This window comes from Erythrolamprus reginae, chromosome 2, assembly GCF_031021105.1.
Source record: "Erythrolamprus reginae isolate rEryReg1 chromosome 2, rEryReg1.hap1, whole genome shotgun sequence".
NCBI lineage: Eukaryota > Metazoa > Chordata > Lepidosauria > Squamata > Dipsadidae > Erythrolamprus > Erythrolamprus reginae.
The window spans coordinates 40,732,042-40,792,989 of NC_091951.1; the positions used below are offsets into that span (position 1 = coordinate 40,732,042).

General features: G+C 41.4%; 1 protein-coding gene across 1 annotated transcript; it reads left to right on the top strand.

Moving 5' to 3' along the window:
- Positions 1–15,083: 15,083 nt before the first annotated feature.
- On the top strand, positions 15,084–54,193 carry RNF39 (ring finger protein 39). The gene is made up of 4 exons (XM_070735686.1): positions 15,084–15,456; positions 44,835–44,860; positions 46,717–46,822; positions 53,157–54,193. Exons 1-3 carry the CDS (start codon positions 15,088–15,090, stop codon positions 46,781–46,783), a joined length of 462 nt encoding a protein of 153 aa, XP_070591787.1. The 5' UTR covers positions 15,084–15,087; the 3' UTR covers positions 46,784–46,822; positions 53,157–54,193.
- The last annotated feature ends 6,755 nt before the right edge of the window (positions 54,194–60,948 follow it).

The window sequence follows — 60,948 nt, forward strand, 5'->3', positions numbered from 1 at the left end:
GTCATTCAATATTTGCTACCCTGTTTTCAGCAGTTTAGAACTGCAGGTTGCCCTTGACTTTCAACCCCATTTGGGACTAGAATCTTCATAGCTAAACAAGGCAGTCATTCAGGAAATCAGGCCTGATATTATAGCCCGTTTGCTATGGTTGCTAAACAGCTCACTGCTGTTGTTAACTGAATTATGAGGTAATTATGAGGTGAATCGGTCTTCCTTCACTGACTTTGCTTGTTGGAAGCCATCTATGCAGGTCACAAATGGTAATCCCATGATCCTGGAAGTGGAGTACTGCAGCTCTTTGTAAATATAAAGTTGCCAAGTCGTGGATTTTGATCAAGTGAGCAGTGGAAGGGATGCTGTGATAAGTTACAAGCGGTGTGCCACAAGGGTCTGTTCTGGGTCCTATTCTTTTTAATATGTTTGTGAGTGACATAGGGGAAGGTTTGGTAGGGAAGGTTTGCCTATTTGCCGATGACTAAAGTGTGCAATAGGGTTGATATTCCTGGAGGCGTCTGTAATATGGCAAATGATTTAGCTTTACTAGATAAATGGTCAAAGCAATGGAAACTGCAGTTTAATGTTTCCAAATGTAAAATAATGCACTTGGGGAAAAAGAATCCTCAATCTGAGTATTGTATTGGTAGTTCTGTGTTAGCAAAAACTTCAGAAGAGAAGGATTTGGGGGTAGTGATTTCCGACAGTCTCAAAATGGGTGAACAGTGTGGTCGGCGGTAGGGAAAGCGAGTAGAATGCTTGGCGGCATAGCTAGAGGTATAACAAGCAGGAAGAGGGAGATTGTGACCCCGCTGCATAGAGTGTTGGTGAGACCACATTTAGAATACTGTGTTCAGTTCTGGAGACCTTGCCTACAAAAAGATATTGATACAATTGAACAGGTCCAAAGATGGACTACAAAAATGGTGGAAGGCCTTAAGCATAAAACTTATCAGGAAAGACTTAATGAACTCAATCTGTATAGTCTGGAGGACAGAAGGAAAAGGGGGGACATGATCAAAACATTTAAATATGTAAAAGGGTTAAATAAGGTTCAGGAGGGAAGTGTTTTTAATAGGAAAGTGAACACAAGAACAAGGGGGCACAGTCTGAGGTTAGCTGGGTGAAAGATCAGAAGCAACATAAGAAAATATTATTTTACTGAAAGAGTAGTAGATGCTTGGAACGAACCTCTAGCAGATGTAGTTGATAAATCCACAATAACTGAATTTAAATATTCCTGGGATAAACATATATCTATCCTAAGATAAGGAAATAGTATAAGGGCAGACTAGATGGACCATGAGGTCTTTTTCTGCCGTCAATCTTCTATGTTTCTAAGTTGTAAGTGTGAAGACTGGTTGCAAATCACTTTTCCTCTTGTTGCTATAACTTCAAACGGTCATTTAAATAAAAGGTTGTATTGCATTTGCACAATAGAAAATCCACAGCGGTCAGATTCTTAGGAATCTTTGTAAGTGTGTGTTTAACATTTAATTGGAGAAACTGAGGCTAACAATCCTGCGATATTCCTGTTTTTCAGCAGTGACAAGTAACAGAGGCGATGAGAGAGAGATCTTAAGGCCGCCTTTCCAGTTGGGAGAGCAGTGCAAGCAATTGAAGGATGACCATTTGTTTACCCCAAGCTGAGAGCTTAATTACTTAGCATTGCTTTCCAATACTGTACTGAAAAAGCCGTTTTCTAAGCACAGATAAGGGCAGTGGCTTCCCAGGATGAGCCCTTTAGAAAGTATAATTTGGGAACTCCTTATGCCAAGAGTAATCAGTGCTTTATAATGGATTGTTTAATTCTTTGGGCAAATAAGGAAATGTATGTAATTAGCATCCGATCTCAATAATAAGTTCCTCCCTCTTTCTTTCCTTCTTATTTATTTCTGGTGCATGGAGTAAAAAAATATTCAGCTAAATCAGCAGTTCTCAACCTTTGTAATGCCGTGACCCCTTAATACAGTTCCTCATGTTGTGGTGATCCCAGCCATAAGTCTAGTGCCAATTCTCCCAACAGAGCTTTAAGCTGATTGGCAGGAAGGTCAGAGGGACAACCCCACTGTAAACGCCTGATTGGTCAGATTGTAAAAAGAGGTTCCAATGCTCCAGAATAGAAGCTTTAGCTCCTAACACCACGGGAAATTCGTCTTTTCCACTGGTCTTAGGCGACCCTTGTGAAACGATTGTTCAAACCCCAAAGGGGTCCCAACTTGACCCCTGGTTGAGAACCATTGAGCTAAATTGTCTTTCCAGCAAAGGGATTATAATTTTTTCTACGCCATATTCCTTTGTTCACATAAACGTGAAAGCTTGTAAGAGCTGCATTGTAAATTCTTGCCTTAATTGTGAATTCTTGCCTTAATTTTGTCCCAGCAGTTACTTTTAAAAAATATTATTTTGGGAGAAATGGAAACCACAGAATATAAAATGCAATACAGTATTTGGTTATCTCATTTCACTTTTAAACAACTCACGGCCCTACTGGAGAAGAAAACAAGTGGTGGAAGAAAGGGCCAATGAGTCTTCGGAGAGGGGCAGCATACAAATCTAATAAATTATTATTATTGTTATTAATTATTAAATGCTTGTTGCATTTAACTGGCAATTGTGAGATTAGCAAAACAACTCCAGTTCATGTGGAATAGTTGCTTCATTCATGAATTAGGGCAATGATGGCCAAGCAAGAACACTCAATGTTTTGGATGATACGCCAGCATTCACCAACTCCTGACAACAACTCTTCTCAAGAGTTGTACGCATGCACGCAGGGGAGGGCATTGCGTCATGGGTGTGGGCACACACACACGCACTATTGCGTGTGCACCCTTTTGGCACCCAAGCCAAAAAAGGATCACCATCACTAGAATAGGGATTCCTTTGAAACCTCCTTCATTTTTGTAGCAGTCTCATCTTTTACTTCAACCCAACACACACATTGGATAATCCTTCTTTTATGAGCAGAATGTTGATAAGTTATAAACCACAAGAACAGCTATTTCGGCCCTTCAGGTATGATATGTGCCACTTTGGTGTAGTGGTTAAAGGTGTTGGGCCAGAGATTGAGAAATGATGAGTTTGACCTTAAGGCACAAAGCCAGCTGGGTGATTTTGGGCCAATTGATCTCTTCTCTTCTCTTCCTTTCTCTTCCCTTCCCTTCTTTCTCTTCCCTCCCCTCCCCTTCCCTTCTTTCTCTTCTCTACTCTACTTTACTCTACTCTTCCCTTCCCTTCTGTTCTTTCCTCTCCTCTCCTTCTTTCCTACTCTCACTTCTCCACTCCCTTCATCCTTCTTCCCCATCTCTCCCTCCTTCCCTCTCCCCCACACACTGCCTTTAGAAAAAGGCAAAGGATAGCCTGTCCATCTCCGCACAGTCTGGTATTTTTTTAATTATTATGTTTTCTTCCGGTATTTTATCTGTTTTCCACTGTTGGGCATATACTATTCTGGCAGCTGTTAGTACAGTATATGTATAACTAGGTATCTTACTTCTTTTTCTATTTTTTTATTAAAAATACCCAATAAATATAATTCTGGTTTTTTTCCGATTTCTTCATTTGCTATTTCTTTTAACCAATTGTTATTTTATTCCAAAACTTTTTTGCCTGTGTGCATGTCCACCATTGGTGGTGGTAGAACGTGCCTCTTTCTTTTTTACACTTCCAACATATTGGAGAGGTTTTTGGGAACATTTTTGCAAGTCTTTCTGGCGATATGTGCCACCTGTAGAACATTTTCAATTGGTTTTCCTTGAATGCGGTCGATCTTGTCATCTGCCAATTGTTAATCCATAATTTTTCCCATTTTTCTAGTTCAATTGTGTAGCCAAAATTCATTCCCCAGCTTATCATATTCTCTTTTACAATTTCCACTTCTGTCTCATAACGGATCAAAAATTTATATATTTTACCGATTAATTTTTCATCATTTTTTAATAGTGCCCTGTCCAATTCACCCCTCCCAACCAGAAAACCATATTCCTTTTTGTCTTTTTGGTATGCGTCTTTTAATTGTAGATATGTCCACCAATCTAATTTCTTACCGTTATATTCCAATTCTTCCTTTGTTTTTATATTCATTTGTTGATCTAATAATTCTTTATATCTAATTGTATTGTGAGGCCCAATTAAATTTGGATGATATGTTAGTTCTATTGGTGAAACCCATTCTACTCTACGCTACTCTACTCTATTCTACTCTTCCCTTCCCTTCCCTTCTCTTCTTTCCTCTCCTCTCCTTTCCTCCTCTCACTTCTCCTCTCCCTCCTTCCCTTTTCCCCATCTCTCCCTCCTTCCCTCTCCCCCACACACTGCCTTTAGAAAAAGGCAAAGGAAAGCCACTTCTAAAACTAAAATTTATCTATGTGATTACCAATCAGATCTGATTGATGGTACACGCACATACCTGGTATGAGGAACATAACCTCATTACCTTCTTTTCCTACTTGGTTGAGAATGAGGAAAGTTGCACCCAAAAGGCACTGGGTTTCAGCAACACCATGAGCAGATGACATAACAAAAAAGTTATTGGTTTAATCAAGGAACGTCATTCCCTTCCCTACAGACAGGTATTTGTTTCCTTTGTCACTAGGAGTTTATTGCAGTGACATCACCCAGATTCCTTTCTTCTTGCCTTTCCTCCTCATTATGAAAGGCTTTTTATTCTTTTCTTTTGATGTTTCTTATAACAAAGAGATTGACAGAATCGTCCACTTAGAAAAATACCTTCTGGAATAAAAATGGAGTAAACCCCACAGTAAACACTCAAAGACTTGAATCTGGATGGCCATGTGAGAGTAGGGTTACCAGATGTCCAGTAAAAAGGAGAACATGTCTCTTGTGGGGGGGTTGATTGGACTAGATCTGTTATGTTTGCACATTGTGTTATAAAGAAGACCACCGATTGGACCAGACGCAGCCAATAGGAAACCGCAGGCACGACCAATAGAAAGCATGCAAGCTCAGCCAACGGGAAGCCCCGGCGCGAAGTCTTAAAACAATGTCACCAATCCCGGCGCTGGCAACAAAGTATATAACTGCAGGTTTAGCCGCGGTTTTGCCAATTCTTGTCCATCCTGCGAGCTGGTCTCTTGGAATGCTTCTGATTATTTAATGTCTCCTGCCATAAGGCAGACATAGCCTTAAAATCAAATACTGTATTGTCTAGGTATTTTTTTTTAGTGTCTTGTCTTTGTTTTTAAGGGAGCATTTACACAACAGACAGCCCTTTGAGACAGTCTAGGTAAGAAATGAAAACCATGAATACCAGCATTACTTTTATTTATTTATTATTTATGAATATTAGCATTACTTTGATTGTAAGGATACAATAAAAGAGTCCTGCAAGTCTGAAAGCTTTTCTCCTGTCCTTTACTTTGCTCTCCAGAAAACGAAGAAGGGTCCCTTCTAAGATGCTTCTTATGCCTCCATTCATTTAGTGGGTTGACAATTTATCTATCTATCTATCTATCTATCTATCTATCTATCTATCTATCTATCTATCTATCTATCTATCTATCTATCTATCTATCTACCTACCTACCTACCTACCTACCTACCTACCTACCTACCTACCTACCTATCATCTCTCTCTCCCCCCTCTCTACCTACCTACCTATCATCTCTCTCTACCTACCTACCCAGCTTCCTACCTACCTACCTACCTGCCTGCCTATCTGCCTGCCTGCCTACCTACCTACCCACCTACTTATCTATCTATCTATCTATCTATCTATCTATCTATCTATCTATCTATCTATCTACCTACCTACCTACCTACCTACCTACCTACCATCTCCCTCCCTATCTACCTATCTACCTACCTATCATCTCTCTCTCCCCCTCTCTACCTACCTACCCAGCTTCCTACCTACCTGCCTGCCTACCTGCCTACCTACCTACCTACCTACCTACCTACCTATCTATCTATCTATCTATCTATCTATCTATCTATCTATCTATCTACCTACCTAACACCCATCCATCCACCCACCCACCCACCCACAATGATTTTTAAAACCAAGATTTATTTTATCATACCAGATGGGATACGTGTGAAACCCTACTCCCCTTCACCCAGTAGAAAAACTGTCCTGTACAGAATTGGGCCCTGGCACTCAAAAGGCGTGTGGATGGGAGTGCCTCCAAAATTAACAATCTTCTATTCCTCAATAAGATCCACTCCTTCAATCAAGCCAGTTTTTCTGTTGCTGGAAAAAGTAATTGCATATGTGTGTAGGCAGTAATGGGCAGCCAAAATTTTTACTGCCACACTGTGGATGTGGCTTATTTTGTGGGTGTGGCTTAATGGTCATATGACTGGGTAGGAGTGGCATCCCGGCCATGTGGCCAGTGGGAGTGGCTTGAATGATCATCATCGTTCAAGTGAACTGTTAAATCCTCGACTTACAACCTTCCCAGTGTCGCTCGCTGGGGTGACAATTTGCTTCGCGTTTCCCATGCTCCCATTCCTGGGTCGCCCTCCCCCCTCGCCTCAGCTGAGTAGCTAGACAAACGGGTGCTGCCAGAAGTATAAATGCTGCCAGCGCCGCTTCCAACCAGGCCTTCTGCTTGCACCTCAGGTGGGAGTTGGCTGCGTGAGGCTGGAGGGGAGCTGGGCAGGAGAGAGAGGGAAGCTCATCGGAGGCCAGGAAGGAGGAAAGAGGAAAAAAGCAAGGAGCGCAGATGCAGCAGCAACAGGGGAAAAATAGGAGAGCCAAGCCTAGACCAGTAATCCAGGAAGTAACAGCCACCAATCAGCTGGAGCTGCGCACACATCTTCATTTCCGGGGGTGGAACTGTGTTCCACCCCGTCCTGCCTGCTTCCCACCCCTGTGTGTTGTGTAGGCCTAATTTCTTTTTCTTTTTGCTGTTGTTCACTCTGATTTTTGTTGTGGATGTCAAGAAACCATTAGTGTGTCCTCTTTTACAATTGTTCATGTCCTTTTATGGCCTGTTGAGATATCTGGTAACTCGATGTTAGGGTGACTTGATGACTGGTAAGAAAAATAGTTTTTCTTTTTTTCATTGTGTAATGTACAACCCATGTTTGAATTACAGTGTTCCCTCGATTTTCACGCGGGATGTGTTCCGAGACCGCCCGCGAAAGTCGAATTTCCGTGAAGTAGAGATGCGGAAGTAAATGCACTATTTTTGGCTATGAACAGTATCCCAAGCCTTCCCTTAACACTTTAAACCCCTAAATTACAATTTCCTATTCCCCTAGCAACCATTTAGATTATTGCTCACCATCTTTATTTATTAAAGTTTATTAAAAAAATGTTTTTTAAAGGCAGACAAAAGTTTGGCAATGACATATGACGTCATTGGGCGGGAAAAACCGTGGTATAGGGGGGGAAACCGCAAAGTATTTTTTAATTAATATTTTTGAAAAACCGTGGTATAGACGTTCCGCGAAGTTCGAACCCGCGAAAATCGAGGGAACACTGTAATGCACAGCAAGGCCTGTACACAAGGGGAAAGGAACAAGAAACCCGCCAGTGATGGCATGTGGAACATAGCAAGAGATTTTAGCTTTCTGGGGAAAGGGTGCCACTGGGGAACATAGCTCAAGTGTCCCATGAAGCAAGGATCTTCAGACTTATGTCATAAGAGGGCAAGAAGTTGACACGCCACTCAGCAAGCAGGAATCTTTTTACGATGCCTGAGTCACAGTCTCTTCCTAGTCTGCCAAAAGATGGCCTGGCTGTCATCTTTTTTTAAAAAATCATTTGTATTACAAAATTTAAAAAAAACACCAAAAGAAAATAGTAGGATAATAAGGGAGGGAGAAGGGGAGGGAAACGTGTAGGGGGGAAAAAGAGGGGGGAGAGATTCTCCAAGATGGCGCCAACAAGGGCTGCCTTGGTGAAAAGCCCTCTTTATATTGACTGTTTCCTAATATGCTTTGATTGCTTATTTGTATCCAGAATATCATTAAGTGTTGTACCTTATGATTCATGATGAAGTTATTTTTTCTTTTATGTACACTGAGAGCATCTGCACCAAAGGCAAATTCCTTGTGTGTATAATCCCACTTGGCCAATAAAGAATTCTATTCTGTTCTGTTCTGTTCTATTCTGTTCTGTTCTGTTCTATTCTATTCTATTCTATTCTATCCTATCCTATCCTATCCTATCCTACCCTACCCTACTCTACTCTACTCTACTCTACTCTACTCCACTCCACTCTACTCTACTCTATTCTATTTATTCCATTCCATTCCATTCAATTCTATTCAAATCTAGACAAAGAAAAAGTCTTGACTTCCGATAATAACATCAATAAGATAATAACTTCAAATCTCAACTTTTTACTTTTACATAGAAGTAAAAGTACTAGCCGTTTCTATATCCATCCTAAGATAAAATACAGAAAATAGTACAGTATAAAGGCAGACTAGATGGACCATGAAGTCTTTTTCTGCTGTCAGACTTCTATGTTCTATGTTTCTATGTTTCTAGAAAAACAAACCTATCTCATCAGTAAAACTCAAAATCAAAGCTAAATTCCCCACCACCACCACCTCAAGCACAAAGTCCAGAAGTGAATTTCAAGTAGAAACAGAAGTACCAGTAATTATGATTTTTCTTTCATAGAAACATAGAAGACTGACGGCAGAAAAAGACCTCATGGTCCATCTAGTCTGCCCTTATACTATTTCCTGTGTTTTATCTTAGGATGGATATATGTTTATCCCAGGCATGTTTAAATTCAGTTACTGTGGATTTACCAACCACGTCTGCTGGAAGTTTGTTCCAAGGATCTACTACTCTTTCAGTGAAATAATATTTTCTCATGTTGCTTTTATCTTTCCCCCAACTAACTTCAGATTGTGTCCCCTTGTTCTTGTGTTCACTTTCCTATTAAAAACACTTCCCTCCTGGACCTTATTTAACCCTTTAACATATTTAAATGTTTCGATCATGTCCCCCCTTTTCCTTCTGTCCTCCAGACTATACAGATTGAGTTCATTAAGTCTTTCCTGATACGTTTTATGCTTCAGACCTTCCACCATTCTTGTAGCCCGTCTTTGGACCCGTTCAATTTTGTCAATATCTTTTTGTAGGTGAGGTCTCCTACAAAAAGATATTGACAAAATTGAACGGGTCCAAATTGAACTGGTTTCTTTCTTTCTTTAATCAAAGCAGTCAATTTAGCTACTGGCAGCGGTGAGGTTCTAGCCGGAACGCTAAATTGCGCTTGCCATGGCGGCTCGTAATTGTTTGCAGGGCCAGCACAATTTTGCTTCTGCACCTGTGGAGGTGGCAAAATCGCACACGAATCCGCAGGTGCGCCCGTGTTTTGCCGAGGTTTTTTTGCTTCCGCGCATGCTGAAACACAGGCGCACCTGCGGCTCCATGCTCAATTTTGCTACCAGCCCTTGCCTGCTTTCAACATTAGCAGAGTGCTTTTGTTCTATGATGCTTTGCATAGCATGTTAATCTGTGGAATCTTGCCTGTGTATGGACAATAAATACAATATGGTGTACACACAAGAGGAACGCAACCTGAGGATTTTTGTGTGGCCTTGAACAGTTTTCCATTATTATTATTATTATTATTATTATTATTATTATTATTATTATTATCATTTATTAGATTTGTATGCCGCCCCTCTCCGTAGACTGGGCTCCCATGGGGTGGGAGTCCATGGGCTCCCCAAGCAGACTTCTGGGGTTGAATTTGTAACAGAAGGAAAAATACATGTTTATATATAATTTAAACTAATTAAATTTAAATATAGATTAAGTGAGATCAGTATAAGCCTGTATTATTCCTTGGTCTGGAAAAACTTAACACAAGTTTATATGGCCGCCCATTGTACGTGCCTAACTCTGGGCGTATTAATAACAATTCACAGCTCACAAGAAAACAAGGTACATAAAACCTCTATAAACAAAACAGCGAACACAATTGAAATAATAACACAGTAACCGAGGCACCATATATCCAACTCATGACACCAACCACACCTATGCTAAGCTTGTCTAATTTCCTGGCTGGACATCTGGCGGAAAAAGCATATTACTTTCAGGAAAGTCAAGAGGGTCCTGATCTCAGGATGGGGAAAATGATGCTTTGATTCTCTGGAAGGTCAGGTGGGCCTGGCTCCATCCGACACATACACTCAACCACTGGGCCAGATGAGCTGACTCTTGGTGTGAATTGATTGTCTATATCAGTGTTTCCCAACCTTGGCAACTTGAAGATATCTGGACTTCAACTCCCAGAATTCCCCAGCCAGCATTCACTGGCTGAGGAATTCTGGGAGTTGAAGTCCAAATATCTTCAAGTTGCCAAGGTTGGGAAACACTGGTCTATATTGTATATGTGTTTAGCAATTGCTAACAGAGATACTGTATCCCTCCTAACTTCCCAATGCCTTTTTTAAGCACTTCAAAGGCGCTTGTGTAACTTAGGTGGCTCTGCAGCGCGCCACTAAACGAACTGGCAGTGGGAAAATCCACAATACCACCATTCATTTAGCAACCATTCAAAGGTTACAATATCACTGAAACAAAGGGACTCCACTGGTCTTCCCACTTATAGCTGTTACAGCCACGGCCACACGACAGAAATTTGGGTGCTTGGCAACTGACGTGTATTGACAATAGTCAACACTGGCCATTTGCAATCTTCCCAGCTAGCTTCTGCCTTGTCTATGGATGAATTTAGATTCGCTTAATGAGCTTGTGATACACTCCGCAGCCTCATGATTCACTGAACAGCCATGGCACAGGATGGTAATAGAATCAGGCCCGACTCCCTTGACAAGTGCCTTGCTCAGCAATGGAAATTCTGATCCCAACTGTGGCTTATAAGTCAAAGAAAACTCTATATTGAGAAGAGGATGGTAGGAAAATAAATACTTCAGCTTCAACCCCAACAACACACGCGCACAAACTGGATTCAAAATCAATGTAGACTGCTCCAAACTCGGCTGCAGAAAATACGACTTCTTTTTTTAATTTAATTTTTAATTGATTTTTATAATAGCAACATATCAGTAGTGTTGGGCGAACCGAACCTACAAAGTTCAGGTTCGTACCGAACTTTGCGCGGTTCGTTATATCGAACCCAAACCTGAATTTTTGCAAAAGTTCGGCAAAGGTTCGGGTTCAGGAGAGCGCCAGGAAGCACTGCCGCCCAGCTGTCACCTTCCAAAACAGCTGGGGAGCTGTTAGCCAGCCGGGAGACGCAAAAGGAGGTGGGGAATCCCACGAGGGGATTCCAGGGGTGGAGCTTTGACATCACTGAGACGTCCTTCCTAGCCGGCTGAAACGGGGACTCCAGGAAGGATGTCTCAGTGATGTCAAAGCTCCGCCCCTGGAATCCCCTCGTGGGATTCCCCACCTCCTTTTGCGCCTCCTGACCGGCCGACAGCTCCCTGGTTGTTCTGGGAAGTGCCGCCACCCAGCTGTCACCTTCAGAAACAGCCAGGGCGCTTCTCGGCAAAAGTTGGGGTTTGGGTTCGGGAGAGCGCCGGGAAGCGCCCCGGCTGTTCCGGAAGTTGACAGCTGGGCGGTGGTGCTTCCTGGTGCTCTTCCGAGCACCGAACTTGAAAGTTCGGCAAAAGTTCAGGCTCAGGTTTGGGTGCCCAAGCCAAAGTTTTTTAAAAATTCGGGTGCCGAACGCGAACTTCGTTGGGTTCGCCCAACACTACATATCAGTAAAACATTCACACAACACATAACAACGTGCTCATTGTTCAAAGTGCCCACCAGCAAACAGCATTCATACCCCTCCACCAAAATGGGGCATATTTTCTATACCCCATTTTAACTCAAGAGCAATATATCTATTGCTATATATCTATATTATAAAGTGATTCTAATTTATTCTTTATAGCGGGGTCTCAAATTCTACTAACCGCATGTCCTCTTACCTTGTCCCATCGTCCCATCAGTTCCCGCAGATAAGTTTCATTGGCCGAATTCATCCTCTTATCCATAATCTCAAACTGAATATAATCCACCAGGTACCGATACCAATTTTGTATTGTCCATTTTGTCGCATCCTTCCAGCCTAGGACTGTTACCGCCTGAGCGCTTTCTATTGCTGCTTTTATTTCTCTGAATTCTCCCATCTCATTCCTTTTGATACCGCTATTTCCTTTGTAATTGTCCATCGTATATTTAAAATCCTATTAGTGTCCTCTTGCACAGAAAATATGACTTCAACAGAGTGATCAATGCATGGACTGCACTACCTGACTCTGTGGTTTCTTCCCCAAGCCCTAAAAAGTTAACTTTAACCTTAGACCTTCGACCTCACCCTATTTCTAAGAGCCGTGCAAAAGTGCACCATCTTGCCTACTGTCCTTGTCCTACTGTCCTATTGTCTAAGAGAGAGGGGGGTTGGGGGATTGGAAAGGGAGGGTGTCAAGGTGTAAGAAGAGGGAAAAAAAATAATTGACGCACATTTCAAGAGCAGGAGATGCCAAAGTAGGCAACAGATTTGGAAGCGCAAGACCTTGTTGCTTATAACAGAAACCTGAACGGTCAGAAAACAGAAGTGAGGAGCAAAACACTAAAATGTTTTAAGTAGCTCTTGTTCCAAAGAGAAAAATTCCATACTGCTGAATTGCATATTCTTCAAGTGAATTATTGAATTCAGAACATACTATAGGCAGAACAAACAATGCAGTGACTGCCAAATGGCTGGGGGAAATACAAGAATCTGACAAGGGATGAGAGAGAAGAAGTCCTACCTTAGGTGGGGCTTGTTGGTGGTGCCATCAAGTGTTCCTAGAATGATATCAGATTACGCTGCAGGGTGTAGCCACAATTCTCATCCCTTGTTTCTTGACTGATCAGGGGCAGTTTTACCTGATGGGGAGGTCTGTAGCTGCAACATTTTTTCAGAGATGTCATTTCACACACATACACGCAGACACACAGAGAGGGGAGGAGGGAGGGAGGGAAAGAGAGAAAGAGAGGGGGGAGAGAAAATCTTAACCTTGAGCTTTTAGGGGTCTATTCCTGCCTGACGTCCTGCAAAACACCAACTCTTATCACCCAGAAAAACCACAGTGATTCTGCAACATATAATTCATGGCTTCCAAGTTAAAAAAAAAAAGAGGAAGTTTTGTTCTGTTATCATTCTTTTTTCTCTCTGATCATTTCTATTTTCCCTAAGCCCACTAGCTAAGAGGGCTGTTTTGATAGGGTTAAAAGAAGAATCCTTTCAAAAAATAGTAGTAGTAGTAATAATAATAATAATAATAATAATAATAATAATAATAATAATTTATTATTAGATTTGTATGCCGCCCCTCTCCGAAGACTCGGGGCGGCTCACAACACGATAAAAACAGTATTATACAGGCACAAATCTAATATTAAAAAAACCCCTAAAAACCCTGACATAATTAAAAACCAAACAGCACATACATACCAAACATAAATTATAATAAGCCTGGGGGAAAGGTGTCTCAAATCCCCCATGCCTGGCGGTATAGATGGGTCTTAAGTAGTTTACGGAAGACAAGGAGGGTGAGAGCAATTCTAATCTCCGGGGGAGTTGATTCCAGAGGGCCGGGGCCGCCACAGAGAAGGCTCTTCCCCTGGGGCCCGCCAGACAACATTGTATATTATAAGATTATACAGTATATCTGTACATATATTCTAATATCATACATATTTTTATTGTCAGTTTTCCCTTTTTCCATCCATTTGTACCACAACGTCCAGATGTTATAATAGTCCGAGTCTTTTTTTATCATTTATTGCCATAGTTAACCGATCCATTTCTGCACAGTCATATACTTTCTTAATTATTTCTCTATCCTCTGGTATTTTTGAATCATTCCATTTTTGTAGATGGATGCTTGGAACAAACTTCCAGCTGACGTGGTTGGTAAATCCACAGTAACTGGATTTAAACATGCCTGGGATAAACATATATCAATCCTAAGATAAAATAGAGGAAATATTATAAGGGCAGACTAGATGGACCATGAGGTCTTTTTCTGCCATCAATCTTCTAGGTTTCTATGTTTTGTGCATACATAATTCTCACTGCTGTCACTATTATTATTATTATTATTATTATTATTATTATTATTATTATTATTAATTAGATTTGTATGCTGCCTCTCTCCGTAGACTAGGGGCGGCTCACAACAGTAATAGCACAATATATAACAAATCGAATAATGAAAAGTCACTAAAAACCCCTTATTTAAAAAGAAACATACACACAAACATACCATGCATAAACTGTATAGGCCCAGGGGAAATGTCTCAGTTCCCCCATGCCTGGTGGCAGAGGTGGGTTTTAAGGAGTTTATGAAAGGCAAGGAAGGTGGGGGCAGTTCTAATCTCCAGGGGGAGCTGGTTCCAGAGGGTTGGGGCCACCACAGAGAAGGCTCTTCCCCTGGGTCCCGCCAGATGACATGACCCGGAGAAGGCCAAATCTGTGGGACCTAACCGGTCGCTGGGATTCGTGCAGCAGAAGGTGGTCCCGGAGATATTCTGGTCCGATGGCATGAAGGGCTTTATAGGTCATAACCAACACTTTGAATTGTGACCAGAAACTGATCGGCAACCAATGCAGACTGCGGAGTGTTGGTGTAACATGGGCATACCTAGGGAAGCCCATGATTGCTCTCGCAGCTGCATTTTGCACGATCTGAAGTTTCTGAACACTCTTCAAAGGTAGCCCCATATGTGACAGCAGATATTCCTAACAATTCCACGGAGCTGATGTTAAGGGCTTCTTGGCAGAGCAACTGAGATCAATGGAGCAGACCTGCAAAGCTCAGGGATTCAGGAAGAAGATCACTCAGCCCTGGCAGTGGTCAGAAATCAAAACAAAATGAATGCTTTTCCCACCCTAACTTGTCCGCAGCTGTAACTTATCATGATATTTTCTAACAGCAAAACAGACTTGTCTTCTACCCCATCGGCAATTCCTGCCTGCCACGTTTTGGCACCGGTCCCTGGAGTGGAAGAACTGGATAGTTATGCAAGGCTGTTTACCTGCTGCCGGAGAGAGGCTCCTCCCCGACCTGCCTCTGGTCTCCTCCCTGCCTATATAGAGGCGAGAGGTGTTGAGCTGGCAGCCAAACACAGAAGCCCAAGGATGACACAGTCGTGCAGCATGGAAAGCAAAGGGCTGGTGGCTGAGCTGCAGAGAGCGGCGATCTGCCCGGCCTGCAGGGGTCACTTTAAGGACCCAGTAATACTCGACTGCGACCACAGCTATTGCCGGGCTTGTATCACTCGCTACTGGGATGAGCAGTCCCTCAAGGGAAACGGCCCTCGGGTGATATCTTGCCCGCAGTGCAAGAAAGTCTTTGAGAGGAGGAACCTCCGCACCAACGTCAAGCTGGCAGTAGAAGTCAAGATCACCCAACACCTCAATGCCAAGACAGCCCAGGGACCCCTTGCCCCAAAGTCCAAGCGCCGCCGTGGGGGATGGAGACCCACAACCGGCACCCAGAAAGAAAAGGTAGGTGATGGGTGAAGGGCTCAGTTGCCTAGTCAGCAAGAAGGTCTATGATCTTATATAGTGCGTAGTCCATATACCTTCCTCCCCACTGGATTTAGGTTTGGTGTTTGGAAGTTTATTTATTTATTAGCAGCATTTATATGCCGCCCACTTCCAAATGGACTTTGGATATTCAAATGGGAATTGAATATACAGTGGTGTGGTATTCAGGTAAGTGTATATTTTATTTTATTTTATTTATTTATTTATTCATTTGTCCAATACACAATACATATGGAAGAGAATAGACATGAAGTAATATATACAAGATAATATGTAAAAATAGAGGAGAAGATATATGAAAGGAAGAAAATATATATGATATATGAGATAAAGGAAAGACAATTGGACAGGGGACGAAAGGCACACTAGTGCACTTATGTATGCCCCTTACTGACCTCTTAGAAACCTGGAGAGGTCAATCATGGATAGTCTAAGGGAGAAATGTTGGGGGTTAGGGGTTGACACTATTGAGTCTGGTAATAAGTTCCATGCTTCAACAACTTGATTGTTAAAGTCATATTTTTTACAGTCAAGTTTGGAGCGGTTTATATTAAGTTTGAATCTGTTGCGTGCTCTTCTGTATACACCAGAATAATTTTATCTGAAAGTGATATTGAGAAATAGATTTTTTTCCCCAGAGGTATTTGTTAGAATTTGCTTTCTTTATCATTGTTTTGCCACAGTTTGGCCTATTGTTATAATCATACACAATTTCTACTTTAAACCTTCTCCTTCTTGTGGTGTGAAGCCAGCCACAGAAATCTTAGAGGTTTAAAGAATGGGAAATTAGACAGTAATTAAGTTTATGAAGCTTTTTTTCTCAGCACCAAGACTCAACCTAGAAAGGAAAATAAGGTTAAAAAAAATTCTGTCTGTGGTCCTAATACTTGGAGGTATCTTCCCAGCCAGGTGTTCTCCAGGTAGATGTGATTTCATATGCTTGGAAATGATGGAAATTTCAAGTCCTATGAACACTAGAGATGGTTAGAATTGTATTTATCACATCTGAAAGCACCATATTGGTAAAAAAACCCAAAACCAACCATACAACAAGGGGTGGGGGAGGAAAGTCTCTAAAAGGCATGGATGGTGTTCTGCTTGTTGGATTATGTGTGAATGAGATCATAAAATTAGATTCTTCCTAGCATCATGAAGATGTCTAATTACAGTATTTCCTCTCCTGGGTGGTGATGCAAAAACTGAATTTGTGCTTATGGATATACTGACGAAAACATACATCAAGTATGTTTGACAAAGTAATTGGACAGTTGTAAGCCTCATTTGAAGCTAGACTTGATGACATGCTGTTAGGGAACAGGGGTTGGCCTTTCTCTTCTATGGTGCATTTTTGCTGAAAATACTCTTCAAGCAGCCTATGAGACTGCACATACCAGATGAAGTTTTCTTTCTCAAAAGGTTGGGAAAACCGTAGCTTTATGTTGGTGCGCCTGCTTTACAAGCAGAAGATTCCAAGATGCCTAAGACTATGGAAAGCAAAATCCAGCTTTAGAAGGAATGGAGTTTCTTGGGGTACTTAGGATGAACTAATAGCAAAGAGACCAGAGGTAAAATTCAGTAGGTTTTGACAGATTCTGGAGAACCGGTAGCAGAAATTTTGAGTAGTTCAGAGAACCGGCAAATACCACCTCTGGCTGGCCCCAGAGTGGGGGGAAATGGGGATTTTGCAGTATCCTTTCCCCAGGAGTTGGGAGGGAATGGCGATTTTGCAGTATCCTTCCCCTGGAGTCGGCTGGGAATGGAGTTTCCTTTGCCACACCCACCAACCCACATCACACCTCACTCATCAAGCCACATCCACAGAACTGGTAGTAAAAAAAATGGATTTCACCACTGACAAAGAACACAGGTGCTATCCTGGGCTCCTTGGAATGCAAGTAGAATTAAAATGAACTAATTGAGTCACTTTCTTTTTAGACAATCTTTCAGTGGAGGGATAGGCAATCTAATGTCCATTAGAAATAATCAACTCCTTCAAAATAGCCAAATTTCCATCCTTGTTTAAGGAAACAGGTTTCTCTGTCCACACTTGCATATCTTGCATGTTCTATTCTTAGCATGGTTCACGTTGATTCGGCAATGTCTTCAGTACAATCATGTGACAATCAACATGTGATGTGAGATTTTGATCTGGCCAGTAATGAACTCTACCAATGCTGCAACGTATTTCACAAATCAACGTTACCCTGCTGGTGTTGAAGGAACGTGATCAAAGTCAAGTGGTGAGCAATGCTAGGACTACCTTTGATAGACCACCTAGAAAGAAAATACTCATAGAATAGTAGTACTAAATATTTATCAAGACAGACTTGTTTGTTTGTTTGTTTGTTTAGTCAAGTACATATTTGTAATACACATAGATATGACATTGTTTATATACATAAGATGGGTACTGATAAGAGAGAACAATTGGACAGCGATGGTAGGCACGCTGGTGCACTTATGCACGCCCTTTAGTGATCTCTTAGGAATCAGGTGAGGTCAACAGTGGACAGTCTAAGGCAGTGGTTCCCAATGTGGGGCCCATGTCCCATGGGGGGGCAATTTGATTTTTAATGGAACCTTGTTTAAACCAAGTTATTGGCCTTTTAGGCTTGCTTCATATGAGCAGGAGTCACTTTTTGAATAATAATTATATGTCATGTGGAGGCATCAGGATTTTAGAGATGCTTAGGTGGGGCATGGCCAAAAATAGGTTGGGAACCACTGGCCTAAGGGTAAAGTTTTTGGGGTTTGGTGATGAAACCACAGAGTCAGGTAGTGAATTTCAGGCATTAACCACTCTGTGGCTGAAGTCGTATTTTCTACAGTCAAGTTTGGGACAGTTCACTTTGAGTTTGTGTTAGTACATGGTACATAACCTACTTTGGGGTTGCCATGTAGTAAACTAACAATGTTGGTCTATGAAAGAAAAGACTGTATCTTTAAGAACTTTGACTGGTTGGCCATAAGGGGGCACCAGCACTATTCCCTTTGGGGGGAGTTACTTTGAGATATCTTTGCTTGTGAGCTGTATGCGGTTTGTAATTATTAGAGTTTATATTGTTGTATACTTGTAAATAATATTATTGTTAATACTAAGTCTGAGTCTTTATTTGGCTACCCACATTATCTACACCATTGCAACAACTCTGCTGCAGCGGGATATACTAACAGTTTGTGTCTGTTGTGTGCTCGTGCATTGTTGTGGTTGAAGCTGAATCTTAAACTAGAACTGCAGGTGTCTCAGAAATGAGGCATGGCTGATGTTTATTCCTATGATTGCAATCTGAGAGCCATGCCTCAATGGAAAACACTTTTACAATGGTGAAAATCAGAACGAACAGAGATCGACAAGAACCATTGTGGTTAGTGAAGCTGGAAGAAACAGATTAATAGACAAAAATAGAAGAGGAATGACTGCCAGAATAAAACGGAGAAAATATATTTAAACAAGGCAAAATGGACATCTATGTATACATCCTCCCAGAGTTGTGTTTCAAATGCTCTTTCTTCTGTTGATAATATAATATAAATGATATAATATATATAATATATTTTATATATTATAATATTATAATATCAAGAAGGATATAATGGAACTGGAAAAGGTGCAAAAAAGGGCAACAAGAATGATCAAGGAAGTAGAGCATCTCCCTTATGAAACCAGGTTGCAACGCCTTGGTCTCTTCAGCCTTGAAAGACGGCGTTTAAGGGATGACTTGATCGAAGGGTATAAAATCATGCATGGGATAGAAAAGGTGGATAGAGAAAAATCCTTTTCTCTATCACACAATACTAGGACGAGGGGGCACTCCCTAAAGCTCATAGGTAAGAAAATGAGGACAAATCAAGGGAAATATTTCTTCACCCAGAGGGTCCTTGGTTTATGGAATTCACTTCCAGAAGAGGTCGTGGCAGCTGTCAGCCTGGATAGCTTCAAGGCAGGATTAGACAGATTCATGGATGCCAAGTGTATCGGTGGTTATTGAAACGGATGTCCATGTGCCACCTCTATGTTGGTTGAGGCAGGCAGGATTCCCTTGAGTACCATTTGTTGGGGGTCAAGGGAAAGCGAGGGTCTTGCCTTCTCTTTCTGCTCAAGATCTCCACGTACAATTGGTGGGCCACTGTGTGACACAGAATGCTGGACTCGATGGGCTTTGGCCTGATTTAGCAGGGCTCTTCTTATGTTCTTATGTTCTTATATACATAACCTAATGCATGAAGTCAAGGCTGCAACCAGGCAGAATTAAAAGGACGATTCGCTTTCTTGCACAAGGAGATACATGTGCCCCGGCAAGGATTTATGGATGTGCAAAGTCTGCTATTAATTCACGTTCTCTGATGTAACCCGTCCATTTGCATTGGTGATGAGCTCCGTTCGTTTGCCAATTTGGGTTTCATTTACAACATCCTTTCATCTTGACTTCTACTCTGGATTTGCATTTTCCTGAAAGGGAAGGACTAGCAACCTCCGACTTGCATCGACTGGTGAAAAAAATGAAGAGGCCACCTGGCAAGAGAATGACATTCTGGATCACCAGCTTAATAAAATCAGAACATGGCAAAGAAGACGCATCTGAAGTTAGTTGGGGGAAAGATCAAAAGCAACATGAGAAAATATTATTTTACTGAAAGAGTAGTAGATCCATGGAACAAACTTCCAGCAGACGTGGTTGGTAAATCCATAGTAACTGAATTTAAACACGCCTGGGATAAACATATATCCATCCTAAGATAAAATATAAAAAAATAGTATAAGGGCAGACTAGATGGATCATGAGGTCTTTTTCTGCCATCAATCTTCTATGTTTCTAAGACCTTTAGAAAGAGAAAGACGGCTGGTCCAGATCTTGAGATTTATAAGGCAAGAACCTTGTGCTGTGAGAATTGCCTTCATCTGATTCATCACCTCCTGGTTAAACCAGCTATCTCTTATCTGCTCTATCCACATATCCGTCCTCCTCTTGCTTCACCTTCTCCTACATGGCCAAGGTGGAGGCTGGAGTAAGAGCTACCTTGAAGTTCTAGGAAGACTAAGTATCGGGGAAACCTGAAGAGGCAAGTGAGGTAGTGGTGAAATCTACTTACTGGTTCCAGTGAAGGGCTGCTCGTCTTCAGTGCTATTCAGGGGTGGGCAACAGGCAGGATGGGGTGGAACGCAGTTCCACCGGCGGAAATGAAGATATGTGTGCAGCTCCAGCTGATTGGCAGCTGTCACTTCCTGGATTACTGGTCTTTGCTCCGCTCTTCTTTTTTTCCCTGCTGTTGCTGCTGTGTTTGCGCTCCTTGCTTTTTTCCTCTTTCCTCCTTCCTGGCCTCGGACGAGCTTCCCTCTCTCCTGCCTGGCTCCCCTCCAGCCTCACGCGGCCACCTCCCGCCTGAGGTGCAAGCAGAAGGCATGGGTGGAAGCGGCGCTGGGAGCATTTATTCTTCTGGCAGCACCCATTCACCTAGCTACCCAGCCTGAGATGTGTGGGGGGGGGGGTGACCCAGGAAGGAGAGCATGGGAAACGCGAGGCAAATTATCACCCCAGCGAGCAACACTGATAAGGTTGTAAGTCGAGGACTTAACAAGCAGTTAAATTGAACGGTGATGATCATTCAACTTGAACAATGATGATCGTTCAAGCCATTCCCACCTGGTCACATGAGCATTAAGCCACACCCACAAAATAAGCCGCACCCACAGTGTGGCAGTAAAAATTTTGGCTGGCCATTACTGAGTGCAGGGATTCATGGCGAATGAGTGTGGGCAAGAAGGCGCACAAGTAGATTCCAGTGAAGGGCTGCTTGTCTTCGGCACTGCTGGTGTGCCCTCTGAGGCCGTTGCGGGTGGGTGGGTGTCCAGTGGGCGCGTGCATGTCTGTCGGTGTGAGATTTGGCTTCTGTGCACACGTAGCAAAATCTTGTGTAAGGATGCACGCACAAGTCAGACTTTGGCGATTTTCATCGATATTTTTCTTCCGCTCATGCGCAGCAGCAAAAATGGGTGAAAATCCAATTCATGCGAGCATCCTTACATGACACTTCTCTTGCTGCACATATGCAGAAGCCAAATCTTGCATGGGAGTGCAAGTGCATGCATTGGGGATGCCCAGCTGCGTGTCCATCCCGGAATTTCCTACTTGGACGGTGCACCTGACTGCACCAGCTGCTGCCCACCACTGACTGGTTCCCTACTTCTGTACTGGTTTGGAACTACAGAAGCAATTTTGTATAGTTTGAATTTTGTGTACAGTACTTTCTTTTTTGCATGCTTTCCATTTCATACACACCTCCGTCGTACTCTGCATGTGCAGAGGGTTAAAAAAGAAAGTGGTGATGTCTGGAGAGGTGGGCAGAGCCTCATATGGTCACCGCTACTGGTTCTCTGAACCACCGGAAGCTGCCACTACCGGTATGCCCAAACCAGGCTGAACCAGTAGCATTTCGTATCCCAACGGCCGGTCAGGTCCCACAGAGAGAGTTGGCTTTCTCCAGGTCCCATCAGCTAGACAATGTCACCTGGCGGAGCCTAGGGGAAGAGCCTTCTCTGTGGCGGCCCCGGTCCTCTGGAATCAACTCCTCCCGGATATTAGTACCGCCCCAACCCTCCCCACATTCAGTAAGGTTTTAAAGACCCATCTCTGCCAACAGACTTGAAGCCACTAAGTTTAACATCAGATGAATTTATATGCATGATTGGGTGAATGTGAGTGACTGGTTTTTAAGAAATTGGATTTTTTAAGAAATTGGGGTGTTAGGATGATTTTAGATTTAGATTTCTAGACATTGTATTTTTTTCTTGTTATGAGTCTGAGGAGAAGGGTGGCATAGAAATGAAAAAATGAATGAATGAATGAATGAATGAATGAATGAATGAAATTTAACCCCTGAAGTGAGGGTAGGAGTTGCAAACTAGGGATAAGTCTGAGGAATTGTTCTGCCGGCGTGTTTCAACCGCCCATAATTACAGGGTAATTAGTCCAGGAAGACACACACCACACGATAAAAGGAAAACCCAAAAGTTTTTATAAACAGAAAAACAGAAACAGACCCCTTTTTAAATGTCAAAGGGATTTTCTGGTACACACAAGGCACAGGTTAAATGCGATCCAATTACTCACCCAATAACTGGGAAATTGAGTCCAATTCTAAAGTCCAGAGAGTCCACACACACAATCCTGAACAGCAAAAAACCACAATCTTGATGAAACAATGAATCAGATAAACTGCCATGAGGCTAACATACCAGGCTGCACTTTTATCTGTAGCATTATTACAGCAGCCCCACTCAACAACAGGTGGCCTCATTTTCTCTTGTAATAATCCTTCAGTTGTTGTCTCCTATGCATCACTCTACACATGCGTGGATGTGTCATTAATTCTTGTTCAGAATTTAGGGATGATATAGATGATTGATCTCCTCCTGGGCTGTCTCCCCTCTTCCCTGTTACTCAAGCTTCCTTGGTCAGAGGAGGCAGATTCTACTGGAAGCAAAACAGGCCTGCGGCATGTGGATGTCTCCCCCACATCCACCTCCACATTGCTTGGGGCAGGAGCTGGGCCAGAGCTAACCACAACAGGAATAAGGAGAAATAGAAATCTAATTAATAAATAAATAATAGATGGTGACCTAGCTGAAACTGAGCTGTTTTCCAAGGAGAGCAATCGGATGTTGTCATTTCTCATGCCTTAGCCATCCTGGCTCTAGCATTGACTTTCTGAAGAACCCAAGTTCAAGCCACCTGCCTGGCCCCCATTTAGCCTGCATTCTGGTCATTTTCTTGATGTATGTAAGGATTATTTATTGGTATTTTGTATTTTTGTGGTCCGACTTTGTAAGAATTTGAGTGCTGTGGGACTAGCAGCTCCAAAGCCAGCCTGTTTATTGAACCTTGGAGTCAGTTGTTGCAGGAACCAGTAAGAGCTTGCATTTTCTAGAGGAATAACATCACCCATTGTTCATTTGCTGAGAACAAAGTATTAAATTGGCCTTGCTTTTGAATATTCATCTTTAAAACTTGAGAATGCAGTGCCTTCACATTATTAACAGCTATAACATGTTTCAGGGTGCCCTAAAAATCCTTTTTTATTCTAGGTTGCTTAGCTAGCTATTTTGCTGGATATGAGGATTGCTTCATGCCTGGAAGGGGATTTGAAACCTAGCCTTCAAGTGCTATCCTCTACATCAGTGTTTCCCAACCTTGGCAACTTGAAGATATCTGGACTTCACTCCCAGAATTCCCCAGCCAGCATTTGCTGGCTGGGGAATTCTGGGATTTGAAGTCCAAATATCTTCATGTTGCCAACGTTGGGAAACACTGCTCTACGTTACACTTAATTCTCCGTTTCTTTGTTCTTTCAATCCCACAAATGGGAATAATGAACAGGTTAATTGAGGCATATAATTTGGAGATATTCACGTCTTTCCAAAGTTATAGAGAATAAATATTATGAATCTAGATTTCTATTGGATTCTGCTTTAAGAAAGTGTGCAACTGGCAACAGTGATGTTTTTCTGATCTTGGAACTGGCAACCATAAACTAGATGCCTCTCTTGCGGTCTTCTGTGTAGCTTCTGGGTTCGCCTCCCACTCCATGTAATGGAATATAATTTATATAGATGAGCTGAACTCAGGTTCAGTAGAGCAGTGTTTCCCAACCTTGGCAACTTGAAGATATTTGGACTTCAACTCCCAGAATTCTGGGAGTTGAAGTCCAGATATCTTCAAATTGCCAAGGTTGGGAAACACTGCAGCAGAGGATAGGATGGGATGAGATATTTCAGGAATAGATGAAAGCAGATCAAAACTCACTTGGATCAAATTCGAAAATGGGAATTTAGACACATAGACAAAAATATGGAAATAGAAAATGAGGAAAATGGCAGACTAGGAGTCCCCAATATTTTGGGGTTCAGTGGGCATATTTGGAATTTTGAGATTACATTGTAGAAGCCCTTATCTACATGGACTCTTATTGGGAATGAAATTATTTGCAAAACATTGATTTATCAGAATTATACTTGCCACCCTGGTAGCCTCTAGCCAACCACAAGACAACCCCCATCAACCTTCTCTATTTTTATGTATGGTAGTTTGTGTTGTATGGTTTTAATGATGAGGTTTTTTTAGATGTTTTTTAAATATTAGATTTGTTGCTTTGTTATATTGTTATTATTGTTGTTGTGAGCCGCTCCGAGTCTGCGGGGAGAGGCGACATACAAATCTAATTAATAATAATAATAATAATAATAATAATAATAATAATAATAATAATAATAATTACAACTACTATTGTTGTTGTTGTTGTTGTTGTTGTTATTATTATTATTATTATTATTATTATCCATTTTTTAACAAGAATCACATTCCCAAATAAAGCGGGGGAGTATAGCTATCCAGCATTATTACGGGCTAGCTTATAGGGCCCATTTGGGGATTGCAACTTTTGGAAACTGTGGCTTTCCTGGAGGCTAGTATTTTATATTATACCACCTACCCCACTTTTATTTAATGTAAGCTGTGAAGTGAACAGGGAGACTGATGGGTGACAATGGAGTTGTTACTAGCCACCTTGATACTCCATTATGCTGAGCATCCTAGTGGAGGATCAATACTTCAAGGGGGCACCAGATTGGTTGGACTCGCCTATTCTGTGAGAACTATCATCTCCTTAGAGTAAAACTGTTTGCTGCTTAAATTTTCAGCTATCCCAGCACATTCCTGCTCACAATGGTGTCTAATTTCAATAAGTCAAACAGTGCAAATGCAAAGTTATCTTCCTGCACAAGATTTTGAATAATCTAACACGATAAGTCTTCAGCATAGCAGGACAATAGGAGGTCTTCAAACTTTAAGACTTGTGGAGTTTAAGACTTGTGGACCAGCGCTCAGAATTTAACTTTAAGACTTGTGGACTTTAGCTCTCAGAAGTTTAAGACTTGTGGACTTCAATTCTCAGAATTTAACTTTAAGACTTGTGGGTTTTAACTCTCAGAATTTAACTTTAAGACTTGTGGATTTTAACTCTCAGAATTTAACTTTAAGACTTGTGGATTTTAACTCTCAGAATTTAACTTTAAGACTTGTGGACTTCAACTCTCAGAATTTAACTTTAAGACTTGTGAACTTCAACTCTCAGAAGTTTAAGACTTGGGGACTTCAACTCTCAGCATTCTGGGAGCTAAAGTCCACAAGTCTTAAAGTTGCCAAGTTTGGGGACCTCTGCATTAGAATCTCAAAATATGCCAAAGATGTTCTAGTTCCTATTTATAAAAATGCTCCTCCCTGAAAAGGAATATCAGGAGAAGATCTTTGCATGTAGCGAAGGGCCTGTTGGATGTTTATGTGTAGAACATCTCTATTGCCAAAGAGACATGAGTTGATGGAACTGATGGATAGGATTTTCTTTAGATCTCTGATGTTTATACTAACCACCTTTGAATAATAACCAGCTTGTTGTTTGTCTTCCCTCCCTTGGGATAATAATACCTATCATTACATCTTATCTGTTTCCTCTGAACAGTCTGAGGGAGAAGATATCATATGTATTTCATTATAATTTCTTAAGCAATGATAACAGCCAGCAGGATAAACAAGAAATTTTTTGTAATAGATGAGTTGCTGTATCAAAATATGGCCCCTTCGTAACACACTTCAGATGTACAAGCAAGATAAGAGGTTGCATTTACAGCAGGAATGGGAACACGAGTTCACAAAGTTCACTTTCTTAATGAAGTGTAATTTCATATTGCACTGAGATGGGGTCATCAGAAACAAATCCCATTGGCTGGGTTTGCACCATAAATGAAGCTAAATTATCTGTAGATCTCTTCTATTTCTACCTTTGCAAAATTCAAATCCCACACAGTGGGGGTAGTAAGTTTATGCACTATTTATTGAATACTTAACAGGTTTTTTATTGTCCTTCCTTCTCTACTACCTTAGTGTGATCCTTAATTACTTTTGAAATAGGAAATAATTAAATAGTATGTTTTTACCCATAAACATTTTAATCATTATCTAGAACTGAACTTTAATAGCAATTAAAGGAAATTGAGCTACTTGCCTGATCTGTTATCATATTGAACCTTGTGGGTTAAGTACAAAACCTTAAAATGTTACTGTGCCCCTCAACAAATAATGCTGTCTATCATTCATCCTTTTTCTGGCTACTGTATTCAAATAATGTGACTTAATCAACTGAAAAAGAGTCCAAGTATCTATCTGAAAACTTATCTTGCTTGGTAAGCCATTTCCATTCAGTCACATGATCTTTAAGCTCCCCCGGGGTCACATGATCATTCAAGCCACTCCCACCTGGTCACATGGCCAGCAAGCCACTCCTATCTGATCACATGACCATTAAGCCACACTCACAAAATAAGCCATGCCCACATTGTGGCAGTAAACATTTTGGCAGCCCATCACTGAGTACAGTGAACCAAGATAAGCAAAGTGTTTATGAAATAAACCCAAATTGAAAGCAAAAAATCCCAACATCGGTGAAATTCAACCCATTCCCCCCCCCACACAATTTTGATAGTATCATTTTGGGTTGCTATGAGGCTATGTTAAGCTCTGCGTTGACCTCCCGTCTCTCTTTACACTGCAAAGGGTAAAGGCAGCCATTTTGTGTTGTCTTGAGCTGTGTGAGTGGGAGCGCGGGTGGGGGGAGTGAAAGATGTCACCTCGCAACCTAGAAAAAAGGGTTAGTGGGAAATAGAGGAACGGGCATCCTCATTCCGTTTCCCTCAAAGTGCGCACTGTAATTATGCTACCTGAATGCTAAGGGCATGAACGCTGCTGCGATGGGTGCCCAAGATGCTTTCTTGACCATGTCGGGATTGAAGGTGAGGCTTTTCTCAACTGTATAATGACAGGAGATGAAATTTGGGCTTATCACCATACTCCAGAGAGCAAAGGTCAATCAATACAGTGACGCCATACCCATTGTTACATGCTGTTTTATGTCACTGTTGTTAGCCGCCCCAAGTCTGCGGAGAGGGGCAGCATACAAATCCAACAAACAAACAAACAAAGAAATTCTCCTTCGGCCAAAAAATTCAAAACTCAGCAATCGGGCACACATTGCACACAAATCATCTCTAACTTTCACCACAACGCCTTGTATATCTATTGAGAAAAAATATAGAGTGCTTTAATCCACTCTCTGTTCTTCATGTCTTGGGCACACTGACAGATATGATGATTACAGAACCAGAAAATGAGAGGAATATACAAGAACTCGTATTCCTCTATTTCCTACTATTTTTTGGGTGGTGGTGGGGGGCAAAAACACCCTTCCGCCACCATAGAGCAGCAGGCCACACCCACCATCACCACACCCACCATCGCCACGCCCACCATCGCCACGCCCACCATCGCCACGCCCACCAAGCAACTGAGCAGAGAACCTCTTGGTAAAATTTTTGAAGCCCACTGCTGGATCATTTCTCCAATGAGATTCTTACAAACCACGTCTACTATCAGCTGGGATAGTTGTCCGGGAGACCTGTTCCTTTGTGATCAGCCTAAAAAACATCTCCTACATGTTTGGGGTTCCTCAAAGAAAGAGACTGCAGAAGCCATTATGGCTACTATACGGCAAAAATGAGGTGTTTGTTGCTGTCTCTTAGGCTCTCTGGATTTTACAGTTCAGATGTGTTAGCAGGCTTGGCAATGCGGGCGTTGAAATAACCAGAAGTGTTTTCTTTCTTTTTTAAAAAAAATATTTTTATTAATTTTTCTTTAAGACGAACAAGACAAACAACATTTAAAGGAGCTACCATTGCTCCACTAAGCATAGAAGTCTTACTAATACAGGAAAAAAAAGACTAATTGTGATTTAGATCAATACAGAAAGATAATTCATGATATGCTACTATAATATAACATCTACTTCGGTATTTCCATTTTAACATTATAATTAAAATAATTGGAGTCAATTCGTAATGCTAAAAACTTTTCCATAAAATTGCTTAATGTACTACTATAATATAACATCTACTTCTGTATTTCCATTTTAACAATATAATTAAGCTAATTAAAATCAATTAACAAGACAAAAAACTTATCCTTAAAATTTCTTAACATACTACTATACTATAACATCTACTTCAACATTTTCATTATGGTTAAAATAATTAAAATCAATTAATAAGGTTAGAAACTTATCCATAAAATTTCAATATGTTATTTATTCAATTTAATAAATTTAAGTTTTCTAGAGTTTATTTATATATTGTTACACCAACACTCCGCAGTCTGCATTGGTTGCCGATCAGTTTCTGGTCACAATTCAAAGTGTTGGTTATGACCTATAAAGCCCTTCATGGCACCGGACCAGATTACCTCAGGGACCGCCTTCTGCGGCACGAATCCCAGCGACCAGTTAGGTCCCACAGAGTGGGTCTTCTCCGGGTCCCGTCAACTAAACAATGCCGCTTGGTGGGACCCAGGGGAAGAGCCTTCTCTGTGGCGGCCCCAGCCCTCTGGAACCAACTCCCCCCAGAGATTAGAATTGCCCCCACCCTCCTTGCCTTTCGTAAGCTACTTAAAACCCACCTCTGCCGCCAGGCATGGGGGAATTAAGATTCCTTTTCCCCCTAGGCCTCTACAATTGTATGCATGGTATGTTTGTATGTATGTTTGGTTTTTTATATTAAGGGGTTTTAATTCGCTTTTAGTATTGGATTATTATTGTACACTGTTTATGATTGCTGTTAGCCGCCCCGAGTTTTCGGAGAGGGGCAGCACATAAATCCAATAAATAAATAAATAAATAAATACATAATATTTTTTACATTCCACCAATTATATACTTTCTCCCAAGTTTTATAAAACTCTGTTTCCATTTGATTATTTAACCGTCTCGTCATCATATCTAATTCTGCACATTCCATGATTACCAGAAGTGTTTTCAGTTGGGAAGGCAGACCTACAACTGAGGTTATGTCCATCCACTTGCCCAGCTGCCTTAGCCCAGGTAATACTTTTTAATTTGCCCACCTGTTTTTCAGCATGGTACCCAGAATCCATGAAGTTATTACGATGAGCAAAAGCATCTTTAAATAGGCACATTTGAAAGGGGAGGTGGGGAAAATCTTGTGTAATAAAGAATGCCACATGCAGTGAGAAAAACAGTCATTATGTTAGCCTACCTGCTAAGTATAGGGAGTGCTGCGGCCTTGCCACAAAGTACGCACGCCCTGGTGTTTTGTACTAATTAGGCGTGGAGAATTTATCACCACCTCCATATTCTGTATTCTTTCTCATTCTCCCGTCATTCCGTTTCAGCTTCCTAAACCAATGTATCATTTTTGTGACTAGTATAAAGGAACATTGAGACGCCTGACATAGAGAATTCTTAGCAGCTGAGCTGGATGGAAGTGACTTCATAGGGACAGTTGAAAGATCCTGCAGAAAGAGCAAAGTGGTGAAGAGACTAGGATACGATGGCGGTGGAAGAGGCTGAAGTTGGGCACGTATGTTGCTGATTGGAAAGATTTCAAGGGTGCCGCCCTTTCGGTGACTGATCACTCAGAGGCCAAAAATTAAGTAAGGTGGATCAAGGCCATGGCTGACATTACTCCCTGTGTCCGCTGGACTGCAGCCAGGCCTTCCCAATTCTCGGGGACGCACAACACCTAGGATGCCAGATCAGCAAGTTGAGTCACGTAGGTCTGGGCCAAAGGTTTGTGCCAGGCATGGTCCAAGGCAGTTCGAAATAGAATAGGTGAATCCCTGTGCCTCCACAGACAGGCAGGGGTGGAAAAGGCTGCATATCTCTTGAATTTATGAATGCTGTGTAAATTTTAAAGTGATGGGATTCTCTATTGGACAAAAAGCAAGTACAGTGGTACCTCTGCTTATGAACTTAATTCGTTCCGTGACCAGGTCCTTAAGTAGAAAAGTTTGTAAGAAGAAGCAATTTTTTCCATAGGAATCAATGTAAAAGCAAATAATGTGTGCGATTGGGGAAACCACAGGGAGGGTGGAGGCCCCGTTTCCTCCCAGGAGATTCTTAGAGAGGCCCCACGGAGGCTTCTCCCTGCCTTTTCTGGCCCTGTTTCCTCCCAGGAGATTCCTAGAGAGGCCCCACAGAGGCTTCTCCCTGCCTTTTCCGGTTACAGTTTGGGAGGCTCGGGTTTATAAGTGGAAAATGGTTCTTGAGAAGAGGCAAAAAAATCTTAAACACATGGTTCTTATCTTGAAAAGTTCGTAAGTAGAGGCGTTCTTAGGTAGAGGTACCATTGTATTCATTGCAAGCTAAAAGGAGTATGAGGGTCCCCCAGAACGTAATACACCACATTTTTTTCTCTTCAACAATTATTTATTGAACAAAATGAAAGTTACACACAAGAAAGAATGATGTTTCTTCTACACTCCCTATTTTTCCACGTAACCTCTGCCCCATTCTCTGGCCTGTCTCCAGCGACACACAAAGGTGTATATGCCCTATTGGTACCATCACAAAGCATTGGGGCTCTGCTGAACCATCTTCTAATGATCTCAACCTCTGTGTCCAGTGACTAACCGTACTTCTGTCGACTGCAGATTCTCCATAAACTGTACACAAACGTTTGTGAATGTTCCCAACAGTTTCTTTCTCCGCAGTGAGAAATTCAATCACATGCTGCTTGTAACGTACATCACTTACAGATGGCATTTCGAAACACTGCTGCAGCTATGCTGTCTGTCTGAAGAACTGCAAAATTTACACACACACTCCTGACAATGCAAATAATGTATATATAAAGTTTCGCATTTGTACCATTACTATAGTCTGAGGAAAAAAATGGTGCATTACTTTCTGGGCGACCCTCGTAGATAGAAGCTTTGGGAGAAGGAGAAGTGATATTTTTTCAAACCAAAGAAGAGGATGAAAAAGTATTATCCCAAAGATGTTCTTTTTCAAAAAGTAACTGGACTTCGTTTTTCTTTGAAGACATTTTGCTTCTCATCCAAGAAGCTTCCTCAGTTCTTCCTATTTGGATGATTGAGAAACTCCATAGTCATGGAAAGTATTAGTTCCGCCCACCCCACATGCTGTGGTGCTCATCACCCACATGTCCTAAAACTGGAAACCCTAAAATTAACTTTTCATTTTTAATTAACAACATACACTACATGCCTACAAGCTTCAAGCCTGGGCTTCGACAGCACAAAACCATGTTTAGCAATGACTAATTTCACTATTAGGCTACAATTCATGGTTTATAAACCTCAGTGCCTAAAATAGCATGTTGTAATAATCCCAGACAAACAAACCACACTGTGCATCTCCACAATAGGCAAGTCTGGCTTTCTTGTTTACCTTAGATTGAAAGCTGAATTTATTTTATTTTATTTATTTATTTTGTCCAATACACAATGAGGGTTTTAGTGGGTATATATCTATATACACATAGTAAAATACGTGATGAAGATTATAGAGGAGATACTCATAGTAAAATATATCTAACAAATAATAGAAAAGAAGGTATAGTAATAGAACATATCAATGAAAGAATAGAAGAGATATAGGAATAGAAGAAATATATAGGAGATATAGGAGAGCAATAGGACAGGGGACGGAAGGCACTCTAGTGCACTTGTACTCGCCCCTTACTGACCTCTTAGGAATCTGGATAGGTCAACCGTGGATAATCTAAGGGTAAAGTGTTGGGGGTTTGGGGATGACACTATGGAGTCCGGTAATGAGTTCCACGCTTCGACAACTCGGTTACTGAACTCATATTTTTTACAGTCAAGTTTGGAGCGGTTAATATTAAGTTTAAATCTGTTGTGTGCTCTTGTGTTGTTGTGGTTGAAGCTGAAGTAGTCGCCGACAGGGCAGTGATGGCAAACTTTTTTCGGCTCACTCTATGCTACCCTCTGCACACGCACACAATCCCTCTCTGTCTCTGCGCATGCGCACAGGCCTCACTAAAGCCTGAGATGGTGAAAAAACAGCCAAGCAGGTAAACTGCACCAGTGTTTCCCAACCTTGGCCACTTGAAGATATTTGGACTTCAACTCCCAGAATTCCCCAGCCAGCGAATGCTGGCTGGGGAATTCTGGGAGTTGAAGTCCAGATATTTTCCAATTTGCCAAGGTTGGGAAACACTGAACTACACGTTCAGAAAAACAGACTTATGGTTTGCCTGTTGTGCTGTTTTTCGCACTCTGGGGCTTCAGGAAATTTCCACAAAGCCTCCGGAGTGCGAAAAACAACACAACACTTGGAAGGACGCAACAAAAGGGACATTACAAAACTGGTATTGGTACATGGTGGAACACATTCAATTTGAAATTATGGAAATTAAAATGAATGTGATCGATGAAATTAAAGTGGAAAAAATGATGGGAAGATGAGACAGGGTCAGAGGTTTGATGGCTAGTAGAATTTGAGACCAAGCCATAAAGAATAAATTGGAATCACTCTACACTTTGTAAATACGCTGATCTTCCTGTTTGTTAAAAGTTATAAATTAGTACACTCTCATTTGGTGGAGGGACTGAATGAATGTTGGGTGGTGGGGGCACATTTCACTGGGCACTGTTTTGTGTGGTGTGTATTCTTTATATTACAAAAATCAATAAAATTTATTTTTTCAAAAACCACAGCACAACAGACAAACCAGAAATCTATTTTTCCGAACTGAAGCTTCCAGAGGGTGAAACTGCCTTCCCCAAGGCCAAAAATAAGTTGGCTAGCACAGATATGTACACTGGAACTGACAAAGGGCAACACCTCGCATGCCCTCCGATATGGCTCCGTGTGCCACCTGTAGCATCTGTGCCATAGTTTCGCCATCACTGTTCTAGCATTCAATACCATTGTACCGGACATTCTCTTAACCAAACTAAATCAGCTAGCGGTACCTGAACACACTTGTAAGTGGATCACAAGCTTCCTAACAGACAGGAAGCAGCAGGTGAAGCTAGGAAAAATCACATCAGATATATGTACAATTAGCACAGGTGCCCCCCAAGGCTGTGTACTCTCACCACTTCTCTTCTCTCTATACACTAATGACTGCATCTCATACGATCCATCTGTTAAACTACTGAAGTTTGCAGATGATACAACAGTGATCGGACTCATTCGAGACAATGATGAATCCGCATACAGACGGGAAGTTGAACAACTATCCTTGTGGTGTGACCAGAACAATCTAGAACTGAACACACTCAAAACTGTAGAAATGGTGGTAGACTTTAAGAGAAACCCTTCCACCCTTCCACCTCTCACAATACTAGACAACACAGTATCAACAGTAGAGACCTTCAAATTTCTAGGTTCTATCATATCTCAAGACCTAAAATGGTCACCTAACATCAAAAACATTATCAAAAAAGCACAACAAAGAATGTTCTTTCTGCGCCAGCTCAGGAAGCTCAAACTGCCCAAGGAGCTGCTGATTCAGTTCTACAGAGGAATCATTGAGTCTGTCATCTGCACCTCTATAACTGTCTGGTTTGGTGCTGCAACCCAACAGGACCGACACAGACTTCAGAGGATAATCAGAATTGCAGAAAAAACAATTGCTGCCAATCTGCCTTCCATTGAGGACCTGTATACTGCATGAGTCAAAAAGAGGGCGGGTAAAATATTTACTGACCCCTCGCATCCTGGACACAAATTGTTTCAACTCCTACCCTCAAAACGTCGCTACAGAGTACTGCACACCAAGACAACTAGACACAAGAACAGTTTTTTCCCGAACGCCATCACTCTACTAAACAAATAATTCCCTCAAAACTGTCAGACTTTCTACTAAATCTGCACTTCTATTCTACTAGTTTTTCTCATCATTCCTATCACCCATTTCCTCCCATGTTGACTGTATGACTGTAACTTGTTGCGTATATCCTAAGATTTTTATTAATATTGCTTCTTCATTGCTTATTTGACCCCTATGACAATCATTAAGTGTTGTATCACATGATTCTTGACAAATGTATATTTTATTTTATGTACGTTGAGAGCATATGCACCAAGACAAATTCCTTGTGTGTCCAATCACACTTGGCCAATAAAAATTCTATTCTATTCTATTCTAGTGTACACATTACATCAGACCAACTGTAATGCTGTAAAAACCCATTATAGCAGGCCAACTGTAAAACACAAATGCTTTGGCGCTTGCAGTGATAAAAGATACGATCCCTGGACCCAATACAGTTGGGGGCTACATTCATTACCAAGCCTATGAGATGCCTCCACCCTTCAGAAATGTTTCAAATCCCCTTGTAAGCAAATTGAATTGGTCATGGCAATTGCATGATCATGATCATAGCAGTGTTCCAATATTTCAGGGGTTGCCATAAAGAAGAGGGAGTCAACCTATTCTTCCAAAGCACCTGAGGGTAGAACAAGAAGCAATGGGTGGAAACTAAACAAGGAGAGAAGTAACTTAGAAATAAGGAGAAATTTCCTGACAGTCACAACAGTTGATCAGTGGAACAGCTTGCCTCCAGAAGTTGTGAATGCCCCAACACTGGAAGTTTTTAAGTTTTTAAGAAGATGTTGGATAACCATTTGTCTGAAGTAGTGTAGGGTTTCCTGCCTAAGCAGGGGGTTGGACTAGAAGACCTCCAAGTTCCCTTCCAACTCTGTTGTCATTATTATGGGTGGTAACAGGGGAAGAAGAGTCAGGAACCTATGGCCCAGTAAACCAAATTGTTTATTATAGCTACTATGCTGATTTATAAGGAAAGGTAAATAGTAAGGTCATCCAGATGAATTTTCCCAAAGCATTCCAACATAATGCTGTAATGTATACAACGTCTTATATTTTTTTAAAAATTGACCTTTGCCTTTCATTTCATGGACATTTAATGTCCATTCAGTTACAACGGCACTGAAAAACGGCACTTTTTAAGATGGACAGAGAATCCAATTTGGCCATTACACTTTCGTTTCCTCTGCCTTCCCTTCGTGATAGCATGGGTAACATATTGTTGAGCATATCGTTTTTCTTTAGAGACTGAAAATGCAATCATGGGTAGTATAAGCATGTGAACAGAGAAAATTTCCTCCTTTTTTTTGCAGTGTTACAACTTGGGAGGTTTTTTATTTGCATGTATGGAATTATTCCCAATATTTATTGAGAAACCATCTCCTTAAATGCCACTAGGGTATTCTCACAGCTTTCTCGTCCACCAGAAAAGTTTTGTAAGATATTGCTTCCTATAATTGTTTTGTGCTGCGTGCCACCCAGAGCTCTGATGGAGTCATGGCTAATAAATAAGTAATAAACTATTAATGCCTTATTATATTAGTGCTCAGACTGGAAAGTCTGCCCTGAATGCATATGTTAACTTGAACACTGATTAGTCAGTCTTTTTATTTGGATAATTTTTAACTTCTTCCTCATTCAAAAACAACTGTAGATCTCTGAACACACAAAAATATAATATAATATAATATAATATAATATAATATAATGTAATGTAATGTAATGTAATGTAATGTAATGTAATGTAATGTAATATAATATAATATAATATAATATAATATAATAAATATAATATAATTATTATTAATAATAATAATTATTATTATTATTTATTAGATTTGTATGCCGTCCCTCTCCATATACTTGGGGCAGCTCAGAATAGAATAGAATAGAACAGAATAGAATAGAATAGAATAGAAAAGAATAGAATAGAATTCTTTATTGGGCAAGTGTGATTGGACACAAGGAATTTGTCTTTCGTGGATGATGTATGAATTTGTCTGGTGGATGATGAATATTGGTTTTGAAATCAATGAAAACTAAGTATCCCTTTCTATCCCTGTTACAAAAATAAATGAAAAACAGGAGGAGGAGGAGCAGATCAAATCCTCCTCCTTTGGGGAGACAAAATTGTTATTATTTGTACATATGTAACTGAGAATAAAATAATGAATAACAAACATTTGATATATTTCTCTAAAACATTTGAGCCAATGTTTGTGTGTGTGTTTCTGTGTGTGTGTTTGTGGAATTAGATGCATAAAACTGGGAAAAGGGGGATCTTTTTCAAAAAACTAATAGTAAAATAAGTCAGAACCAATGAAAGGAACATCACACCTTTGGTGTGGGGGTTTATGGATTTTATGTTGTGATTTTTAATGTTGTAAGCTGCCAGGAGTCACCTTTGAGCGGCCATATAAATGTGTTTAATAAATAAATTTTACTGCAAACACTGCAAGTCAACTTAGATCGCCTTGCGGAAAACTGTAAGTGACTTTTTGTAAGTCACTTTGCTTTCCTCATTTGTAATAACCTCTCTGCTCTTGTTAATTTGGAAGCTATAATGATGTGTTTAGAGAATTATCCTCACAAAGGAGGGAAGCAAACATGCTGTCAACTCTCTAATTTAGTGCCTTCGAAGAATGAAAAATGTGACAATAGCTAAGGATGAAATCGGGTTCTCATTTGATATCACAGCCCTTTTCACATCCATAGGAGCAGAATTAGCCAAAGAATCTCTGACAACATGACTCCACAGCACACCCAACTTAACCAAATACACCAAGATTGAAATATCCAGGATCATGGATCTTATCAAAATCTGCATTATTCTTTCAATTTGATGGACAAACCTATCAACAAATCAAAGATACATCCATGCTAAAGATCACTGCTTTAAGGACCCACAATGGAGGTCATAATATAATGTCTGGAATGGATAACACCCAGGTATGGATCAGATATTTATTTATTTATTGTTAGAGTTGAAAGGGACCATGAAGGCCATCGAGTTCAACCCCCTGCCCAAGCAGGAACCCTATAGTACACGGGTCAAGTGGCAGTTCAATCTTCTCTTTAAAATGTCCAGAGTGTTGGAGTTCACAACGTCCGCTGGTAGGTTGTTCCATTGGTTGATTGCTCTGATCATCAGGAAGTTCCTCCTTATCTCCATGTTGAATCTCTCCTTGGTCAGCTTCCAGCCGTTGTTCCTCGTCTGGCCCTCTGGTGCCCTGAAGAATAAAGTGATCCCCTCCTCTCTGTGACATCCCCTCATATACTTGTAGACTGCTATCATGTCCGCTCTGGCCCTCCTTTTCTCTAGGCTATCCATGCCCAGTTTCCCCAGTCTCTCTTCGTAAGTCTTGGTTTCCCATCCCTTAATCATCTTGGTTGCTCTTTTCTGCACCTTCTCCAGAGTTTCAATGTAAACAACACCTTCACCATAATAAAATAAAAGTGCCAATTAAAGAACACCCAGAAAACTATCAACATCCTCTTCAAAGAAATCCAATTCACCAGGAAAGAAGAAAACAACTCACTTCCCTTCCTGGATATCCTGATCAGCAAAGGCAAACTAGAAATACAAGTGTACCGAAAAACCACCCACATCAATCTCCACTTCCAAACCAACAACACAACCTCCCACAAGAGAAGTCGTTAAGAACTCTATTTAACACATTGCAGCAACTTTGAACAGTAGAAAAAGGAAATACAGTGATCCCTCGATTTTCGTGGGGGTTGCGTTCCCAGACTGCCCACGAAAGTCGAATTTCCACGAAGTAGAGATGTGAAAGTAAAAACACCATTTTTGGCTATGGACAGCCAAAAACTACCCCTGCGCACCCTTTTCCAAGGCCGCGCAAGGAGCCGGGCTTGAAGTTGGGGCGGGGAGCGATGAAAGTGCAGAGGCCGGCAAAGATTGTTTTGAATGTTGGCCGCCCCCGCCCCCCCAGTGCCTCCAGCCCCCTCGCCGCTACTCCCTGCCCGCCCGATCCGCCCCTCTCACCGGCTTTCTTGGGGCACGGGTCCTCCTGCAGTAGCGCTGGCAGCTACAGCTTCTCGTCCTCCTCATTCGGCCGCTATCCGCTATGAGCGCTTTGAGAATGCCCGCCCCGCCCCTCTCACAGTCCCTTAGCTGAGAGCACTTTCGTCCCAGCTGTCAGCAAGGGGGCTGCAGGAGAGGCGGGGCAGGCGTTCTCACACAGAGAGAGCAACAGACAGAGCGAGATAGAAAGGAGAGAGGGAGAGGGAGAGGGAGAAAGAGAGAGAGAGAGCAAGAGGGGAGGAGAGTGGAAGATAGAGAGAGAGAGAAATGATAGAAAAAAGGGGAGAAAAAAAGAGAAATTAGAAAATGATTGAAGAATGACAGGAAAGAGAGAGAGAAGTGACTCTTGGTGATGACGTATGATGTCATCGGGTGGAAAAAACCGTGGTATAGAAAAAAAACTGCAGAATATTTTTTAATTAATATTTTTTGAAAAACCGTGGTATAGCCGTTTCACAAAGTTTTAACCCGCGAAAATTGAGGGATCACTGTAGATCATCTATAGCAGGGGTGGGTACCATTTACCTTTGCCACTGGTTCACATTACAACGTTTCACTATTAAAATTATCCTCTCATGTGTTTTCACTTCTGCACATGCTCGGTAGCAAGGATTCAGCCCAAAACACAGCTGAAGAGCCGATTAGCTGTGCTTTAGATGGAGAAATAAAGGTCAGTATTAACCTAAGAGTGAGTGAGAGGGCTCTTTTCAAAGCAGGGGAAAAGGAGAAGCCATCAGAATAAGTAAAAATTAGTGAAAAAGTCCCCCCCAAAAGATGGTGGCACCCATGGATCAGCACCAATTGAACCGGATCAATGATGCAATCGTCATGTCACCAGCGAGTCGCTAATGATTCGGCCGATCTGGTCCAAACCGAGCCCTCATCTGTTCTGTCGGGCTCTCTGGTAGAACCCTCCCAAAAATTCACAGGTACAAATTTCAGACACACACACGTTTGAAAATTCAAAACAATGTTCTTTATAATGAAACTTCACTTAAACCAAGCCCTCTTTTGGTATAGCAAAGAGCACTCATCTCCAAACAAACTAGTAACTTGTACAAGTCCCTTATCAGTTCTGAGATTCTTAGCTTGCAGCTGTGAGGCAATTCACAGTCCTTCTTCTTTCACAAAGTGAAACACACTTTGCCCTGGTTTAGTTTCAAAGCGGGGGAAAATCAGCACACAAAAGGTCAAAGTCAGTAAAGCAGTCACGAAACACAATGATCAGATAATCCTCCACAATGGCCAAACCCACAGGCTGCTATTTATAGCAGCCTCACTAATTACCACAGCCCCACCCAACCACAGGTGGCCTCATTTTCTTTGATAATAATCTCTCAGTTGTTGTTGCCTATGCATCGCTCTCCGCATGCGTGGCTGTATCATTAACTCTTGTTCTGAATCCAAGGAGGAGCTAGATAATTGATCTCCTTCTGAGCTGTCTGCCCCACTCTCCTCCTCCCTGTCACTCATGTCTTCTTGGTCAGAGGAGCCTTCATCATCAGATTCCATCGGGGGCAAAACAGGCCTGCAGCATGTGGATGTCTCCCCCACATCCACAGTCCTTGGGGCAGGAGCTGGGCCAGAGCTAACCACAACGTCATCTATACAAAATTTTCCAATAAAATGGATGTCCATATAACTTCATTGTCAACCCAATGTAGCAAAACCCCACAAAAGGATAACAATGCCAAAAACGTCTTAGAAACCATCCTCAGACTATGAAAAATGACACGGAATCAGTAGAAGCACACACACTAAAGCCTTCCTAAACAAAGTAAAAGATGCACCAAGACAAATTCCTTGTGTGTCCAATCACAGTTGGCCAATAAAATTCTATTCTATTCTATTTTAAAACAAAAGACCCAGCAACTACAGAAGAAGAAAAAACAGGAGTCATCTTCATATACAGTATAAAGACTGCACCAAACATTATGTAGGACAAGCAAACAGAAGACAAGCAGTCAGAAGATATAAAAAATTAATTTAATTTCAGAACATATGGACTTAACTGGGAAACTGTAACTATCTTAGACCAAACACTAAAGAATTCCTGGCAGCCTGACGCACTGACAAATTGGCCATTGATAGTCACATAGATAAACACCCACCTATATACTGGGCAAAAAAAAGACAATCAACAAGCAAAAAAGGATACAAAAAAAAAAAAGCCAAAACACCTCCCCAACAACAATCAGCACTCAATTGAGTATAGATTAACTCCAAGATTAACAACAGACCAACAATCAAGTACTGTAAATAATTGTTGAAGGTAGTCACTAACCTATTATCCTCTTTTATTGTTACTTTTTACATATGCTATGTTTATTTTTACGTGAATGGACCGCCCTTTGAAGGAGCTGGGGAATCCCTCCCATGAAGAGATTCCGGGGGTGGAGCTTTGACGTCACCGGCAGGTTGCTAAGGATGCCAAGGTGATCACTTCCTGGATTCCATGGATCACCTTGGCGTCCTTAGCAACATGCTGGTGACGTCAAAGCTCAGCCCCCGGAATCTCTTCGTGGGAGGGATTCCCTGTTCGGGTTCGAGTTTGAGTTCGGTTCGGGTTCAGCCGAATTTTGCGTAAAGTTCGGTAAACTTACTGAACCCGAACACCGTTGGGTTCGCCCATCACTACAAATAAATAAAATAAATAAATAAAATGTATCTTTCCAAGAAAAGCTCAAGACAAACTCTTTCCAGTTTTTACCAGTTCCAGCTTGGATTCCTGTTCGCTTTGCCACACCAGAAAGCCTCTCAGACAAGACTAGGACATTTCTGACCTTATCCTAACCTGAACATGGCTTCTATGCTAAGTCCAGCATTCTCCAATTACTGCTCTGCAAATGGCTTGGGAATTAAGTTACCAGCCTGGTTGGGATGTTTAAAAAGGCTTTGGGTAACAATGCAATAATCACCTTTTATGTCAAAGACACATCTTGTCTGGTAATTCCGGTTCCGGTTGGGGAGCAGAGAGGAGGGCGGAGGCTGCAGCTCCGCCGGACTACGGCTTTAACATCTGAAATTTGGGAAGTTTTGACCCGAGTCAGCAAAAATCTTCTAAATCTTTGGGGGGGATAAATGTTGCTGCCTCTGAAGACTCCCGAGTTTGCAACCCTCTGCGGTGTTCGGGGCTATTTTTTTGCCCTGGAGTGCGGAACGCCGAAAGAAAGATCAGCTGGGAGGCGGAAGATGGCGGCCGCTAGCTGTCATTAAGAACGCTGATGGGACCAGGAGCTGGCTGGGGCTCATTGGAGCCAGAGATTGAAGACTGAGCTGGGCGGTTTTGGAGGACGACTGCCCCCTCCTTTCCTCCCCGATGGGCCCAGGAGCCGAGCGCGGTATGGTGGGAGCGCTCGGCGTTGGAGGGGCCATCGGGCGGAGGACTATTATGGAGGAAGTAGGGCGACCGGTTTGGTGCAGGAAGCCGGAGGAGCGTGGTAGAGACCAGTGAGTTGTGGCATGGCTTCGGAACGAGAAGGAGGTCATCCCTTCGGAGGCGGAAGCCGAGGAGAACATTGTGGAGGCTGCTGGCCTGGGCTGAGGTTTGCAGCGGCTGAATGGTGGCGATATGGCTGTGCGGTGTTGCGGAAGGACTGGAGGACTGGAGGTGTCCTCCGAAAATTACAGAGACACGGGGAAGAGGCTAGGCGGAACATCGAGAGCGGAGCGGTACTGCTGAGTCAGAGGGGCCGAGATTGGTGGCTGATACATAGAGAGCTAAAAAGCCTGCCTCAGAGACTGGCCATTGACTGGCCGCACGAATCCCAGCGACCGATTAGGTCCCACAGAGTTGGCCTTCTCCGGGTCCCGTCAACTAAACAATGTCGGTTGGCGGGCCCCAGGGGAAGAGCTTTCTCTGTGGCGGCCCCGGCCCTCTGGAACCAACTCCCCCCGGAGATTAGAACCGCCCCTACTCTCCTTGCCTTTCGTAAGCTCCTTAAGACCCACCTGTGTCATCAGGCATGGGGGAACTGAGACATCTCCCCCGAGCATATACAATTTATGAATGGAATGTGTGTGTGTGTGTGTATGTGTGTTTAGAAAATGGGGTCTTTTAAATGTTTTTAGTAGAATTTAGATTTGTTGTAAACTGTTTTTTTACTTTGTTGTGAGCCGCCCCGAGTCTGCGGAGAGGGGCGGCATACAAATCTAAATAAACATAAACAAACATAAACATAAACATAATTCCATTCAATAGCCAACTTGCATACTGGGGAAATTTGCTGAGTGTCAAAGGAAGAACCTTTGCTTGGAGGTATTTCTGCTGTTCCTAGATATGTTTCATGCAATTCCTGTCATCACTTAGCTCTGTCCTCCTTTACAGGTTTGTCTATTTACTATTAATAAGGCTACCAACTGAGTAAGCATTTATTTGTTAGATTCCTGCCTATTCGCCAGAAGTATTTAATATTTATTTACTTAATAATCAAATTTATACAGCACCTATCTCACTAAGCGACTCTGGGCAGTTTACAAATGAAAAGTATATGGTTCCTACAATAGCCCAGTGAAAATGAGGTGGGTTGAGCTTGAGTGATTGGCCCATTCCTCTGGGGAGCCCTGCAAGGCATTGGACCAGAGTACCTCCGGAACCACCTGCTACCGCATGAATCCCAGCGACCGATAAGGTCCCACAGAGTTGGCCTTTTCTGGGTCCTGTTGACCAAATAATGTCATTTAGCGGGCCCCAGGGGAAGAGCCTTCTTTGTGGCAGCCTCTGGAATCAACTCCCCCCGGAGATTAGAACTGCCCCCACACTCCTTGTCTTTCGTAAATTACTCAAGACCCATCTATACCGCCAGGCATGGGGGAGTTGAGACACCTTTCCCCCAGGCTTTTTTATATTTATGTTTGGGTATGTATATGTTGTTTGCTTTTTTAAATATGATAGGGTTTTATGTGCTTTTTAATATTAGATTTGTTTTCGGTGGAATATTGTTTTTATTATTGTTGTGAGCCGCCCCGAGTCTTCGGAGAGGGGCGGCATACAAATCTAATAAATTGAATTGAATTGAACTGAATGGCTGAGGAGAGATTTGATCTCCTCACTCCATCCGATACCTTCACCCCTCTTGGCCCTTGGGGTGGAAGATGGGGCTCAGCCTAGAGCCCCTCAGGTAGCGTTTGGAGCTGAGGAGAGGTTAAACCTGAGTGTCCCCAATCCTAGTCCAACATTTTCATGTTACTGATGTTTGATCAATATGTTATTATGATTAGCTGTGGTGGCGCAGTGGTTAGAATGCAGTACTGCAGGCTATTTCTGCCTGACTACCAGCTGCCTGCAGTTCAGTAGCTGAAGTCTCACCGGCTCAAGGTTGACTCAGCCTTCCATCCTTCCAAGGTTGATAAAAATGAGGAACCAGATTGTTGGGGGCAATATGTTGGCTCTGTAAACTGCTTAGAGAGGACTATAAACCACTTAGAAACATAGAAGATTGAAGGCAGAAAAAGACCTGATGGTGCATCTAGTCTGCTCTTATACTATGTCTTGTATTTTATCTTAGGATGGATATATGTTTATCCTAGGCATGTTTAAATTCAGTTACTGCAGATTTCCCAACCACGTCTGCTGGAAGTTTGTTCCAAGCATCTACTACTCTTTCAGTAAAATAATATTTTTTCACATTATTTCTAATTTTTCCCCCAACTAACCTCAGATTGACCACTTTAAAGTGGTCTATAAGTTGAAGACCTATTGCTACATAAACTGTGGTGGCACGGTGGTTAGGGTGCAGTACTGCAGGCTGCTTTTGCTGACTCCAAGATGCCTGCAATTTGGCAGATCGAATCTCACCAGGCTCAAGGTTGACTCAAGCTTTCATCTTTCAAAGTTGGGTAAAATGAGGATCCGGATTGTTGGGGGCAATACGCTGGTTCTGTAAACTGCTTAGAGAAGGCTGTAAAGGCACTGTGAAGCAGTAATGCTATTGTTACTGCTACTCTGACTTGTGCTGCTGGTTTTCACCTTTTAATATGTTTGAACAGCAGTTGTTCTACACCAGGGGTATCAAACTTGATTTCATTGAGGGCTGCATCAGGGTTGTGTTTCACCTCAGGAGGCTGGGGTGGGCGTGGCTAGGGTGGGCGTGGCTGGGTTGGGCGTGGCCAAGTCAGCGCTACTCCTGTTCGGGGCTTCTATGGATGTTCCTGAGCACTCTGCCAGAGAAAACAGGCTCCCAAGCTCTGTTTTCAGCTGTGATGGCCTCCTGCAACCCTCTGCCAGTAAAAACAGAGCTCGCGAGCTCCATTTTAGCTGACAGAAGCACCATGGTCTGGTCCTGGGTGGCCCCAGGAGCCAGATCTAAGCACCCTGCAGGCAGATCCAAACTGTTGAGTTTGACATCATGTTCTACACTATCTTTTCTCCCATCTTTCGCAAAGACAATGCAACTGATTTGGCAGAAGGGAAGCTCTGGTACAATATAGCCAGATTAGGGGAAGCTATTGCCGGCCAAAGAAATCTGCCCGTGAGCTCTATATTTGGCTTTGCCTGACTTCATCAACAGGTGTGCGAAAATAATCCTCATTATCCTACCTGTCTAATGTTAACTTCTTTATTTTTCTCTTCCTTAGGAAAGCTTCCGAGAATTCTGCAGCTGGTGAGTCACTCCCACTTCTACTTTTTTAGGGGGAAACTAACCTTACAAAAGCATCAGTCAGGCTCACTCCCCCCCCCCCCACCGGTCCCTGAATTTATGTAGATGGTCCGTGATGTTTGAAAGAAAAACTTGGAACTCATCAGATGGATGCATTTATTTTATTGATTTTTTTTTCATATTTTTATGGCCACCTATCTCACATGAGTGTGACTCTGGGTGCTGTACAATAAGTAATTAAAAAATAAAACCAATAAATATATCAAAACATCCATTGTTAAAAACCATGAAAAGCACAAGACCAATACAATTTTTTATTTTTTCGCTTGGGTAAGGGTTAGGCATGAATGAAGAACTATTGGATGTGATTGGAAGTTTTGCTCTCTTTTTTTTTTTTCTAAAGGCATTTATTATAAAAGTAAGGTAAGGAAAAACACATGAAAATTGATATGAAGGATTTATGAAGAAAATTGAAGCACTTTGGCCTAATTAATTAGATGTGATTAAAATTAGAAACAGCCTCAAAAGTGTATTAGTTAACAGTTTTTTAAAAAATGTCATATAAGAAATTTGCGTCATTATTTTTTGTCAAATATAAAAGAGGCAGCATTGGATGGACTATGAATACCGAAATTTGAAAAATGATTCGTTGCAATGTAATTCAAGATTGATGGTATTTGATTTTGTATTTGTGATCGGAGTGAAAAATAGAAAAATTCTTTGCCAGAAAAAAAAAAAGTACAAGACCAGGGAATAATACATTAGCTACAGTCAAACAGCCCTTGCAAGAGATTTCCCGTTCTCTGGGACCCCCACTCCCAAACCAAATCTGATCTATCTATCTATCTATCTATCTATCTATCTATCTATCTATCTATCTATCTATCTATCTATCTATCTATGGGGTGGTTCACAGCATATACAAAGACACAATAGTACAGTTAATCCAATTAATATACATAAAAATAGTCTTTAAAAAATTTAACTTTAAAAACTTTCATTAACATTCATTAAATAAAATCATACTAAGAACATTCGTTGGTCAGGGGGGAAGATCTAGCAACCCCAGGCCTGGCAACAAAGTTGAGTTTTTAAACTCTTTCGGAAGGCAAGGAGGGTGTGGGCAGTGCAAATCTCTGGGGGGAGCTGATTCCAGAGGGCGGGGCCCCCCACAGAGAAGGCTCTTCCTGTAGGCCTCACCAGCTGATGTTGTTTGATCAACGGGACCCTAAGGAGACCAACTCTGTGGGGCCTCATTGATCGCTGGGATTCGTGTGGCAGAAGGCGGTCTTGAAGAACTTTCAAATTCATACAATATATCAGTCTAAATTGTGGCTGTAATCAGGTGAGGGTTCCTACTTACCGCCTCTATCGGTGTGCTCTGTGCATAGCTGTATGTGACCAGCGGGCACATGTGCGCACCCCCTCACTAGATTTTGCTTCTGCGCATGTGCAGGAAACAAAATTTTGTGAGGGGACGAACGTGTGTGTGAGATTTCGGTGATTTTTTTTTTTTGCTTCTGCGCATGTGCAGAAGCAAAATATCACTGAAATCTCTCTCATGCGCGTCCTCTCACAAAATCTTGCTCCTTCTGCATGCGTCAGCCACTCATCCAGAGATACAGCGGGCACACCTACATTTTGAATTTTGCTGTTTCTGAATTATTCCATAATTATTCCATAATTATATTTAAAAGAGATATGTAATTGAATATGTATATAGTTAGAACCGTTATATAGATTTGCTACACATTCGTCCAATTTTCTTTTTAAATGTTTTTGTTTTGTTTTGCGTGTTGTGTGTTTAAATAAAATTAATTTTTTTTAAAAAAATATTCCATAATTATTCCACCGTATAGTTATGGTGACATGGCAAAACCCTCCTGCCCGAAGACTGACGGCTGGAAAGAAGCAAGGCCAGAATAGTGGATGCAACGTGGAAAGAACAAAGCTGCTTTAAAACAGGTCAGACTTTTTCTCTAGCTGAAAACTGCAGGGCTAGGGATTGATTCACATGTTCCATGTTTCTTTATCAAATACATTTGCCGTCCATCTCGTGATTCAGGTGACTTCAACAATATCATTTTCCCATCACATGGGATTTTTCTAACGCAAGTTTCCAGAGGCAGAATCTGGAATTGTCTTCATCCAAACTCAATGACCTATCCAGTGATGGGCTCCTACGGGTACGGTCAGGTGCTCAGTACCAGTAGCAAAATTTTGGTCTTTTTTTTCCCTTCTGGGCTCTGGGTATATTTTTCCTATTGCAATAAATAAGGTTGGATGTGTATAATTTTAGAAGAGCTGTGCTTCTCTCTCTCTCTCTCTCTCTGTACATACACATACAGTTTATATAGTAGATATTCTACTAGTTTTTCTCATCATTCCTATCACCCATTTCCTCCCATGTTGACTGTATGACTGTAACTTGTTACTTATATCCTAAGATTTTTATTAATATTGCTTCTTCATTGCTTATTTGACCCCTATGACAATCATTAAGTGTCGTACCACATGATTCTTGACAAATGTATGTTTTATTTTATGTACGCTGAGAGCATATGCACCAAGACAAATTCCTTGTGTGTCCAATCACACTTGGCCAATAAAATTCTATTCTATAATGTATATTTTTGTGTGGCTATATGTAATCTGTATGTACACATATGGCATATATACATAGAATTAAAGAGTATATTTGGGATGTTTAGTCATAATAAATAGATAGGGAAATTGTATCTCTCTGAGGTGAGGAGAGGCCAGGCGCCCTAACCCAAACCCTTGATGTGAGTGACGTCAAGTTGACCACCTTTAAGCCAGTCACATGACCTTTAAGCCACCCCCGGTCACATGATCATCAAGCCATTTCCACTTGGTCACATGGCCAGGAAGCCACACCCACAAAATAACCCATGCCCACAGTGTTGTAGTAAAAAAAATTGTAGCCCTTCAATCGCCCTATCACTGTCATTAGGCAGGATTCACACACTGTGCTAAGATAGTTCATGGTTTGTTGATGCTGGCTAAGCATGATGTGTGCGCTCAGGTAATGTAGGTCTGCAAACAGCGATTTATGATTTAACGTAGGTACAGCTTACTTTTAAAGTCATACTTAAAGTAAAACATAGTGTAAAGTGATGTGTGAACCAGGGGTGGGTCCTAACCTACCTTGCTGACAGTTCACTTCCTCCTGTGCTGCAAGGCTGTGCCTAGTAGGTGCACGTATGCGCAGTGGCAATTTAAAAAAAAATCCAAGAAAAGAGAGCCCAAACCAAGATGGTGATGCATGTGCAATGCTGGAAACTCGGCTTTTGCGCATGCACAGAAGAAAAAATAATGGGGGAAAAAGATGGCGGCCCCCATGGACCAGCACAGACCAAATCGATTCCATGACGTCATCATGATGTCAACAGCAGGTTGCTACCGGTCCAAACCAGGATGAACCTACCTCTTGTGTGAACCCAACAATTGATCCATGCAGAGGCTGGTAACCTTCTCTACAGTTAGCTGATTCTTATGCATCATAGGACTGATGTGATTCATGCATCACATATAAGCTCTAATTTGCTTAATATGGTTTAATGACACAAGCAAGGCCTACATCGCAGCTTACAAGTTATACATCGTACTAAATGTAACGTGAAAATGAAAATGGGAGGCAGGAGGAAGAATTGCAGCCTCGACCATGGTCTGATAAAAGAAATCCGATACCTACAAACATAAATTGTTTCAATTCCTACCTTCAAAATGATGCTTTAGAGCACTGCTTCCCAGAACAACTAGACACAAGAACAGCTTTCCCGCAAATGCCATCGCTCTGCTAAACAAATTATTCCCTCGACACTGTCAAATTATTCACTGTCTGCGTTATATTACGAGTCTTCGGAAAGGGGCGGCATACAAATCTAATAAATTATTATTATTATTATTATTATTATTAATTATTATCATTATTATTACTATTAATTTTCTCATTTCCCATCACCCATCTCCTCTTGCTTGTATCCTTACGATTTATATTGATTGTTTCCTAGTAGGATTTGATTTCTTATTTGTACCCTGTGACTATCATTAAGTGTTGTACCTTATGATTCTTGACGAATGCATCTTTTCTTTTTATGTACACTGAGAGCATATGCACCAAAGACAAATTATTTGTGTGTCACTTGGCCAATAAAGAATAAGGAATTCTAATCTAAAGGAGAATATTTGTAGCTCGGGGTTAAAATCAGGGGGTTTTCGAGCTCTCTGGGCTTGGTTCTTTTTCTTGCAAGAAAACAACCAAGCTCAGAGAGCATTTAAGGACCCCTCAAATGAAATCTGAATCCAAGAAAAATAAAAGGGAGGGAAGAGCTAGTTTTGAAATTTGCAAACCTGATGTCAGTCCTTTGGGGCAGTTCAGACAGGAATACTGCCTTTGTTGATAGAGTAGAGTAGAGTAGAGTAGAGTCTAGTAGAGTAGAGTAGAGTAGAGTAGAGTAGAGTAGAGTAGAATAGAATAGAATACAACAGAATATAATTTTTTTATTGGCCAAGTGTGATTGGACACACAAGGAATTTGTCTTTGGTACATATGCTCTCAATGTACATAAAAGAAAATATACATTTGTCAAGAATCATGAGGTGCAACACTTAATGATTGTCATAGGAGTCAAATAAGCAATCAGGAAACAATCAATATTAATAAAAATCTTAAGGATACAAGCAACAAGTTGCAGTCATACAGTCATAAGTGGGAGGAGATGGGTGATAGGAATGATGAGAAAAACCTAGTAGTAATAGTAGCACAGACTTGGTAATTAGTTTGACAGCGTTGAGGGAATTATTTGTTTAGCAGAGTGATGATGTTTGGGGAAAAAATGTCCTTGTACGGTATCTAGTTTTCTTGATGTGTGGTGCTTTAAGGTTATAATAATAGAAGCTTCAAATCTCAAAGTACCTCTCTCTTTTCCTACTTTTCTCTCCAAAAGTAGGGAGGTTGCTTTCTCTATCCCCACCTCTCCTTCGAACTCAGACATTATTTATCAGACTGTTGCCTAAATAGTGTTTCTTTCTCCTGTCTCCTGAGGTCATTCTCATACCATTACCATTACATCCAGTGATTAAAAGAAAACAAAAACAATCCACATAATTGTTTAGCTATATGTGAACCTATTACAGAAAGGTTTCTTTTACAGTTTTGGACAACTTCAGTTTATAGGAAGTACTTGATATCTTGTCATGCTGTTCATCTGTGTAACTCAATAATACCAACAATGACTTTGAATGCGTTGATATTATTAGATCATAACTCCAACACTTCCAGGTATTATAGCTATTTGTAAAAAAAATGATGCAGTTATGAAATCCTCAATTGGGAAAAAGTATTTTTCAGGTCTCCAGCAGAAATATTTCACAACATCGTTGCCCACCTAATAAATTTTATTTAACAAGTAAAACTAAAATCTACAGTATCTTGCTTTTAAAGAATGTGTGGTCTTCGTGGAAACTGGAAATTTGGATAAACAAGATTTATTTAGTACTTGCAAATAATAATAATAATAATAATAATTATTATTATTATTATTAATAATAATAATAATAATATTTAAGTTAATTAAAAAACCCTAATTTAATAAACCAATCATACATACAGACATACCATGCATAAATTTTTTGTAAGCCTAGGGGGAGGAGAATATCTCAGTTCCCCCATGCCTGATGAAAGAGGTGGGTTTTAAGGAGCTTACGAAAGGCAAGGAGGGTGGGGGCAACTCTGATCTCTGGGGCGAGTTGGTTCCAGAGGGTCAAGGCTGCCACAGAGAAGGCTCTTCCCCTGGGTCCCGCCAAATGGCATCGTTTAGTCGACGGAACCCAGAGAAGGCCAACTCTGTGGGACCTAACTGGTCGCTGGGATTCGTGCGGCAGAAGGCGGTCCCGGAGATATTCTGGTCCGATGCCATGAAGGGTTTTATAGCTCATAACCAACACTTATCTTTGTTGGGGAAGACAGACCAATCTCAAAATGAATCAGGCTTGTTTTAAAAAGGGAGGAAATGTCAGCATTGCTTTTAAACCTTGAGTACTTATTCACAAAGCATTCAGTGATGAAGAAAATCAAAATATAGAATGACTGTATTTGTTCATACATAAAAGCTATTAAACCTTGGCTATTTCTACAGGCCTTCGAGGGAAAATGATCTAAGCGGAATATATACGGCACATCTCCTCGAGGGGTTAATATAAGAACGTGTTATTACTTATATTATTTGTTCTTATTGTTTGCTATTTTAACTTTGTTTACTCATGACTGGAATGTAAGGTTGTCACAATCAGTAAATGATTGGATGCGGGATGTAAGCCAAGTGGCAAGAATAAATAAAACTGGTGAAAAAGATTCCAAGTGGCATAAAAACACATAGCTTGTTCAGAGATAGTAGATACCAGAAAAAATAAATTAGATTTAAATAAACAAAAACAAAAAACCAACAATTTTTATTTGCAATTTTTATTCCCCCCCCCCTCCATTCCTCTGAAGAATGAGTGATATTGAAGAGGTATTATCGCCTTATCACCTCGAGGTTCGACTACTGCAATGCTCTCAATGTGGGGCTACCTTTGAAGAGTGTTCGGAAACTGTAAATTGTGCAGAACGCAGCCATGTGAGCAGTCATGGGCCTCCCTAGGCATGGCCATGTTTCTCCAGCACTCCGCGGACTGCACTGGCTGCCGATTGGTTTCTAGACACGATTCAAAGTGTTGGTTATGACCTATAAAGCCCTACATGGCATTGGGCCAGACTACTCGCAGGACTGCTTCCTGTCACATGAGTCCCAGCGACCAATCAGGTCCCACAGAGTCGGCCTTCTCCAGATCCTGTCAACTAGACAATGTCACTTGGCGGGGCCTAGGGGAAGAGCCTTCTCTGTGGGGGCTCCAGCCCACTGGAGATTCGTACTGCCCCCACCCTCCTCGCCTTCCATAAGAACTTGAAAACCCATCTATGCCCCCAGGCTTGGGGTCACTAGACCCTAGATTCCGGCCGATGAGTGTGATGTATGCTTGTTGTTCTAATGTGAATGAATAAATTTTAATGTCCCAGGGTTTTTAGAATAGTTAGTTATAATTGGATTTGAAATGTTTATATTGTATACTGTTTTTTAATATGCTGTGAGCCGCCCCGAGTCCAAGGAGAGGGGCAGCATTCAAATCAAATCAAATCAAATCAAATACCTTTGCATCAATTTGCTACAGCACCTGAAAGTCATTCTTCCTACATATTCCAGCTTTAATCAGAGGTTGATTTTAAATTGTCTTTCTCCCACGCCTCCATTTCAGCTCACAGCTTCTGGTTTGTTAGAACATTGTTTACAAATTTCCAAAACAACGAACGCTTTTTCACAAAGATAGGGAGACAATAAGTGTGGAAGATAGGTAGACAATAAGCATGGAACTCATTACCGGGCTCCGTAGTGTCATCCCCAAACCCCCAACACTTTACTCTTAGATTATCCATGGTTGACCTATCCAGATTCCTAAGAGGTCAGTAAGGGGCGAGTACAAGTGCACTAGAGTGCCTTCCGTCCCCTGTCCTATAGCTCTCCTATATCTCCTATACCTTTCTTCTATTCCTATATCTCTTCTTCTATTCTTTCATTGATATGTTCTATTACTATATCTTCTCTTCTCTTCTTTCTTAGATATATTTTAGTATGAGTATCTCCTCTATAACCTTCATCATGTATTTTACTATGTGTATATAGACATATACCCACTAAAACCCTCATTGTGTATTGGACTAAGTAAGTAAGTAAGTAAGTAAGTAAGTAAGTAAGTAAGTAAGTAAGTAAGTAAGTAAGTAAGTAAGTAAGTAAATAAATAAATAAATAAACAAACAAACAAACAAACAAACAAATAAATAAATAAATAAATAAATAAAGTGTTATTTGGCTATGTGACATATTGGCCAGTTCTTCTTTACGAAGGTTCTGCTTAAAACATGTGTGATGGGTATTTCTTTGGCTGGGGAGTGCCTGTCAGTATTGTGAACACCAAGCAATAGCACAACAACATAATAGATTGAACCATAACACTTAGCTACTAAAAAACAAAACAAGGTCAACATTAACTGAGCTTCACCTAGAAAACAAATGCAAGTTTTCAAGGTATGGATGTGTCACACCATCAGCTTCCATGCCAAAGGGCAACCTCGCCTATAAACATCCTCTGACTCTTTACTGAGACATTGCTGCAAAATAATAATGTGAATGTTGCCATCTCCATGCTTTCTGATTTCTACTTTCTTTTCCCCTCTATACAGCTAATGTTTGGATACCTCCACCGCCCATTTTCACCTGAATAGTCAAAGAGAGCTCTTCCAAGTTGGTTCTCTCTGGTTTCCAAAACCCACTGCCTGGAAGGGATGGAGAAGTTAATGTGGCCGCCAGTCCTGAATTAACTGGAAAAATTGAGAAAAAAATGTCCTTTGTTGATGCCTGGAAACATCTGGACCTCATTTCTTCATATCCACTTCAACAGAACCTTAACACTACAGCCAAACTTCAGGATTGAAGTTGCCTCTGGTTCCAACCCATAACTGAGCAGAGCATATTTTTGGATGGAAATGCCTTTACTTTTTAAGGTCAAGACTTTGAAGCTCTAATCGGCATTCTGGGAAAAAAAATCTGTCTTGGCTTCCTCCAATTGTCACTAGATATGGACAACATGACAGAAAGGAAGCGTGAGAGGTTTTGCTTTTTAGGTTGCTGCTGAATCTAGAATGAAAATTCATCTGGCGAGGGGGAATTGATGTCAGACAAGGGCAGGAAAGCTACCTTTGGAGCTACAATCCTCGCAAACAGAGGAATTTCACCTAACCTGTGTGGCAACCATTGCATCCTTGCCACAGCTACCAGGAGCAGTCCCAGTCAGAAAAAAGCTGTATAGTGTATATTTTTTCTGTAAACTAACAGAATATTGTGGGGAATTTTTCTTTAACCTTCTAGTATATTTAACGTGTTAAAGTCTCCTGGGTCAGAGTTGAGGGGAGATAGTGGGTCTTTCTTTGGTTGAGCTTCTTGAGTTAGTTGTCTACCATTTCACTCTCGGAATTCATTTCACTGGTCGCCTTCCTTCATCTTCTTTCTTGATGGGAAACCGTGTTTCCACCTCCTACATTCATAGAATCACAGGGACCTTGGAGGTCTTCTAATTCTACTCAACCCAGCCATTCTTTTCTTGAAAGCCTCCAGCAGTTGAGCACCCACAAAACCAGGAATGCAATACTCCAGCTGTTCTTTACTTTGGCACATCAAGGACACTACAGTGGGGATTAGTTGTAACTTGGTTTGTTTGTTGCTTAGCAGAATTCAATTCAATACAATTTAATTTATTAGATTTGTATGCCGCCCCTCTTCGAAGACTTGGGGCGGCTCACAACAGTAATAAAAAACAGTATAACAATGGAACAAATCTAATAATAAAATTATATAAAAAAACCCAACAATTTAAAAACCATACAGCACATAGATAGCAAACATAAAATATAAGAAAGCCTGGGGGAGATGTCTTAATTCCCCCATGCCTGGCAATATAGGTGGATCTTGAGTAATTTGCGAAAGACAAGGAGGGTGGGGGCCGTTCTAATCTCCGGGGGGAGTTGATTCCAGAGGGCCAGGGCCACCACAGAGAAGGCTCTTCCCCTGGGGACCGCCAAGGCCAATTCTGTGGGACCTTATTGGCCGCTGGGATTCGTGTGGTAGAAGGCGGTTCCGGAGGTATTCTGGTCCAATGCCATGAAGGGCTTTAAAGGTCATTACCAACACTTTGAATTGTGACCGGAAACCAATTGGCAGCCAGAGCAGGCCACGGAGTGTTGTAGAAACGTGGGCGAATCTAGGAAGCCCCACGATATCTCTCGCGGCCGCATTCTGCACGATCTGAATGTGCGAACCAGGCTTCAATGGCTGGTCCAGCAAACAAGAATGAATACCAGCTGGGTATTGTTCACAAACCCATTCTATGCCGATCATTGAGCAGCATGAAGTCACATTTGCTGAAGATCATTGTACAATCATTCCTTACACTGGGGGCCTCCAACTTTAAGACTTGTAGACTTCAAGCAAAGCTGGCTGAGGAATTCTGGGAGTTGAAGTCCACAAGCCTTAAAGTTGCCAAGCTTTGCTGGCTGAGGAATTCTGGGAGTTGAAGTCCACAAGTCTTAAAGTTGCCAAGCTTTGCTGGCTGAGGAATTCTGGGAGTTGAAGTCCACAAGCCTTAAAGTTGCCAAGCTTTGCTGGCTGAGGAATTCTGGGAGTTGAAGTCCACAAGCCTTAAAGTTGCCAAGCTTTGCTGGCTGAGGAATTCTGGGAGTTGAAGTCCACAAGCCTTAAAGTTGCCAAGCTTTGCTGGCTGAGGAATTCTGGGAGTTGAAGTCCACAAGTCTTAAAGTTGACAAGTTGGAGACCCATGCCTTAAACCATAAAGAGGTGGAAACATCTGAACTTGGGGGAAAGAAATATCACTGATGTCAACCAGTTTCTGTACAGTTGAGCCAGATACTGCCAATAGTGGCTAGAATGGAGTATTGCAGGCTAAACTCTGCATTCCCAAAGTTAGGAGTTTGATTCTGACCGGCTCAAGGTTGACTCAGACTTCCATCCTTCTGAGGTTGGTAAAATGAGGTCCCAGATTATTGGAGGCAACATGCTGAAACTGCAAACCGCTTAGAGAAGGCTAGAAAGCACTGCAAAGCAGTGTATAAGTCTCTAAGTGCTATTGCTATCTGAAGTTTTCTACCTTTGCCTTTTTTAAATTTTAAAATGAATTAACATGTTTTGTTGTTCCCCCCACTGAATTATACCAAGATTTAGGAATAAGGAGACTGCACCACAGTCACATAGTTAATACTGGATTGTTTTTCTTTTTACCTATAATAGAGTGGTGTTTAATTTCTGCTTGACTGTAAATGTATTCAGGTCTTTCATGGCACTGGATTGAATGTAAAACCAAGAGCAAATCATAAGCCTGACTGCTATGGCAACTGGGGCATCTCTTTGCAGGAATTTTCAACAATAATCATTGAAAGAGTAACCTGTGGAGTCAATCTGTGTACAGCATGTTTTGCTTCCTCCTCCTCCTCCTTCTCCCCCTCTGATAATAATAATAATAGTAATAGTAATAGTAATAGTAATAATAATAATAATAATAATAATAATAATAATAATAATAATTTATTAGATTTGTATACCGCCCCTCTCCGAAGACTCGGGGCGGCTCACAACAATAATAAAACAACATTACAATGAAACAAATCTAATATTAAAAACATCTAAAACCCCATCATTTAAAACCATGCAGCACACGCATACCAAACATAAAATATAAAAGCCTGGGGGAGGAGTACAGTGTATCAACTGTACAGGACATACAATCCTTGATGTAAACCACCAGGAGGTTCTACGCCCATGATGGCAAACATATGGCACGGGTGCCACAGGTAGCATGCGGAGCCATATCTGCTGGCATGTGAGCCGTTGCCCTAGCTCGGCTCTAGCACACATATAGTTGCCCACCAGCTGCTTTTTGGCTTGCACAGAGGCTCTGGGAGGGCATTTTTGGCCTCCAGGAGGACAGGGGAAGGCATTTTTGCCCTCCGCAAGCTCCAAGAAAGCCTCTGGAGCCAGGGGAAGGCAAAAATGGGCCTACCAGGCCCATCGGAAGTCAGAAAATGGGGTAGCAGAGACGCATGGGGAGCATTGAATATAGGTGTGGGCACACGCACGAGTGCAATAGTGTGCACGTGTGCTATTTTGGCACCCGAGGGAGAAAAAGGTTCGCCATCACTGCTGTAGGCTGTGCGCAGTAAAAATGAGGACAATAAATCAACTCCGCAGAACAATACAGGAAGTCAGAAATGCAAACCACTGATTAGAAATGTTGCCTTTCTCGGAGTGTTCCGGCTTTTCTAACAACGACACAATACGGAGAGTCCTTGGACTCACAAGTTTGTTTAATGAAAAAAAAGTGACTGACAATCCGTTCTTGCACTTACATTGCAGCATTGCCACAGTGATCAAAATTTTGGGACGTGCCAGTGAAGGGCTGCCAAATTTTTTACTACCGCACTGTGGGCATGGCTTATGCAGGACACCCTGCATTTTCTTTCAACATCTTTCAGTGCAAATTGGGTGCTCTGGGGTGGAGCTCCATTTTCGCTACCCCACTGGGTTCCCCCCCATCCGGGCAGTAGCCCACCCCTATTTATAATGATTGCAGGGTCCTGGAATCATTTGACTGCCATCTCTGATTTTCCTAGCTGGCTTCCAACAAGCAAAGTCAATGAGGGAAGTCCAGTTTGTTTAACCACTGGAGGATTCGCTTAAGGATGACAGCAAAAAGATTGCAAATTTTGCGTAGTGAAAAGAAACTCCAATCCCACTCGTGGTCGTTATGTCGAGGACTAGTAAAAACGGGAATTGGGACTAGGCTACAAAAATGGGGCTGTAAAAAGAGAATACAGTGTTCCCTCGATTTTCACGGGTTTGAACTTCGCGAAAAGTCTATACCACAGTTTTTCAAAAATATTAATTAAAAAATACTTTGCAGGTTTTTTCCCTATACCACGTTTTTTCCCACCCAGTGACGTTATGTGTGATCGCCAAACTTTCGTCTGCCTTTAATAAATATTTTTTTTAAATAAACTTTAATAAATAAACATGGTGAGTAATAATCTGAATGGTTGCTAAGGGAATGGATAATTGCAATTTAGGGGTTTAAAGTTTTAAGGGAAGGCTTGTGATACTGTTCATAGCCAAAAATAGTGTATTTACTTCCGCATCTCTACTTCGCGGAAATTCGACTTTCACGGGCGGTTTTGGAACACATCCCCCGCGAAAAGCGAGGGAACATTGTAGTCCTTTCTCTGGGTAAACACTGTCTTTTCCTTCATTGCCCCCACCCCTGGTATCCCATCCTCGTCGCCAGTGTTAAATCAGAAGCTGGAGGCCGAGGAAAGTTAACAGCTCTTTATTGGCAATCAGGAACAGTTGAAGTGACCAGCTCGCAGGTAGGAAGTGCCTGCGAGCTACCCGCTAAAGCTGCACCTTATATACCTTGCTGGTGCGGGGAAAACAGCCGTGAGTTCCTCTTTTTTAAACTTTCGCACCATGGTTTCCCTTGGCCGCGACTTAAGCCAATCAGCAGTCACCTTTATTTAAAAGTATAAACATAACATTTCTAGCAGCAGCTACTAAAACATTTTCACAATTCCTTTAGGAAAGCCACAGGTGTAAACACACTGGAGTTCTTTGAGAAACCTGATTAATCATTTTTTAACTGTTAAAACTGGGGAGATGAAGGGAAAATACGAAGCAGGTGTTTATTCTACAGAGCTATGTAAATACGGAGTTGTTTCAATTCGCTTGTAATTCTGCAGTTGAGCCAAGCCAGAATGTGTTTGGTGTGGCTCTGGCTCAATGCCACGAACCTGTCATTTGTGTCCTATTTAAGAAATCTTCATTAAAAGAGAATATGGTTTAATGCAGTGATTTTCAACCTTTTTTGGTTTTTATATTTACAAAATCCTGGGGCACACCACCAACCAAAATGACACAAAATGACACTCTAACACAGTACATATTATACGTATAGTTAATAATATAGTTTCTAAATGTATTTATACTCAGTGTGAAACCTGGGCCTGTTTCGATGAACACAAAGGGGATATCCTGGCAGGAATTGTAATTTGGGGACCCATGTTTAATTTACAACACACCTGACCATGTGTGTTGCGGCACACTGATTGAAAAATATTGGTTTAACCCTACTGTTTTGTTCAAACACCTCCCCCCGCTGTGTTCAATTATTTAAATTTATATACAAATTGTGCTGTTAATTTCAAAATTTCACAAAATGGGGGGGGGGGGCTTTTATGAGTAAAATAAAAATATAAGCATTAATTTTTTGATTTCAATTTTTATTTCATTGTGTGCAGAAATGTTCAACCTAGTTTCCAAGTGAAAAAAGTTTTCAAATTGACCAAATATAAGCATTTAAAATAAAGAATTTTCAATCCGGGTCAGGGAGACCCGGGAACAGAACACTGGTGACCATTTTTCCCCCAGCAAAAAATAAGCCCCCCACCCCACAAAAAAAATTCTCATAGAGAGAACCCCTGACATGATGCAAAGCCATGAAATTTCAGATATGCAGGGAAAATTTTTTACAGGGTCTCAAACTTCAAAAAAAGGGCTTCACAGACGCGAACAGAACAGCAGGGTTTTAATAGAATGTGTGAAGCCAGTCAATAGATTTGATTTCATTTGATTTGCCATTGCCATCTTGGCATAGAAACATAGAAGTCTGACGGCAGAAAAAGACCTCATGGTCCATCTAGTCTGCCCTTATACTATTTTCTGTATTTTATCTTAGGATGGATATATGTTTATCCCAGGCATGTTTAAATTCAGTTACTGTGGATTTATCTACCACATCTGCTGGAAGTTTGTTCCAAGGATCTACTACTCTTTCAGTAAAATAATATTTTCTCATGTTGCTTTTGATCTTTCCCCCAACTAACTTCAGATTGTGTCCCCTTGTTCTTGTGTTCACTTTCCTATTAAAAACACTTCCCTCCTGGACCTTATTTAACCCTTTAATATATTTAAATGTTTCGATCATGTCCCCCCTTTTCCTTCTGTCCTCCAGACTATACAGATTGAGTTCGTTAAGTCTTTCCTGATACGTTTTATGCTTAAGACCTTCCACCATTCTTGTAGCCCGTCTTTGGACCCGTTCAATTTTGTCAATATCTTTTTGTAGGTGAGGTCTCCAGAACTGAACACAGTATTCCAAATGTGGTCTCACCATCATTCTATATAGTGGGATCATAATCTCCCTCTTCCTGCTTGTTATACCTCTAGCTATGCAGCCAAGCATCCTACTTGCTTTCCCTACCGCCTGACTGCACTGTTCACCCATTTTGAGACTGTCAGAAATCACTACCCCTAAATCCTTTTCTTTTGAAGTATTTGCCAACACTGAACTGCCAATACAATACTCAGATTGAGGATTCCTTTTCCCCAAGTGCATTATTTTACATTTGGAAACATTAAACTGCAGTTTCCATTGCTTAGACCATTTATCTAGTAAAGCTAAATCATTTACCATATTACAGACGCCTCCAGGAATATCAACCCTATTGCACACTTTAGAGTCATCGGCAAATAGGCAAACCTTCCCTACCAAACCTTCCCCTATGTCACTCACAAATATATTAAAAAGAATAGGGTTAAACCTAGACATACATGAAACTGTTTTAAGAGACCAAATGTTTAACCAGCTGGATTTATGCATATTTACAGAGGGACTGATCCTCAGAAGCAAAATGTATGGGAGTTGAGCATAGAAACATAGAAGATTGACGGCAGAAAAAGATCTTGTGGTCCATCTAGTCTGCCCTTATACTATTTCCTGTATTTTATCTTAGGATGGATATATGTTTAAATCCAGTTGCTGTGGATTTACCAACCACATCTACTGCAAGTTTGTTCCAAGCATCTACTACTCTTTCAGTAAAATAATATTTTCTCACGTTGCTTCTGATCTTTCCCCCAACTAACCTCAGATTGTGCCCTCTTGTTCTTGTGTTCACTTGTTCTTGTGATCACAGCATAGTAGATAGTGCAGTTGATAGTGGCAACACTTAACCAACCTTGGCTAACCCAAGAAAGATCAGCAGGGTCAGGCCAGGTTAATACTTGGATGGGAGAAACCCCAGGGCTAGAGGTTATACCGAGAAGTAAAACCACATCCAAGAAGAAAGCAACAACAACCCCCCCCCCTCCTTCCAATCACATGTCAAGACAAACGACACGAATGCGCCCGTAGAGTCAACAGGAGATGAGCTCAACTTCTTGAACTTAGATCACTTTCAAGGGCAGGAAAACAAGTAGAAAAACTCCTGTAGCAAATTCACCTTCTCCTCCAATGATGATGCATCGCTTTAAAGGCCCTCCAGGCAAAGCCTAGCTTCAAATGCATCCCAGAAGTTGGGGCCTGTTCAAATACCTATTTAATTGTTCCTACGTGAGCATGGTCGCTCTCTCTCTCTG

Excerpts from the sequence above, each read along its gene's own strand:
- RNF39 (XM_070735686.1), top strand. The coding sequence starts at position 15,088 with ATGACACAGTCGTGCAGCATGGAAAGCAAAGGGCTGGTGGCTGAGCTG. Across the intron at positions 15,457-44,834 it reads CCGGCACCCAGAAAGAAAAG|GAAAGCTTCCGAGAATTCTG; the intron begins GTAGGTGATGGG and ends TCTCTTCCTTAG. Across the intron at positions 44,861-46,716 it reads TTCCGAGAATTCTGCAGCTG|TTATGGTGACATGGCAAAAC; the intron begins GTGAGTCACTCC and ends TCCACCGTATAG.